The sequence below is a fragment of the Haliotis rubra genome, unplaced genomic scaffold (assembly GCF_003918875.1).
Source record: "Haliotis rubra isolate DU_JTF1 unplaced genomic scaffold, ASM391887v1 Scf743, whole genome shotgun sequence".
NCBI classification, from domain to species: Eukaryota; Metazoa; Mollusca; class Gastropoda; order Lepetellida; family Haliotidae; genus Haliotis; species Haliotis rubra.
In genome coordinates this window covers 301,193-373,281 of record NW_025767461.1, presented here as the reverse complement: position 1 = coordinate 373,281, position 72,089 = coordinate 301,193, and the positions used below count along the sequence as shown (strand labels likewise).

The 72,089-nt window shown below is 43.6% G+C and overlaps 4 protein-coding genes and 1 long non-coding RNA gene across 5 annotated transcripts; all 5 read right to left on the bottom strand.

The window, feature by feature from the left end:
• Positions 1–11,966: 11,966 nt before the first annotated feature.
• LOC124259936 lies at positions 11,967–14,254 on the bottom strand. The gene is made up of 3 exons (XR_006893966.1): positions 14,107–14,254; positions 13,147–13,200; positions 11,967–11,983 (listed from the first exon to the last, which is right to left on the bottom strand). It is a non-coding gene; the product is annotated as an uncharacterized LOC124259936 (long non-coding RNA).
• Positions 14,255–14,299: 45 nt separating this feature from the next.
• On the bottom strand, positions 14,300–30,055 carry LOC124259940 (vacuolar protein sorting-associated protein 13D-like). Its single transcript, XM_046694163.1, has 13 exons — positions 30,038–30,055; positions 29,611–29,728; positions 29,436–29,497; positions 28,920–29,016; positions 28,233–28,388; positions 27,901–28,042; positions 27,312–27,449; positions 26,346–26,484; positions 17,122–17,324; positions 17,018–17,028; positions 16,254–16,464; positions 14,510–14,665; positions 14,300–14,305 (listed from the first exon to the last, which is right to left on the bottom strand). Exons 2-13 carry the CDS (start codon positions 29,706–29,708, stop codon positions 14,300–14,302), a joined length of 1,419 nt encoding a protein of 472 aa, XP_046550119.1. The 5' UTR covers positions 29,709–29,728; positions 30,038–30,055.
• Positions 30,056–35,880: 5,825 nt separating this feature from the next.
• LOC124259956 (vacuolar protein sorting-associated protein 13D-like) lies at positions 35,881–46,468 on the bottom strand. Its single transcript, XM_046694179.1, has 3 exons — positions 46,385–46,468; positions 45,437–45,676; positions 35,881–35,983 (listed from the first exon to the last, which is right to left on the bottom strand). Exons 1-3 carry the CDS (start codon positions 46,388–46,390, stop codon positions 35,909–35,911), a joined length of 321 nt encoding a protein of 106 aa, XP_046550135.1. The 5' UTR covers positions 46,391–46,468; the 3' UTR covers positions 35,881–35,908.
• A 4,037-nt stretch (positions 46,469–50,505) lies between these two features.
• LOC124259939 (vacuolar protein sorting-associated protein 13D-like) lies at positions 50,506–56,960 on the bottom strand. The gene is made up of 6 exons (XM_046694162.1): positions 55,618–56,960; positions 53,907–54,051; positions 53,181–53,358; positions 52,556–52,830; positions 50,907–51,118; positions 50,506–50,686 (listed from the first exon to the last, which is right to left on the bottom strand). The coding sequence occupies exons 1-6, from the start codon at positions 56,895–56,897 to the stop codon at positions 50,506–50,508; spliced, it is 2,271 nt and encodes a 756-aa protein (XP_046550118.1). The 5' UTR covers positions 56,898–56,960.
• LOC124259938 (vacuolar protein sorting-associated protein 13D-like) lies at positions 56,921–66,866 on the bottom strand. The gene is made up of 4 exons (XM_046694161.1): positions 66,653–66,866; positions 59,170–59,294; positions 57,645–57,795; positions 56,921–57,345 (listed from the first exon to the last, which is right to left on the bottom strand). Exons 1-4 carry the CDS (start codon positions 66,864–66,866, stop codon positions 56,921–56,923), a joined length of 915 nt encoding a protein of 304 aa, XP_046550117.1.
• Between the last annotated feature and the right edge of the window lie 5,223 nt (positions 66,867–72,089).

The window sequence follows — 72,089 nt, the reverse complement described above, 5'->3', positions numbered from 1 at the left end:
ATGAAATGGATCAGAGAACATTAGAATGGCATACATGACGTGTGAATGACACATGTAATGGTCAAAAATATATAATCACTATGTTAGTTAACTCATGACCAGACACGTCAAACTGGTACCGATAGATTTATATCTAATATGTAAAAATTCAGTATTTCTTAGAACCTGAATTAAGAAAACACGACTTTGGAATGAGATGTTTTAATCTGAGATGAATCTGTTAGGTAGCAGTTTACTTAAGTAGAACTTAAATCAACTTCAAAAGATTGGTCATTCGCAAAGTGAAGCAGATTTCACTTATACTGCAGTAAACAGTATGGGGATACACAACGAAGCATACCACTTATGTGATAACAACTCCATTTTATTGCATAGAGCGGCATTCCGATGTACAACGTTCAGGATAGACAAGCTGATTGAATGTTGATTGATTCCATCACTTGGACAAAGGAGGGATTTAGACTTGTTGATCTTACTCTCCTGTTGGCCCCAACGATGTGCTAGTTGCTGAATTACCTGGTGTTAATTTGCTGCTGGTCACTATGCATATATACTTCTGTTCACCTGGTTGTAGTAACTGTTATCTTGATGACGGCGTGAGAATATACATGGAAACTCCCTCTATCGACCTTTGGTCCAAACAGATGAGTTAAGAGAAATGTTGATGTCCCGTCCGTTAGCAAATTAACATTGGATTATAGAGACAATGATAGGCCTACGTGTTGATAGAAGAGGATATTCCGGATTATGCGAATGAGCACACCTAATGAGAAAACGAGCCAAAAATATGTTTAAAGATAGTGTTTTATTTCAGTCTCATTTCACTTAGCATATATACATTGAAATATAAAACACATAAAAAACATAGAAGGCGTAAGCCACGAGTGGTAACGGGAGACTATATGGACATATTTTATTTAATCATGTTACAACATGCTAAATTTTACAGGAATTATAAATAGTTATATTACATCATATTATGAAATGTTTCAAAATATTACAAAATTTTAAATATACATACACATTTATAAGTATATTAAAGATGAGAAAGAAGAGACGCTGAATCAGCAAACTGTCTAACAGTTAAAATTCCATTTTGAAACTGGTGTCTCAGTTCTTGAAGACGACGTTCCAGGTATCGGTATTTCTTCTTCGTGGGTTGTCTTTGGCCTTTGGCATATTGCACCAACGAGGTGTAGGAATGTGACACTTCTGTTCAAGTTGAGCATTAGCCATTTCGAAGTCGAATGTACACTTTCATGCTTCTTCTCATTATATATCCCCTTGTAATTAGAGGGGAACTGATCCAGAGCGATTAATGTTTCTCGCCAACAGTCTAATTTCCAAACCAAACTGCAAGCTTGTCGGTACCTGCTCCCTCGACCGTGACGGACACAGGGACTGGGCTTCTGGCCACCTTGACAAAATTTCTTCAACCCAAACAGCGGGACATTAGGAAGGGTGGATGGTCATCAGATGCTGTTATTTGAGAATACCCCCGGCAGTTCCTGTCTGATTGCAATAAAGTATACCAGCAGTGTATGCTTTTCGGATTTTCTAATGCATAAATGGCATAGTGACTGATCCAATTTGATCTTATTTCTGTGTTTTTTTACCTCGATATTTAATCATGCCACGTAAACATATGATGTCTATTACATATTATATTTATGACAAATGAAAATTTACTTAGGTATCTGCAATTTTAACTTCAGTACATATCAAATGCTTATATGTATTTCTTATGCAACAATGAAGTTCCGTTCGTATCCTCCAAACAGTGTTAGCCCATAAGTTTTTCAGGGTCAATTAACATTGCATGCAATCCAGCGATTACCACCCCTTTGTCGTAAACCAGTATTTGGTGGTATAAACCTACACATGTTATATGTCATAATTGACTTGATGGTAAGTTAAACATTGAACATTTAAAATGTGTTCACCACTGCAATTCTCGACTAGTCAAGTCGATAATCCTTTCGTTAATCCCTTTAAACAATCATTACTAAAACAACACCAAACATCAAAGACTACCGCCAGCCGCCTTAACGCCCCCATGAAAACACTCATGCCGCCCCCATGCCGCTATTAGCCCATGCAGAACAATCATTTACCATCACCCACCAGTTATCTCCCCTTGCGGATATTTCCAAAATTGCAAATCTCATCTTTCCAAAATTGAAAATGTCTTGGAAACATCATCTTTCCAAGACATTTCCAAGCTTGTAACTGTGGATTTTTTCCAGTTTGAATTTATAACTGGTATGATGGTAAAACCACTCAGATTATCCGACAGAGGTTCCCATTTCGCATTTCTTGTGTAAATACTCAGCATTATGAATTAAGGTCTGATGTGCCGAATGTATTACATTTTATGTAATATGCTCATGGAAGTGCAGCAAGACGAAATTATCAGCTGAGATACAAAACAAACATTGATCAAAGGATTAACCGATAACACGCTGGTTGATTAATTACTTTTTATCTTGCACAGCGGATTTGTCAAAAGGTAGTGTTTATGTATGTAGATTTACTAATCTATACTGATTACACCCTGTCGTAAAGTACCTGTGTAAAACAACATCTTTCCTTTAACCGCCAGTAAGTTGATGGGGAGTTCCTCTTTGCTAGTCGGGCATGTTGTTTATTTTAAAGGTCACATGCAACGTAAAACATAACTTTGCAGATTCTGATACCTTCGGTATGGACTTACCGAAACAAATCATCAAAATGCAAATTCAACTTATAAAGTTGAAAAATAACGCGATGAAAAAACCCGCGCTGAAATCGGAGTTCAAACGATTCCATAATTTTCCCCAGCGCTTTGGGGAAAAGTGGTTTCAACAGTTGGGCTGTGAAATAGGTTAGCCTCAGCTTGGAAGCGGGTTGTCCGGGTGAATACTCGGTGAAGGCTTTGGTGTGAGCTATATTTCTAATGTGTTGTTGATATTTCACAGGTGCGAGCATTTTATATGTTATGACAGTAGATTACCGATATAACTGTTTATATAATTTCATTTGTCTATTTCACCACATGCAAATTGAACTTAACACCAATCAGGCTACACACCATAAGCAAAAAGCATCGATTTATGGCCCGCGCTCGGTCTCTGTCACATTATGTAATTACACAGACAGGCAGATGATACTTGTACACATGACATGTTATGATGTCTGTTGATTGCAAAATGTTATACACAAGAAAGGAGCATGTTTTTACAAAACCTAACATCTCTATATATATACACACACGAGACGTGAGGCATCTGCAAATGAACCAGCCATTACACTTGAGTGCACACCCACCCGCCCTGACTGGGTTCGGTATCCCGGCTGCTCCGTTTCTTGGGAAGTAAACCCAAGTACAAAATATTGCACTTTTGATTTGCGATTGTACGCTTATAATTTTGTTTATATCTTTTTTCATAATCAGCAAAGTATATTATATGTCATGAATAAGTGATAATTGTGTTTTAATTATGTTTGATTTTTGGTTGCATATGACCTTTAAGGCGCAAGAGGATCACCAGACCATGTTAATTAGCAAGACAATGGTACGGGTGGGTAGGGATTGTTGGGGAGGATATGACCAAGAAAACACAAGTGGATTGATTGCTCATTATTGGCTAATTAAATTACCTTTTAAAGAAAGTTTCAAGCGAAGTTTCGCTCTCAAACCTGGGATAACTAGCTGCAATCAATTAAGGGTAGTTATGTACCAGTAAATGCAATCACCCGAGAGAAGTACAGAACAAGTAACATTCTGAACACTAAAATATCACAATCAACTGAGGGAAAAGGATGCAAGAAGCAGCATTATCCGCTGAGATGTATGAATGCAATATTTAAAAAAGGTTACGTCATGAGCAGGATGGGAGAAGTAGCTTTACCAATTACTTGTGCAAAGTATATATGCCCACATATACATCACATTTCCTTATCATATTTCATCATGGCTGAGAAGGTACAAAGTTAGATGGTAGGAGACCAGGTGGAGAATTGTTGCTGGATGGATATAGGTATCTGAGACGAACTGCCAACAGGAATGGTACCATTATATGGAGATGTCAGTGCCTGAAAACAGCCCTTTCAGTCACTACAGCAGCAAGATGGGACTGTTGTCAGAAGAGGGGACAAACAGCATACACATCCAGACCAAAAGCTCTATTGGTTCCTATATCCTTACCAGTAATGTAAAAAAACGGGCACGAGAAGAGCTGACAAGGGTACCAAAGTTCATTGTCAAAATTGGGATAACTGGCTAGATAAATTACAGAAGTGAGAAATTTCACTGTCAAAATTTGAGGCTGTCAAAATCGGGACTAAACCTATGTGGATATTGATGGATACATTACTCGAACAAGGTAATAACCTGACATTGTTGCAGACTTTAGTCTGTTTTATTTCTAATATTTGCATTTTGTTTTTATTCATTTGTGGTAGCATTCAACAGAATAATTTGTTTTCGCCGTGTAGCGTAATGCGACAGACAACATACACTAGGTCATACCTAGGGCGTGTGGGAAATATGATTCATGTTGGCATCTCTATAATATGTCTAGATATTACAGTCATGTTATAAATACGCTATAAGTATAAGTAGATCGTATGCTTTTATTAAGTTTCAAAATGCATACAAATATGGCAATAAAATAATTAGGATTATAAGACAAAATACAAAGACATACATTGACTTCGGATGGCCTAAAAGTCGGGCCAAGAAAAAGTCGGGCTGGGCCGGGCCACCGGGTAATACTAAAATGGATTGCAGAATATTAAAACGAAACCCGCATTATTTGGGTCGATACACTTCCCACCTTCACAAATGCATAGTTTGATTGAAAATGTATCGTTAATGGGGAAAAGACCAACACAACAACAAAGTCTACATACCGAGATTCCCGTAGAAAAGACACCGCCTTGTTGTTATGTGTTTTCCTTGATATGTTATGTGTTTTCATTGTAAACAATACCAGCCCTAATCCGATAGCCAGCGCGTATGCATATGCTTATATTTACTAATACACATGTCCTCGGAAAACAAAATCCGCAATCAAAAGTGTTTAGTCTCTGTTCGGCCCGACTTGGCCCGTGATGTCAAAAACAACTTAAAACTCACAGATGTATCTTGAAATGTGTTTATATCCATAGATTAGTATTATATCTACCTACATATCACTTCACAGAGTCTAGAAGCGTAGTATTTGAAGCAAATACCTTGCTCAAAGTGAAGTCCTATTTTCTATACAAAGACACAATATCACAAGTCTTTGGTCCGGCTTGGCCCGGTGCTCAAACGCGCCTTATACCTCAAAGATGTATCCTGATTTGTGTTTAAATCCATAGATTAGTATTATATCTACCTAAATAACAATGCGTGATGTTACAAAATGCAATATAGCCTCAATCAAAAGTGTTTAGTCTCTGTTCAGCCAGACTTGGCCCGTGCTGTCAAAAACACCTTAAACCCTCACAAATGTATCCTGATTTCTCTATATCTCTAGAATAGAGTCATATCTACCTAAGTAATGTCTTTATAGAGTCTCAAAGCGTTGTATTTGAAGCAAACACGTTGCTTAAAGTGAAGCCTTATTTTTCTATACATTCTCAACAACCACACAGTATCATTAGTCATGCTTTCGGTCCGGTTTGGCCCGGGCTCTCAAAACAAATTAAACCCCACACATATGTCCTGATTTGTGTTTAATTCCATAGATTAGTAGTATATCTACCTAAATATCAATGTGTGATGTTACAAAATGCTATATGTAAAGATAACTAGTGGAGGGCCCTCCCTTCTCTCCATTCACAATAATATACTTGGCTAATGTTTATCATAGATATTCTAGATAACTGTGGATAAACACTGCTGTCCTCACTACTGAATGTAATCTCATTCTGCAACTATCAATTTTGCAGACATAGTATGTTTTCATTAAATCCACAGTGTCTCGCCTAACTGGCCGAGCTGGGCAGTAGCAGCCTATTTTCAAATCATCTGATCTTTACATGTTGCATTTGATAACATTACAAGGTGATATTTAGGTAGATATAATACTAATCTATGGATTTAAACACAAATCAGGATACATCTTTGAGGTATAAGGCGCGTTTGAGCACCCGGGCCAAGCCGGACCAAAGACTTGTGATATTGTGTCTTTGTATAGAAAATAGGACTTCACTTTGAGCAAGGCGTTTGCTTCAAATACTACGCTTTGAGACTCTGTGAAATTGAAATGTAGGTAGATATAATACTAATCTACAGGATTTAAACACATTTCAAGATACATAGTGTGAGGTTTAAGTTGTTTTTGACACCACGGGCCAAGTCGGGCTGAAGAGACTAAACACTTTTGATTGAGACTATATTGTGAATGGAGAGAAAAGGGCTTCACTTTAGCGAACAGTTGTCTTTACATGTGGCATTTTGTAACATCACCGTTGATATTTAGGTAGATATAATACTAATCTATGGATTTAAACACATTTCAAGATACATCTGTGAGGGTATAAAAGTGCGTTTGGCCAGACCCAAGCGGACCCGAAAGCTTGTGATACTGTGTCTTTGTTGAGAATGTATAGAAAATAGGGCTTCACTTTGAGCAAGGTGTTTTGCTTCAAATTTTCACGCTTTGAGACTCTGTGAAGTGAAATGTAGGTAGATATAATACTAATCTATGGATATAAACACAAATCAGGATACATGTGTGAGGTTTAAAGTTGTTTTGACAACACAGACCAAGAATCTGTCTGAACAGAGACCAAACACTTTGACTGAGGCTATGTTGAAAAAAAAGTGAGACAAGGGCTTCACTTTAGCGAGACAGTTTTCTGTACATGTTGCATTTTATAACACTACAAAGCGATATTTAGGTAGATATCATACCAGTCTATGGAATTAAACACATTTCAAGATCGTTAATTATGCGTTTAAGCTGCTTTTGGCTGGAGCCAAGCGAGGAGGAAAAATTAATGGCGAGATAATATTGAGAGTGTGGGAAAAGAGATCATTATCATTTAAATGTGGGCATGCTTTAAATCGATGAATAGTGAATTTAAGGGTGGTATGTGATTGGATATAGATCTAAAATCATTTTCGGGCCGGCGGAAATGTGTATCGGAATTGGCTGAAGTATTTATCAGTATTAAATCCCGTTTCGTTTAACGATTCCACTTATATCACGTAACCTAGGTCAGCCAGTTCACAGGCTTCTCGTCTTCCTGGGTTTTAGCCGATTTACTGCGTAATAAAGTTATTATGAAGTGCGTTTGTGGCTTCCGATTGATCATTATTATTATGAGTGTATGTTGCATTGATTAATTGTAGGCATTGTTTTGGTTAATGGGTTTATTAGCCCATAATAGATTTAGCCCGCCTTAATTTGCCCGGCCGGCCCGACTTTTAGGCCATCCATTGACTTCCTTATTTTTCCAGTCATGATGTTTTACCACTGGCAGATGATTAAACTTCAAACTGTTTTCATTTGTTATAATACAAATGAAGATGGAAATATTATCCCAGAGTAAAAAGATTTCATTTTGTTGATCAATCTATACCTATCATTCGATCATTTCGCATCGCAAAAGCGCAACAAAAGATCCGCGAATCCATTGAAAATACTGGGATATCGTCCGGGTGCTCAGGGAGAAAGCAATAACAAAAGCAACAACCAGTGCGCGGAAATTGCTCTGGATCAGTGCCTTGTTAAATGTGTTCATCATATGATTGTTTTAATCATGTTTTTACACGGTCGGCTTCCGTGTGTGATGTGTTCACTTCCATCAACCACCAGCTCATAATAACACGTCACATGAGATTAGCCATGTGCTAAAACAGGGAGACTCTATAAGGGGGAGTGGTCACTCCTCGGAAAGCTCCTAAGCTATGCCTCGGCTCGTCACGTGACCAGTGTAGCCAATATGGCGGCAGCGTAGTTTTTAAGATTGAGCCCGGTTTATTTTCAACAGCTGATTACATACGCTGAGTGTTGTGACAACTGAAAACCTACATGTAGAAGATAAGTTATCTATTCTGTCACTTCATTTCAAGTCAAATAATTGTTATTAGTGTCAGTATAAGTACAGTAGCTTTGTAGTAAAGTTTCAAGTGGGCATGTTGTAGCTCACTGGCTTCAATTCTCAGTACACAGCGAAGAAAGACTAAATTATATAAGCTAAAACTTCTTTCACATATTAGTTTAATTTTTAGAAGGGAAATATACCTTTAGTTGAAGGTGTTTGCAAGTAATACTGATAGTTTTATAACTAAAAAATTTGTTAGGGTGTGTATTTGAGGGTGTGAAAAATATGACATATCGCCGATCTGCCATTGAAATACTACAGGTTGTTTGAGTGTTTCTAGTTAGTGTTCAAAAACATCTTTCACATACACCTTCAATTTTTATGAGGGAATATACCATCAGGTGAAAGGTGTTTGCAAGTAATAGTGATAGTTTATAATTTAAAAAATTGTTAGTGTGTATTTGAGGTGTGTGAAAAATATGACATATCGCCGATCTGCCATTGAAATACTACAGGGCGTTGTTTGAGTGTTTCTAGTTAGTGTTCAAAACATCTTTCACATACACCTTCAATTTTTTATGAGGGAATATACCATCAGGTGAAAAGGTGTTTGCAAGTAATAGTGATAGTTTTATAATTTTAAAAATTGTTAGGGTGTATTTGAGGTGTGTGAAAAATATGACATATCGCATGATCTGCCATTGAAATACTGCAGAGCGTTGTTTGAGTGTTTCTAGTTAGTGTTCAAAACATCTTTCACATACACCTTCAATTTTTATGAGGGGAATATACCATCAAGTGAAAGGTGTTTGCAAGTAATAGTGATAGTTTTATAATTGAAAAAAATTGTTAGTGTGTATTTGAGGTGTGTGAAAATATGACATATCGCCGATCTGCCATTGAAATACTGCAGGGGCGTTGTTTGAGTGTTTCTAGTTAGTGTTCAAAACATCTTTCACATACACCTTTAATTTTTATGAGGGAATATACCATCACGTGAAAGGTGTTTGCAAGTAATAGTGATAGTTTTATAATTTTAAAAAATTGTTAGTGTGTATTTGAGGTGTGTGAAAAATATGACATATCGCCGATCTGCCATTGAAATACTACAGGGCGTTGTTTGAGTGTTTCTAGTTATTGTTCTAAAACATCTTTCACATACACCTTTAATTTTTATGAGGGGTATATACCATCAGGTGAAAGGTTTTTGCAAGTAACATTGATACTTTTTATTTTTTGTTGTTTTTGTTAGTGTGTATTTGAGGTGTGTGAAAAATATGAAATTGTGATGCTTGAGTGTTATAGTTCTAAAACTTCTTTCTTTCTTGTTGATCTTAGTATTTGACAAAACTGGAAAGGTGTTTACAGCGCTTTGTGATAGTTCTAAACTTTCTGTTCTTGAGGGGTCTGTGACAGTGTCAGTTAACATTCTGTCAATGCACATGTCATTCCACACATGCAATAAGATATCTGAATTAGTTACTAATGTAAAAACATGTTTCAAAGTAATTTTTTTTTTGAAAATGGACAGCTGATGTTAACATATGTGTTCTACCGATAGTTTTGTGTTCTTTAACATGTTTGGGGAGGGATGGCCGTGGTGTATCATTTATTCTTTCATTCATTCACATATGTTCTTTTTCTTTTGTTCTTTTTCTTAATTTCTTTCATTCATTCACATAAAATTCTTGCTCTTAATTCATTCATTCATTCATTGTAAAATTCCGACTGATACAATACACTGGCTGAAGTACTGTTAAACGCAGCCGAAGTTACGCTGGGACCGAACCAAGTCACTGTGTGCGTTGGAGCATGACGAGGCACACGTTAATTAGTACAAATGGTAAAGAAAGCAAGCGAGTGACCTATCCCTGTTGTAGAGTATCCCTGGCTAAAATAACACACAAACTTCAAAGCCTACCCCTTGTCAACGTCCTGAGCCTTATAAAAATTGAAAGGTCGGCTTCCTGAGTCGACATCTCAAACTATTTTCATGTAAGTGGTAATAATTCCTGAGCATTAGAGAACAATTGGCTTGTTTGGAATTTAATGCTTTTCATAAACTAGAATCTCATAAACTATTTGTCTCTGGAATCATCTGTGATATGAACTTATGTAGTGATTTCTCTAGAAATTATTTAACGTTATCTAAAATTAAACATTTAGTCACCTTTTATTGTATATGACCAAATAAATAGTTACACTATAAAGATTTTAAGAAGGAATTCATTTGGGTTCTTTTTGCCTCAGTCCACCCGTTTGTGGACAATATAACCAATTATCTATTATCAAGTTCATGATATTTCGTTGAATACACCAACTGCATAACACCGTCTCTGACCACAAACCCAAATGGGTTGTTCTCTATTAAGCCTACAGTCTTAAAACAACAGTCTTGACTGTTGATTTATAATGATAAACCACCCAAGCGGTCCATCCCTTGTGACAGGTGTTAATTAGAGGTTACCATGAAAGAATGTATTCTACTACAATAAACCTATTATTCCCTGGCAAGGGTTCACTTTTATGACATGTAATAAACCCTGTCCAGTTAGTCAGTGGGTCGGTAAACTTTTATTTAATCAATGATGTAGCGTGAGTCTATGTAATTTATGTTTATGCAAACCGTGACAGGTCAAAACTATTTGCACTTCTGTGGATAATAAGTAAAACATACACTTAAAAGCGGTATTTTGGAAAATGCTAGCCATATCAGGGCAAACATGACAGTCAATAACAATTTTTAACACCTAGAACATCAAAGATGCAGACGAGTGAAGTTATACCAGGGATAATCTACAACGTCTTATAGTCTCCCTGGTTATACTAATATATAGAATTGGTTCCTAGTTGATCGCATAGGAGGACGAATACACTCCTAGGAGGACGAATACACAGTCTATACGCTCATGGGGATCCTTGGGAAAAGGAGAAACTGAAAGAAGTAGTGGTAAAATCCTTCCTAAATTTCCAAAAATTTCCAAGCCTTGGAAATTTTTGGAAATATGATATTTCCAAATTGGAAATTTTTGGAAATCACCATTTTTGTTCTTGTGTAACACGTTGACGCATCAAGGGTGTTAACAAACCATTAATCAGAATATCAGTGAATCTGGGAGCGGAACACGAGATTCTGATACCTAAATACACAAAGTCATTGAGGAATTCTGATCTTACAGATAAACAAGGTTGTAAATTCACAAGGAATTATTAGTACTGTCTACTAACAAAAGACATCAAATTAATATCCCTGGGCAACAAAGTGAACTACCAAAAATAATTATTATTTAGGTCAATTATCAAATCCTTTACCAAAAAAAACAAGAATGTAAAGAAAGAAAATAAGAAAGGATACTAAAAGAATTTAAAGAAGAAGGCACCACAACAAACAGTACAAAAGACATGGAAGAACCTGACAACTGTCACCATTCACAAGTTACTGTCTTTAACATATGTAATATCTTAACTTCCTAACTGCATACCAGCAGCAAAACCTTCACTTCTGATAGGAGTCAGCCATTATGAAAACGTATTTTCTTCTTTAGATATAAACTTAGATTTTGACTAAAATTGATAAGGAAGAAAATGATTAAAAAGAATATTTGATCACATATCTAAAGTCATTTAATATCATATGAAAGGTATACATATTATTGTTTTACTAAAATAACATTTTTAAAGTCAATAGAAATATATATGCAAAAGTAAAGCTAGCCATTCCCAAGAGCACAGAAGTATTAATTCTATAGAAGGGGGTAATCCTTCATCCCGATGGATGCTTGCCAAGATGGCTGCAAGCAATGTTAGTGACACCACACTTACTGAATGCTGTTAGGAATGGCTAATAAGAAGCTGTATCAGGCCTGGGTTTGCAGATCTACTAACCAGTCTGGTCTGTTGCTCTGTCGGTACTATGTGAAGCTGCCTCATGCGATCCCTCGCTCAGGAGAAGCGCTTACACCTTCAGAATGTCAGAAGTCAGTATTATTCCAGCAGTATTACTACATGTAACATATGTTATACATGACCACTTTCTGAATGGCAACGTGTATTTCAACAACCTGTAAATAAACAAGTCAGCACCAGACAAGCCAGTGAGGTTTCAAGTGCTAGGTAAGAATGCACAGTGATCCAGGCAAGAGGCCTGATGATAATGATGAACCTGAGTCAGTATCTGAGGACACAATCACAAGATTAGCCCTTACTACAAGCATAATGGCTTGGAATCTGGATTCTTGCATTCTGACAAAGGAATCTTCTCAGGGATTATTCCAAACAGAACTAAAAAGTTTCTGTTTGACATCATCCTTTGCCAAATTGTCCTGAATGTAAAACTATTCAGCTGAAAAACCAACACTGTATTAAAAAATCATATGAGTAACAGCGTATTGTTTCACACTGCATGTCGGAATGTTCCGGCAATATCACAGTAGGAACATGAGCAATGGCCATCACACATTGTACACATGGGATATCAAGCTAGGGTAGACAAACCACTGCTTTTAACATGATTTAAGGTGAGCCCACCTGCCCAGAAGACCATGGAGCTATCATGTGGTACAATAATCAACACCTGACAGTGTGAAGTGTACCCATAGTTAGAGTACCTGCAGCCTAACACCTGACAGTATGAAGTGTACCCATAGTTAAATACCTGCAGCCTAACACCTGACAGTATGTGAAGTGTACCCATAGTTAGAGTACCTGCAGCCTAATACCTGACAGTATGAAGTGTACCCATAGTTAGAGTACCTGCAGCCTAACACCTGACAGTATGAAGTGTACCCATAGTTAGGAGTACCTGCAGCCTAATACCTGACAGTGTGAAGTGTACCCATAGTTAGAGTACCTGCAGCCTAATACCTGACAGTGTGAAGTGTACCCATAGTTAAGAGTACCTGCAGCCTAACACTTGACAGTGTGAAGTGTACCCATAGTTAGAGTACCTGCAGCCTAATACTTGACAGTGTGAAGTGTACCCATAGTTAGAGTACCTGCAGCCTAACACTTGACAGTGTGAAGTGTACCCATAGTTAGAGTACCTGCAGCCTAACACCTGACAGTATGAAGTGTACCCATAGTTAGAGTACCTGCAGCCTAACACCTGACAGCTTTAGTTCTTACCACTGTGGGAGAGCATTCTCGCCATGGACAGATTTGCCAACTCTCATGGTGCACCTGAAATCATAGAAGACAATGGGAGTTCTAGTATATGAAATCATACAACTAGCATACATAGAAAATCTTTGCTATACCACATGTACACCAATATCTTGTCAGCCCATGCATTTCCATGGCAGTAAACAGCAATAGGACTAAGCAAGCTGGAAGTAATTTAACCTTGTGTATTCATGTTATCATTATACATGCCTTAGATAGTGAGTTGGACCCAAGACTCAGCTATATGAGGGCATGTCAGTGTCATGTAGGTGGAAATCCTGGAGGGATGCAGCTTAACAACTGGCTTCTCCCACAAACATGGAGAAAGTGTACGCTAAATCACAGGGTTCTGGAAAGCTTAAGTAACTCTGCATAGCAAATTTCGTTGCCCTAAAGAAGAGGGGCCAGCCATGGCCCCCTGTTACTCAAATAACAATCAGTAAAGGATATAAGTACAAAGCATTACAGGTACATTGTCGCGGGTCATAGCCCGTTCCGCCAATCCATCTACAGTGATTCCATACCTTAACATAGATTTACCAGAGTTTTAGCACTAAAATTGCTTTGTGGCGAGTGAGTGAGTTTGGTTTTCACGCCGCTTTTAGCAATATTCCAGCAACATCATGGTGGGGGACACCAGAAATGGGCTTCACACATTGTACCCATGTGGGGAATCGAACCCGGATCTTCAGTGTGATGAGCCAACGCTTTAACCACTAGACTACCCCACCGCCCCTAAAATTGCTTTGTTGAACATGGCCCAGATTCTAAAGTTGGAAATAATCTGGAGTAGACGATAGCATTTTACATTAACAGAGAATGGTATCAACTTAAAAAAGTAATATTCAGCAAAACTAAAATGATACAGGCGAGACCCTGAATTACATTGGTAGATGACAACTCATTTAAAACACAGCAACTCACAGATTGGGTGCCTCTTTGTCTGAGAAGCTGAACAGCAGTGGTGTGACACTCCGGGCCAACTCATGCTCCTCCAGCTGTCCCGCCGCCTCAGCCCGAGCGCTGTCCTGTCGGAATATCAGCGGCGGACGGACTTGTTCACCAGCCAGTACGGGGCCTGCAGACTCAGCTGGACATTCACAACACAAAGTCAACATCAGTACTAGCAACATCACCAAGTAGTGTTTACCTGTAAACTTTATTCTGGCTATATACAAGTGGTCTGTAAACAATAAAGTCTGGACCACAAAATCTTGAGGAATAAAAGCTGATTTCGATCATGCAGGATTAACAGTGATAACAAGTAAGGTCCATGTATTCCCACACAATATGCTGGCTTACCTGCAGAGATCCTCCTCTGGCTGACTTGATCCTGAGGATGAGCTCCAGCAGTAAGCTTCTTGTCATCATAGACACGCAGCTTCACTCTGTACTTGGTGGTGCTTGGGGGGATGGTCAGTTCCTTGCACTGGGGAGGTTCTCCACGTTGACACCCAGCAGTAGGTCGTGGCGCCAGGTCAGCCTAGGGTAGGGACATGCCGAGACACATGTTGGACATGCTTCAAAAGGTAAGGAGACCCATTGGGGCAATACATTTTAGGGTTGGAGGAAACACATGTTGGACATGCTTCACAGGGAAGAAAGCTACCCATCTAGGGCACATTTAGGGTTGGAGGAAACACATGTTGGACATGCTTCACAGGGAAGAAAGACCCATATGGGGCACATTTGCAGGGTTGGAGGAAACACATGTTGGACATGCAATGCCCTATTGATATACTGAAGAATTTACTGTTTCAGGGGATGTGCATTTGTATATATCTATATTTTAGGTTGCTACTTTTACCATAAACATACTGAACAAAATCTAAGCATAACTCTTTGATACATTGCTGGATACTGTCTTTGTGTTAAATACTTTCACAGTTAAGCAACAATGAATATAACTTCACTGACTTTATGGTCAATAATTCAGACAAGTAGACTCTGAAACAGAGTCATCAGAAAATGACATATCCCCCCGGCCCCCACATATTTGAAAGAACAAATCATCTGACAGTTACTTAAAGTCCAGTTTCATGTTTTTTGGGACTAAGTCCAAATCATTTCCATGGAGATCATGAAAAATATAAATGCCAAACATGTGTAAATAGCAAAAGGCACCAATTCAAGATCTGTCTCATATATCTGCCCAGTTCTGTTGAAAGATATTGAACGTTTTTTGAGTTGTGCTCCGAAAAACGAAGCCCACCCCTCCCTTTTTAGACTAAGTCCGAAACGTTCCCATGGAAACAAAGAAAAATATAAATGACAAAAACCTGCAAATAGCAAAAGGCACCACTTCAAGATCTCACTCACATATCTGCCCTGTTTTGCTGAAAGATATAAAGAAGTTTTTGAGTTGTGCTCCGGAAATGAAGCCCACCTCCTTTTTGAGACTAAGTCGAAACATTTCCATGGAAACCGAGAAAAATATAAATGACAAAACCTGCAAATAGCAAAAGGCACCACTTTAGGTTCTGTTTGATATATCTACCACAAGTTTTGTTGAAAATATTGAACAGCTTTTGAGTTGTGTTCGAAACTAAACCAATCCCTCCTTTTGAGACCAAGTCGAAACGTTTCCATGGATACCAAAAACAAAAAAAAATCTGTAAATAGCAAAAGGCACCACTTTAGCTTATGTTTGATATATCTACCAAGTCTTGAAGAAAGATATTGAGCGGTTTTAAGCGTTGTGCTTGGAAGCGAAGGTCACCCTCCCTTTGAGAAAAGTTCAACTCGTTTCCATGGAAACCAAGAAAAATTAAAATGACAAAAATCTGCAAAAAGCAAAAGGCACCACTTTAGGTTCTGTTTGATATATCTACCAAGTTTTGTTGAAAAATATTGAAGGTTTTTTGAGTTATGCTTCGGAAACAAAATGATTACGGAGGGACGGACGGACGAGGCGTCGACTATATCCCCCCGCATTACATGCCCGGGGGATAAAAATGAATATTTACTGGACAAATTAAGAATTGTGATACTTCCACACAACAGGATAAGGGTAAGGCCCCCCATATGTTTACACTTGAAGAGCAGTTTGCACCAGTATCTCTGCGTCTCACCCCATGCAGTGCTGCTGACTTGCCCGGCTTGAGGTTGCCAGAGATGTCGGTCTTCTTCAGGTAGTAGTGCATCTCGAGGGGCAGCAGGTTGGTGATGGTAAGAGGGGGCACCAGAGTGATGGTGTGGCCAGGCAGGCAGTGGGTGGAGGTGCTACCATCCTCCAGGGTGACCACTTCAGGGTAGAGCTCTCTCCGCACTGACACACAGAACCTGTGAAGGACACACGATCATATGGAATCTTGGATAGCTGTTCGGAATATAGTCTCAAATCACGGATTTCAGCTCTCCTGGAATTACTGAGGGGAAATAAATAAAGGAGTATTGAATAGATACCATCTGTGACACGAATACACAGAGGGTCTTCAGTCATTAACTTGTTTCTCTGTTTACTTCATGTTTAGAAGATGGGGACTACCAGCAATTCAGTCACTATGCACTGCAACATTGTGGATCCCTATTTACAGAATGGATCTTTGATACCAACAGCTTTGATCTGCAATAGCTCCAGTCTGAGTGAGTGAGTGAGTGAATTTAGCCTTTACCGCTTTAGCAATATTCCAGCAATATCACGGTGGGGACACCAGAAATCGGCTTCACACATTGTACCAATGTGGGGAATCGAACCCATGTCTTTAAGTGGACGAAGCTAGCGCTTTAACTACTATGCGACCCCCAGCTCCAGTTTAAGACTATAGCCACTAGTCTAAAGGTCAAAGAGACATTTCATCTAGTGAGCTTTACTTATGAAAGTCAATACACCTACACTAGTATCTGCTGAAAAGAGACATGTTCGAGCTAGACGACTCAAAATCTTTGGGGCAGACTAGGTATGAGTTAGGACAAATGATGGAAACTAGCTCCACCCACCTGTACATTTCCTCCTCCATCGTTGCTCTTACACTCTCGGATGCCGTCACTGGCCTCCCCGGCCTTGTTTACTTGTCGCCAGTGTAGAGGACGGTCACAGTATTCTACCGGCCACTCAGCCGGCCGAGCCTTCAGTGTGTAGTACACCTTCGGCAAAGGCACGGGGGTGGGGACATTCCGCTGCAGGGTCATGGTGGAGGAGCCTGGGGGTGCAGGATCAAGGACATTAATACACATGCTTGGTGACTGCTGTGTTTATAACCATCAGGGTTATAGGAAGATATAACTAAACATACTAATGGGTCTTTATATATAGCAAATACGAATTACTCCAATAAGTTGAACATCAGGTTAAAGTGCTGTAAGGTATACAATATGAACATGTTTCTGATTATATCATATTACATTCCAAAAGACTGTAGATGATATTGGTAATTAGTGATATACTTTCGAAGTAATATGTTAAAAGTACATTGTTACAGCTCGTTCAGCTTGACCTGATCAAGTGAATACTAATGCATTGCGTGACCTTGTCACACCTGGTTAGGTCTACTATTGTGAAGGGTGCATTGATTGCCAACATGTCCCAACAGTCGAGACAAAGTCGCTTTGACAGGTTTGACACCTCAGTGTCGAGAAAATCGTCAGCAATGTCCTAACTTTCTTTAAAAAGAGGATTTATTATTTCCCGATTCGAGCTTTTAGGCAGCGAGCTGCAACATTAATAACATTCTTGCTCCCCTATTTAATGAGGTTAACCCGACCTGTCGTTTGTGCCATTTGACCTCCCGGGTCATGCATATGTAGAGTAGCTCAGGTCAAGCTGAACAAGCTGTAGTCTGTTAATTTGGAAAGCTTCCCCCTAGAACAATACCCCATGTACATACATGAAGCCACCCTCCATCATTTCAAATATGGAAACTCCAGAAATGCAACTCAGTCCAAGCCCATGTAGTCTGTCTGTTGCAGTAACCACACCCCCCTCAACAAACAAACACAACACACACAACACACACACATTTTGACATATCCACTATGCAAGATAACAGTGGTTAATCAATCAATTATCTGTTAATCCTTTGAAGTGTTTTGCAAGTCGACTTGCCATTCCTTCTCGTTGCACTGTCACATGCGTATTACATAACATACAAGACATTCACCACTTCAAATGTTTTCAAGACCCAATCTTAAATTGAATAATTACACCAGATAGGAGAAATGCCAAACATGAATCACTGATTTATATACCCTTGAGACCCTCAGTCAGGGGTGAGCGTTATGGAGTTATTTCAGGTAGTCAGTGCTGCCACCACTAATAAATACTTGTAATAAAGTCATAAGTTGAGCATCAAGTGAATGATAACTAACACACAAATGTACAGCTTATGTAATACATGAGTCATCAGAAGATGACATATCCCCCTCGCCCCCACTCTTTGAAAGAACAAATCATCTGACAGTTACTTAAAGTCCAGCTTGATTTTTTATAAGTGCAAATCGCCCATGGAAATCATGAAAAAATTCTGCAAATGCAAAGGCATTTGGGATTACATATCTGCCAAGTTTTGCTGAAAGATATTAAGAAGTTTTGTCTCGAAACAAAAACCCATCCCTTCCTTTTTGAGACTAAGTTCTAATCATTTCCATGGAAACCGAGAAAATAATAAATCACAAATATCTGCAAATAGCAAAAGGCATCACTTCAATATCTGCCTCACATATCTGCCAAGTTTTGCTGAAAGATATAGAGAGGTTTTTGAGTTGTGCTCCGGAAACGAAGCCCACCCCTCACTTTTGGGACTAAGTCCGAATCGTTTCCATGGAAACCGGAAAAATAAAAATGCCAAAAATCTGCAAATAGCAAAAGGCACAACTTTAGGATCTGTTTGATATATCTATCAAGTTTTGTTGAAAAATATTATATGGTTTTGAGTTGTGTCGGAAACGAAAGCAATCCTTACTTTTTGAGACTAAGTCCAAAATGTTTCCATGGAAACCAAGAAAATAAAATGCCAAAAATCGGCAAATAGCAAAAGGCACCACTTAAGGTTCTGTTTGATATATCTACCAAGTCTTGTTGAAAAATATTGAACGGTTCTTGAGTTATGCCCGAAACTAAGCCCACCCCTCACTTTTGGGACTAAGTCCTAATCGCTTCCATGGAAACCGGAAAAATAAAATGCCAAAAATCTGCAAATAGCAAAAGGCACAACTCCAAACCTGCAGAGGTTTTCAATTCTTTGAAGAGAGTCAGCCTTTAGGATCTGTATATATTATGCATTTTCCGCTGTAAAATGTCCTGTGACAGTTGTATCAATGTTTTTTGAATAAAAAGATTGTACAATAAATAAACTCTTTATTTATTATAATGGACCCTACCTCACGGAGTTACCCTCCCCTTAGCGCATGCTAACTTCAACTGGGTAGGCTCCTAGACCCGTGATCATCATTCCTTCTGCTGAATTCTCATCAGTGAACAGAATTGCGGGAGGTGGTGGTGGTTCTACTCCCAAGGATCTACTCTCTTCAAAGAATTGAAAACCTCTGCAGGTTTGGAAAATTTTTTCAGAGAGATCGCCCTTGGGGTACATATTATGCATAAACACAGACTCCCAAAGACCGAGGCCAGGGAGGAGGGAATTCTGTCCAAGCACACACAAAAATATAGCCATCGATCATGGAAAAAAATTGAACAGACGCCATAACACTCACCTGTCACTGACCCAGTTTCGCCTCAGAGAGGCATTATGGGAGGGGAACTGACAGGGAGGATTTGTGCTCAAAGACTAATTCTAGCATAATGAGACATTGCACGAGTGCTAATGTCAGTGAACCGACCCACTAAGTGGCTTCTTCGTGAGAGCACCGTGAGGGGAAAACAAAAATACCACTCACTAACGATATCGTAACTCCTTAGAGAATCGAAAGGGGTACAGGTTCTCTGAGTGCTCAGAGCAGACATGTCAATAATGGAATCATTGTACAGTAGCCCAACACAAACCAATAAACCAAGACTCACTTGGTCAGGGTGGCAGGACACTGTCCACTGGAGAGAACGGTACGACCAAAGCTCGCATCGATTGCGGAATGTGTATCGAGCTGATAATGGCGATAAAAGTGCTTGGCCGGCTCCAAATAGCGCAGAGCAGATCTCTTCAATGGGGAGTGCCGCTGCAAAGCTTTTGATGCTGCTACTGCCCTGACCGAAAGTGAGCCTTCAACCCTCAGGGGAGGCTTGCCCTTAGCCTGATAAGCCGCACAAATACACGAAACAAGCCAGCCAGCGAGACAAAGTTTGCTTGCTCGCTGGCAGACCAGCCTTCCCGCCACCGTAGAATAACAGAACAGCTGGGTACCCGCACGGATCCCCCGCGCTCGCTTGATATAGACTTTGAGCGCCTTACGGACATCCAACGGGTGAGTGCTCAGAGGAGTGGTCCCCGGCGTGGAAGGCTGGGTAAGAGTAGGAAGTTCGATAGGAGCTGTCACATGGAAAGCGTGATCGACCTTCGGTCGGTAAGTATCTGGGAGGCTTAATGCTGACACGATCCGCGGTGAAACACAGTCAGCGCGGGTCGGACGACATAGCATGTATATCGCCGACTCTTCACCAGATGTTACCGCCACCAGAAACACAGCTTTCCAGGTCAACAACTGAATGGAAATAGCCGATAGGTGTGAGAAAGTGGGACCGACAGCCAATCGAAAGCACGATCGACAAATCCTGGTGGACTGGTTCGCCTGAGAGCAGGTCGAACTGCTCCGCCCAGCTAGAAAGCTGCCAGACGAGAGGGTGCTGCCCCAGAAGAGCACCATCGACAGGGTGTGAAAAGTGGAAATAGCGTGGAGTAGCCACTTAATGGTCGGCCGCCAGGCCTTCTTCCAAACGAAGCTTGCAAAAACTCCAATACTGGACTAAATCCGCAGAAAAGGGATCTGCAATGCCCCTATCTGAACACCAGCGCCGCATAGCGGACCACCTATCCTCATACTGAACGCTTGTCGAATCCCACCCGGCCAGAATTGTGTCTGCAACTGCTGCAGGAATTCCGCTGCGGCTCGAGGTTAGACCTGACAGAGGCTGCCACCCACTGAACTGCGGATTTGGGTGGGCCCGCTCTGAGTGAGAATGTCCGTCGCGAAAGGTAATAGAACAGGAGGCTGAGCCAGAAACCTGAGAATTACCGAAACCAGCTCTGTGACGGCCAAAGCGTGCCAGTAGCACAAGTAGCCGAGCTGGCTGGGTGGACAGCTGTGAAAGGACACGGGAATGAGTGGTAACGGCGGAACGCCCAGAGCACTTTGCCCGTCCCAATCCAGCAGGAAGGCGCCGGCAGCCAACGCCTCTGGTCCGCATCCGAGCAGAACATCGGTGTTCGATGCGCCCCGCCGACGCAAACAGATCCACCTCGAACGCCACCTCGCATAACTGGGAGATTACTGTGAATATCTGCCTGTCGAAAGCATCCACTGCAAGCGGCCAGGATCCGCGAGAGCCGATCTGCTCGCGACGCTTCTCCAGCCCCGGAGATAAACAGGGAGTACCTGACAATCGCATTGGTCGCCCAGAGGAGAAAGTCCCACGCTTCCCGGAGGAGCGCTTGGGGACACCGCGCCTCCCTGCTTCAGGATGTACGACATGGCCGCCTGGTTGTCTAACTGAAGACGGACTACCTGGCCACGGACATGCTCTCTGAAGCGCCAATACCAACCGCGACAGCTCTCAGCTCCAACACGCTGATGTGAAGGTGAGCTTCGCTTCGACCAGAGTCCGGAAGCCGACAGACTGCCCAGAACGCCCCAGCCCGCGAGGGACGATCTGTCTGAACTGTGAGAGCTGGCGCCGATTTCCAAGGGGAACCCCTGGTGAGATTCCCCGACATTTGTCCACCACTGAAGGTGAGGTGTCAACCACTGGGGACTGTGAGACTGCGCCCAGATCCTCCGCGGTGAGTCCACAGCCGAGCCAAAGCTTGCTGTATGGGACGATCCTCAACCGCTACCGCCACACTACAGAGATCGCCGCCGCCATATGGCCCAGTAGACGGAGCCAAGTCCGCGCTGGTGCCTGGGGCTGGGAGAGGAATGAAGATACCATCTCCAACTCTGGTGACCCGGGTCGGGCTTACAAGGAAACGAGATCCTTGTTCGCTTGAATCGCTACCCAAGAAAACCAAGTCCTGGGTGGGTACCAGGTCGGATTTCTTGAGGTTGATGATCCACCCCAGTCGAAGTTAGAATGTCTATCACTGTGTGAGTAGCATCTTGACTCGCTGGCTGTGTTAGTGCTCCGAGCAACCAGTCGCCTAGGTAAGGGTAACAACGCCTTCCTTTGGCGAGCGAGCTAGGGTAGCTGGGACTAACATGAGCTTGGTGAACACCCTTGGGGCAGTCGATATGCCAAGGGGAGCACTTGAATTGGTAATACATCCCGCCGTGAAGAGAACCGGAGGTACTGCTTGAACGAGGGATGTATAGGGTACATGCAGATACGCGATCCTTTAGGTCGATTGACGGAGCCAATCGCCGGGCTGAACAGATGAGATCACCGAAGCAGTGTCTCCATCTTGAAGGATGGTACTGAGCATGTGATTCAACCCCTTGAGGTTGAGAATCGGACGAACCCGCCGCCTTCTTCGGACGAGGAAGTACGCGGAGTAAAATCCCCGCCTGTTCCTCTCCCGTGGAATGCGCCGATTGGCGGACTTGTCCAGCAGAGCCTGAACTTCGCCGCTGCTAATATGTCCGCCTCTGGCCTGGCATGACGGCACCGAGTGCGCCAGATGCCGGTGAAGTCGGGCGACTCGCCCACAGTGGAGATGGCCTATGCTGACCGTGGCCAGCACCTGCTGCTGTTGGTAGCCTTCTCCCATTCCGCAGGAATAGAGAGAGGCGGCCTCCCACTGGGATATGGGGTAGGAGCGCGGCGCGGACCCTAGTAGCGAGCTGACTGGGTGTGACACACGGCTTGAGCGGCAGCCTGTTGGGTTAACGGGAGGTCGGGCAGACCTCCCGCCGCTGCTGCTGGGAGCTAGTCGAGGACTGCTCCTTGCCCCTACCCTTGGCGACCTACCTCCTCCGCCTACCCCTACCAAGCGGCCGGCCAGCCGGCAGACTCGGGTGTAGGCTGCACCCCGGGCGGAGGAAGGTGGCACGGAGCGCTGGGCTGAGACACCGCCGGGTGCTCCAACAAGGCCTTAGAATCCTTGAAGGAGGTAGCTGCAGCGCAGCCTCCCCGTGATGACCTGCTGTGCCCCGGAAAGAGGGTCGCCCCAGACGAAAGGGAGAGCCAGCAAGGTCTGCTGTGTTGCTGCCGAAGTACCTAGACGCCGACAGCCACAGCCTGCGATCCCCATGACTGCGCGACATCACCGCCGACGCGAGCAGACCGCAAAAGAGTCGTCGCTACAGGTGAGCCTGAACTTCCGACAGCTGACGGAGTAGCACGACGCGGGCGACATCGCCGCCAGCATGCCCTCCGCCCCAGGGCCGACCTCTGTATCGAGGGAGAGGTAGGCCTCATGGACCACCACTCCGCACCTGCTGCATCGCTCCGCAGACCTCCTCGTAGGGTCCGTACGCTGCGTCGCAGGGGATGCCGCCAGGGCAAAGGTGGAGTGAGGGCGCTTTGCCGAAGCAGCCGGAGCTGCTCCGAGGAAGCCGAGCCTCCCCAGGGCTTAATGGAAGTGAAAACACACTCGCCAACGATCGGGTACGACGGTAACAGGAATCCTCCCCAAGCTGGAAGGCCAAGACGAAGTTCAGGTAAGTCAAACCTGACTCGGGTACCAGACAAGAGGGGATCGACCACGCCCCGCCACCAACGATGGCAGAATGCGGAGCTGCGCCTGTGAGGGTTGCCTAGGGCAAACGCCGCCAGGCAAGCGAACTCAGTCGAAGTCCACGCTTACCAGCAGGCACCGCTGCCTGGGGTAGGCCTCGCAATTTCTGCCGGACCTCCCGCAAGGTCGGCAAAACGGAAGCCGCCGCCATGCTCCTCGACCTCCCCTGAAGCTTCCATTGCCTCGGCCCGGTGCCCGAAGTCAGAGGCTGGGTCTCCTCCGTAAGAGGACCCTAACCCCGACCCGTGGACTGCCTAGCTGGGCACCACAGGAAGGGAGGAACAGACCGACTGCTCCACGCCAGCGCCAGCCGGGCGTATGCGTGGACCTCGTCCCGTGACGCTGGAGGCAGGCCAGGCAGAACTGGTGCCTCCGCCTCATGGGGCGGTGTGCGCAGGGACCGGAATACCAGGAATACTCAACGCCTAAGCGCAAGCTCCGAGAGGGGACTGGGAGCACCTCCTCTCCGAGCAGCCGAGGGCGCCCGGATCCGCCAGAGGCAACGGATCGACAGACGCCAAGGCTGAGGGATCGAGCCGAGGCCGGCGATCCCACCCTCGACTTCTCCGCCTCGGCCCGAGTGGGTGAGGAACTCCTGGCGGAGACCTCCAACCGACTCAACGGCGACTTCATTGAGTCCATCTGCTTCTGAAACATCGACTCCATTATAGACATGTCAAAACCACTGGGTGGTAGGAGAGGGGAAGGGCCACGGGATTTTTCCTTTTTGGACGCTCGCTTAGATTTTGACGGGGAACCTGCGCGCCAGGTCCCTCCCGCCACGATCTCAAGGTAAAACAGGGTGTCGGTCCGCCGCCTCGCCTCTTCTGTGCCCGGGGAAAAGGCCAGACAAATTGAACATGTATCAGCCACATGGCCCGCCTTCTCCAGACAGGCCACGATTGGGAGTGACTGTCAGCCCGGGAATACTTCCCCACAGACCTAACAACAGGTAAAGCCTGAAACAAACACGTAAACATGTTAGTTAACTTGTGGCCAGAAGCAGAGAAACACGAGAAAACATTGAAAAATACGCGGAAGGTTACCACGGAAAGTAATAGTTGGTTTTAAACGCAATATTACGACCACGCTGCACGCTTAAACTTCCCGCCATGGCAGAGCAAACTTGGCGTGAAACCACGGAAAGTTTGGCGATTTTGATAGTACTTATACAAAGTCACAATTATGAAACAACCACTGTAAGGCTTTTACTGTTATTGTTTTAGACAAATAAAACCAAACATACAGGTGGTGTCTCAGACATCTTAAAATACAGCTACCGCACGCTCATGAAAGGTAATCACAACTAACGCCTGTTCAGGGCCGCGGACAGCAGAAGGAATGATGATACGGGTCTAGGAGCCTACCCAGTTGGTGCGCATGCTTAAGGGAGGTAACTCCGCGAGGTAGGGTCCGTGATAATAAATAAAAGAGTTTATTTATTGTACAATCTTTTATTCAAAAACATTGATACAACTGTCACAGGACATTTTACAGCCGAAAATGCATAATATGTACCCCAAGGACGCATCTCTGAAAAAGTATATGTGTGGGAGAGAGGTGGGTGAGGCAAGGTGGGTCTGGGACCACCTCATTTCAATACTTATCCCACACTGAACAGCTCCCCATTCAATCATACTCTGAACAAGGTTTGTTTCACTGAACTAACATGCTGTCATGCAGCCAAGAAGAGTGCTAACCTGATGGTTCTGTGGCGGACAATGCATGTCTTAATGCCGAAAGAGCATAGGAAGTCACCTCTGAAATTTTGTCAACCCAAAATTGGCACTGTACAGCATGAATTGATCACAGATATACTCATAGGCAAAAGTAACTGAATTCTGAAGAATATTAAAAATAAAACAATAACAATAACAAAATTATTTAATAAGAATAACAATGGTTAAATAATAAAGATCATGTGCAGCATCAAACAGAACTTCGGTGTGATGAGCAACAATTAACTACCAGAACCAAATGATTAGAGCTACCCCACCAACCATAGCAAATAATGGGATCAGAGTCCCCAACTGACCACACAAACAGGAGGATCAGTTACCCGACTGACCTCTGAGTTACTTTTGTCTTTGAGTATATCTGTTTGGTAAGTTGACAAGAAACTTCATACATGAATGTCCTATACAGTGATGGGTCAGCGTGAAAGTTGAGAGAGTGCAAAAGTTGAACATTTTGATTATCACAAGAAACTTTAAACTGAGACAGGAGGAATTTAATAACCATTAACAACTTAAATCTCTCAACAGAAAATTAATCTTACAACTCTATGAAGTTAAATGTATAAAGAAATAATTTAAAACTGAAAGAAGAGTGATAAAACCTTTGACCCACTGTCTACGATAAGCACTGTAGAGCTCTCCTTACCTGTCTCGTCTGTGCTGGTCATCCTGACCTGCAGTGGACAGTCCAGCTGATTGACCACAACCAGGGAGGACCGCACCACGATCAGCTTCCTGGCACTGCCGTCCTGTTTCACTTCGATCACAATACATGCTGGGTGAAGCTACAGTGGGAGAGAAAGAGTGAGTGAGTGAGTGAGTCAGTGAGTGAGTTAGTTCAGTTTTATGCTGCACTCAGCAATATTTCAGCAATATGGCAGCGGTCTGTAAATAATCGAGTCTGGACCAGACAATCCAGTGATCAACAGCATGAGCAACGATCTAAGCAATTGGGAACTGATGACATGCGTCAACCAAGTCAGTGAGCCTGACCACCCGATCCCATTAATCGCCTCTTACGACAAGCATGGGTTAATGAAAATCAATTCTAATCCGGATCTTCACGGGTTACTTCAGTGTAAGGAATGATACATGACTTCAAATAATACCCCTGACAATATGATGCATGATGTGTCTACTTTATACTGAGGTTTGAAATCTCTACCCATTTTAAAAACAGCATACACAAACTTTAAGTGAAGAAAATGGTCTGATAACTATTGGGTACTGCTTTACCAGACTGCCTATCACTAAACAACATGCTACATCCTGCAGTATAATACCTGAATCTGATCACAAACTAGCCTCCAGCAACCTCTGACTAACCACATTGAGAATAAAGTACATTAACAGTAATATTTCCGACTTTGATGGACATCATGACTCAAGTATTGAGATATGTATAAATATATGCAGTAGGCGTGTCATGGCATGGAGCTGATGTTTCAATCAAGATCAATTTCAGTTGGATCAATACTTGTCAAAGAATGTTGCTCTCTGACAGATCACATCCTGTCTTGTAAAACCATAACAAGTTGTGAGAGCTTCATGATGTCATAATGTTTGCTTGCCACGTCATGACTTGTGCTAAGATTTCCTGTGCATATCTTACTGTGTTGGCTGTAGGAGTCTTCTTGTCAGGCTCTGTGTACCGGAAGTACACGCCCACCTTGTCCACAGTGATGGGGGAGAGGCGTTGCCAGCCAGCCACCGTTACCAACAGCTGGTTGATGTGCATTCCGTGGGTTTTCTACAAAACAAACACGTGCTTGTAATACTTAAATGTGTTTTTTAATAATATACATAACCAAGTAATGACTGGGCATGAAGTGTCACACTTAACACAAATATACATACGGATTTGTCAATAATTTTATATCATTCAAACTGAAAACACAGTTATATCTGCTATAATGTTAACCCATTCCCAATTTTCCCAGCCATCATATATGCATGGCAGCTGAACAATGTTTCATAGAATTTGATCATCTGTTGACTTAACATTTGTGCTTCTAGCTGCCACTACCTTCATCTGGAGATTCATTTCACTTCAACATCCTAGAACAGGAATCAGTGGTTCAGACTAACACCTGGTGTCATTCAGGTTTTTCAATGGTATTTGAGGGTTATGACAAGGCCCCCTGACTTGCAAGCTTCATTTCAAACACTGCAGAGGCTAAAGTGTCTAACGAATTATCTACCTTGTGTCTGAGTTTTTCTCTGCGGTGGAAGTAGAATGGTTTGGACTCTCCAGTTGTAACCCGCTTCCAATCGGAGGCCTGAATGTAGGCGTTGTCATATGACTGGACGTTACCTGTGTCATTCATACCTTCTTTCGGTTCACTGAAACCAAACACACAAATTCTCAATTCATCAATACCCAGAATTTCATTACAGCACTTACTTATAAAACAGAACAAAACAAGAAAAGCTCAGCTCTAGTTTATCTAGAAATCTATAGACAACTGGAATACATAATACGAACTGTCTATAGATACCAGAAAGTGTCACTAAATGATTCTGAGAAGCTTACTTTGATGGAGAGGAGATGGCGGTGATGTACCACAGGTCACAGCCGGTGTCGTTGCGGATGGTGTAGGGGATGAACGGGAGGCGACGACGGAGTAGTTTGGAGGACGGTAGTGAACTGGGACTGACAGAATACTTGACTTGGGATTTCAAGCTGTCTCTGAAAAACAATGACACATATTTTTAGTTTCCTCGCAACATTGGCCAGATTGCAATATACATGGGGTCCTGGAGGTCCTGAGGTTCTCTCCTGTAGTATTTGGATTGATGGACCCCTTAATCTTACTCTTTTTGACATTTAGTATATGACAAAGACCCACTGACTTGTCTATGCAGGTGTGAGTGAGTGAGTGAGTGAGTGAGTGAGTGAGTGAGTGAGTGAGGAGTGAGAGAGTGAGTGAGTGTCTGCACATTCTTGTTGCTCAGCACATTCCAATCACTTTGGCCTTGACCAAACCAACCAGTGATTAATAGCATGAGCAAGGCTCCATACATCTGGGCAATAACACTTCATATGGCTGGTTACATATTAAAGCTACCTAATACACTAGCAGTGTAAAGGTGAAAAGATACCATAATCTAGTGTGTATTTATATTTTGTTTAATCTTTGATAGGCTAGAAGAATAAATAAATACATTAAATAACAACAACAAAACATGAAACAACAAAAGATAGAGACTATGGCCTAACCTGTTGTCCTTCAGGTAGTCCTCTGTCCAGCTGCCCTTCGTCAGGTGGTACTGTTCCAGGAGAGTGCTGGTCAGGTTCACGTTCAACACCTCATTGGCTGGAACACAACAGCAATAGAATTATTGAGTAGGTATGGTTTACTCAGCTTTTGGCAAGAATACCATGGAGGTCAATGTGAGATACAACCAAACTCTGTATACAAACGCATGGTTTATATTTAGTTGTGATTTGATGTCATGTTTTTGTACCTAAAAAAAAAGATAAATAAAAAAAAAATATAAAAAAAAATACCATGGAGGGTGTCCCTGGGCTTCCACCCATACCGGGATCAGTAGGTGAGCTTGTGTGATGAATACTGTAATCACTGGGTCCCTCCCTACCCTGCTAAATAACATGGACATACATACTGATATACCCGCAGATGGGTTTCAAGACCAGACAGTAGTACATAGAAGTGATGTCTTTATGATGTTCAGGATATTAGAAGGGAAGTAAAAAGTGAACATATTAACTTACTTGAAATCTGAAATGACATCTTTTCTTCTGGTTCCTTAAACTGTTTCCACTCAGCAAAGCACCTGTAAAACACACAAACACGCTGATGTATTACAGTGAAGCAAAAGCTGCAGACTGGGTGATAGGGAAAGTGAGACATTCCACTCTAACTGAACTAGAAGCAGGAGCAGCTCACCTCCATGTCTCCAGGAAGGGCTCCCAGCCAGACAGGCTGCGGTTGTAGTACTCTCCTGTCATCTGGAAGATAGCTTTACCTTCGATGTTGGGCTCCATCGTCTGATTGAAATGGATACCTGCAGTATGAGAGTGTATCATCAGCAGCACAGATCGCAGTGTCTTGATAGATTCTCAGACAAGTGATGTGAATAAAATGTAAATAAATGCATAAACATATAAATCACAAATGCTTATCTTTCTTTATCATACAGATGTTATTTACCTGACATGCACAAAGTGATGTGTTTTCTTCTGCTGCCTGGTGCCTAGATCAGACAGTAATAAGCTAATGTTGGACGTGTGGATGAGTCAAACTAACCTTTGGCCCAAGAATCAGGATTCCAGTGTAGTTATGTCTTGTAATTACTGAAAGTGTTTCAACCTACCACTGAAGGAGATCTCAGCCAGGGGACGCCAGCATCGCCATTACAGTCATCAATCAGGCAGAGACACACAGACACTGCCTTCAGCTGAAAGTCATCAGTTAGGGAGTTATTGTCATGAGGAAAAGTTTGGGAATGTTGTTTCCTTTGGATGTCCCCACACAGACACTATATAGAGCTAGCCCATTCCAGAGGGGTTTGTCCCATTCAAACTCGGGTGAAAATGAAGTTTGCACCCCTCCTTTCTCATATAGTGCACCCTCTCCTTTCTCAGCTAGCTCACTGAGATAACATGAGATAAGTGAATACCCCACTCAGACACATTATACTGACTCCAAGCCGATCAGTCCTTGTTGTACCCATTAATGCCGAAAGTGCCAGGCAGGGACCAACAAGTACCATATTTTAATGTCGCTTGGTATGATGTGGCCGTGGATCAAACACGACCTTCCACTCTCCATGGTGACACTTTAAACCACTACACCACGGAGGCGGTCAAACAATGATCATAATGTCTGACACATCTATGGACACACTTCCACATTCCCCCATGCCATGTTTAAGAAAACATCATTTACTATTCATTAAACGGCATGGATGTCACTTTAGCCTCTCAGTGGCACTGTAAAACAATTATCAGAAAGGTCAGCCTTATTGTGTACCTCAGCCGATGTGATGGCAAAGTTCTGCTTGTGGCTCTGAGGGACGGGGGTAGCGTTGTTTGCCAGCCACAGAGCTGCAGCCTCCTGATTGCCTTCACACTCTGACAGGGCCTTCTCACAGTCCTTGTAGCTGAATCCCAGCTCACACAACGTCTTCAGCATCTCCTCTAGAAAACAAATCTCATACTTCACATGTGTGTCTTCACTGGTCTTTAAAGTGTAGAACAGGGCCACAATGGCTTATAGGTGTGGATTGGGGCCACAATGGCTTATTGGTGTGGATTAGGGCCACAATGTGGCTTATAGGTGTGGATTAGGGCCGCAATGTGGCTTATAGGTGTGGATTGGGGCCACAATGGCTTATAGGTGTGGATTGGGGCCACAATGTGGCTTATAGGTGTGGATTGGGGCCACAATGGCTTATAGGTGTGGATTGGGGCCACAATGGGCTTATAGGTGTGGATTGGGGCCACAATGGCTGGGTGGATTGGGGCCACAATGGCTTATAGGTGTGGATTGGGGCCACAATGTGGCTTATAGGTGTGGATTGGGGCCACAATGGCTTATAGGTGTGATTGGGGCCACAATGTGGCTTATAGGTGTGGATTGGGGCCACAATGTGGCTTATAGGTGTGGATTGGGGCCACAATGGCTTATACAATGTGTGGATTGGGGCCACAATGTGCTTATAGGTGTGGATTGGGGCCACAATGTGGCTTATAGGTGTGGATTGGGGCCACAATGTGGCTTATGGATTGGGGCCACAATGTGGCTTATAGGTGTGGATTAGGGCCACAATGGATAGGTGTGGATTAGGGCCACAATGTGCTTATGTGGAGGTGTGGATTGTGGGCCACAATGTGGCTTATAGGTGTGGATTGGGGCCACAATGGCTTATAGATTGTGGCCACAATGTTTGCTATTGGGGCCACAATGGCTTCTAGTATTTCCATGCCATTGTGTTTTAAAATGACACACCTATTACTGAGTAATGTTTTGTCAAATCACAAGATTTCCAGTTCACACATTCATACATTAAATAGTGTCTCAGTTATTGATAGTAGAATGTAAATACAGGCCAAATACAGCCCACATTGGTGATGAAACAACAAGCATGGACATGGTGCTGACATATTGAGGATCATAAGTGAGGTAGTATTGAAACAAGCAGATCCTGGCAACAGCATGGGTTACTAGTACATGTGTGACCTACCATGCTGCAGTGTAGTCCCTGTGTACTGACTGTGTCTCTGCTTGGCCTGGAGGGCCTGTTGTGGCAGGGAGTTGAGGATGGAGAGAAACAGCATCATGTCGTGGTAGGACACACGGATTGTCATTGTGTTGAAGTTTACCTGTTGAATAGGTTCAGTTTTGTCATGGCACCACAAAGAATAGCCTGTTATATGCATTACACAAACATATCACTGTTAGAACTTTGCAAGTATGGAAAAAGATTATTAGAAATCTTCACATTATAAATTGGCCCTGATCTAAATGTTGATAATGTGTGAAACAAAGGTACTGTATCATTGTGCAAAGGGTAATCTTTAACTATTTGTCTGATAAAAACTCCCATATTGAACAAAACAAAATGGGTTTCAAATGACATGAGTAATATGTACAGCCCACTGCCCCAAAGATAGCTCCTCTCTTAGTTGTATTTCTGTCACTCTGTCAGACAGATGGCAACAATTCTGTCCAGATTAAGCAGGTTCCAGTGTTCTGGGGTGTCCATACCTCCAGTAAGAGTTGTCTCTGATCTGCCTCCTTGACATCAAGAAGCCCACCCGAGGGTGTTGGTCGGAGATCTGGGAGAGGGTTGGCGTTCATCTCGATGCTGATGGTCATGGGGTCAACAATAGACAGTGAAGTGTCCTCCTCGGACATGAGGCAGCAGGAGAAGACCTCAATGCTCTGCAGACTGCATCGCAACACCTTGTCTCGAGCCTGAGGCTTGTACATCAGGACAGCTGTAGTCTGGACAAGAGCAAGACACTATGTAATTTCAGCTTAGCAATGCAATGTGCATCAAAGAGGAGTACAACTAGAGGCTTTTGTCCAATGAGAGAATGCCATTTGATCAGGTGGACTATACTGACATCTCAACACTTAAGGACTTTGTCATCATATATCAACTGTAGAATGAAGATCATGACAATGACTCGATTATTTACAGGTCACCATCAATGAAGTGAATATACATACATTTCATGCAAATACCTCATATTCAACTGTGCTGTAAATACCCTAGAAAGCTTGTACATTATCAGGATATATGTTAATGGAGAAAACCGAGTAAAAGCAGTTGATGGAAATGTTTTGATGGTAGTAGCTTCATATTCCAATCATGTTTGTCACCTATCCACTATCATGTTGCATCTGTCAACAAGATCAATATAAATACGTCGCCTGTTTGGACTTCTGCCTCAGGATACTACTAAACTGGTGTTGGCTAGCAGGGTTACTGTAACACTATGAAATCTGCCTGTACCTTGAGAATGACAGCATTGGTGTCGATGGTGGTTGCATCCTCTACAACTACAAACTGGGTGTCAGTGATGTTCAGCTTCAGCTCAAAGGGTACATTCACCTGCAGAGAGACACAATACTTGTACCTCCATACTTCGTCAGTCATTCCCCATCTCCTCCACAAAGTCCCCTCTCATTTGAAGGGTTATGGAGCAAGTACAACAGACAACCTGTGTTGTACAGTGTTGACAAAATGCTACCCATCTCATTCTACAAAGAGACGCCTCTTGTATGGAGGGTTACATAGCAAGTACATACCGATACGATGTTACCCACCTCCTCTACAAAGAGAGACGCTTCTTGTATGGAGGGTTACATAGCAAGTACATACCCGATCACGATGTTACCCCACCTCCTCTACAAAGAGACTTCTGTATGGAGGGTTACATAGCAAGTACATACCTGTTACCCACCTCCTCTACAAAGAGATGCCTCTTGTATGGAGGGTTACATAGCAAGTACATACCGATACGATGTTACCCACCTCCTCTACAAAGAGACTCCTCTTGTATGGAGGGTTACATAGCAAGTACATACAGATACGATGTTACCCACCTCCTCTACAAAGGGCCCCCTCATGTAGGTAGATTTACGGAGCAAGTACATATCGATACACTGTTACCTCTACACTCGTCACTCTTGTTTGACAATGGTACAAGAATCTATACCAAAACATCACATCATATATAATAAAGAAGTTGTCATCCATACAGTATCTTGGTTGACACATGTCATCGGTTCCCAGTTATGCAGGATCGATGCTCATGCTGTTGATCACTGGATTGTCTGGTCCAGACTCGATTATTTACAGACCGGTTTGCCATATAGCTGGAATATTGCTGAGTGCTAAGCGTAAAACTAAACTCACTCACTCACTCACCCACACAGTATATTATTTATGTTCTTAACACCTACTCCACCTCCCTTCTGATGAAGGGCCCCTCCTGGTCATGATACCCCATGACACAGTGAGGGGCTAGGATGTACGACTCATCCCTTCTTCTTCACACCCTCCCAGGGTCTCCACTTTAACCTCCATCTGTGGCTCTGAAACAATATGACTAGGTTAGCGTGAGTGTTTCCAGATAGGATGGGGTGGTGCGATGAGGAGGTAGGTCTAGAGGTGGCGGGGGACGGGTAGGGTCAGGTGGGTGGTGGGAAGGGTCAGGGGGTGGGGAGGGGTAGTGGTGGGTGCGGATGAGGTGAGGTGGGTCAGGTGGGGTGGGAGGGGTGGGTGGTGTGGGTGTGAGGTGATGAGGTGAGTGCAGGGTCAGGTGGGGTGGGAGGGGCAGGGTGGTGGGTGGGTGTGAGGTGAGGTAGGGTCAGGTGGGGTGGGGAGGGTAGGTGGTGTGTGGGTGTGATGAGGTGAGGTAGGGTCAGGTGGGGTGGGGTGAGGGGTAGGGTGGGTGTGGGATGATGAGGTGAGGTGAGGGTCAGGTGGGGTGGGAGGGGTAGGGTGGTGTGGGTGTGATGAGGTGAGGTAGGGTCAGGTGGGGTGGGAGGGGTAGGGTGGTGGCGGTGGATGAGGTGAAAGGGTCAGGGTGGGTGGGGGTGTGGGTGGGGTGGTTGTGAAGGATGTGAGGTAGGGTCAGGTGGGGTGGGGAGGGTAGGGGTGGTGTGGGTGACGAGGATGTGAGGGGTAGGGTCAGGTGGGGTGGGGAGGGTAGGGGTGGAAAGATGATGAGGTGGCCCAGGTGGGGTGGGAGAGGGGTATGGGGTGGAACACGAGGTGAGGCAGGGACAGGTGGGGTGAAGGGTGTGACATGGCCGTGAGGGTAAAGCAATGAGTGGATGCGTGGTAGGGTGGTGACGTGCGTGGCCAAAATGGGTCATGCGGGCCGTGACAGTGGCGTGGTGGCCAATGTGGATCAAGATGACCGTGGGAGGGTGGAACCGAACCTTTGAAAGGGTGATCACATAAAGAACGCACAGCATTGGAGCCCAGCATCGGAAAGTGAAGGCCGTGCACACCGAGCAGCCAGTCAAAGATGCACATGAGCTTCATGTTACAAGAGAACAGTGAACTGGTGCCCACTGGACTGGAGCGGTAGTGGAGCTCCATCTGCAGCCCATCCTTCCCAGCCCACGCTTCTCGCAGACGGTTGTAACACACAGACACAAAGACGTCAAGCGGAGTTCATTGGCTGTGCTGGAACGCATCACAAGATACCAGCCAATAACAGTGGTGGGGAGGTGAACCTACGCTTTGCCGGCAATGATGTGCACATGTGGGTTTGCACATGCCCCAGACAGGGTAAAATAACAAGCGAACCATATTTTAAACTATTCTGGTGTGACACAGCCAAGATTCAGACATGTAATGGTCTCACCCTCACGGCCAGATGTTCACTCCACTGGAACCACTGATGTTGAGTGAGTGAATAGGATCTGACACTGATATGAGCAATATTCCAGAAGTATCCGACCTCACCAAACAGGTGCCCCCTGTAGAGGATTCAACTGGAGGCAGGAGCTAGTGTGACTGGCTGTGCTGCTGGTACTGGTATTGCAATCCTGAAATGAACTTACTTTTTGAACCTTGTATCCACCACAACAATCTCGCGGTGAAACAAGGTCAATGTCCTTGGTGTTTGTCAGAGAAACTCCCAGAGGACAGCTGTGAATGTATAAAAATCCATCTTGCCAGGGACGCCCCGGGTAGCTTGGTCCCTGGTCGGGGTCATCAGGAGCTCCACGCTGACGCTGTGCAGGTCCACCACCATGCTGATACACTTGTACACATCACCGCCAACACAGTCTGAAAGGAGAGACATAAGATGGCCATGAGTTAACCTTCTAGCATCTCACGCACCAACTATGTTTTGTAAATTCCCACAGAGATGAGAATGACATTCCAGTGGACAATGACCCATTGACTGGGGTAATAATACTGCATGGAGCATCTTAGCTGTTGCCCTAGGTGTGAGGTGTTTTATCAATGCATTGATATTACTGAGTCATTCTCAAAATTGCAGCATATTTATGTTATATGTTTGTACCCTCACAAACTTAAGTCAAAAATCAGTAATATTTTTAAGGTAACCAAGTTATCTCTCAGTTTATTCTACACTTTACAGTAACAAACTTGGGGAAAATATTTTTATATTTATTTTAATCCCCCCAAACCACCCATTCTTCTTCATAGAGATCGTCCTTGGGGTACATATTATGCATTTTCCAAACTGAAAATGTCCTGTGACAGTTGTATCAATGTTTTTTGAATAAAAAGATTGTACAATAAATAAACTCTTTTATTTATTATACGGCCCCCACCTCACGGAGTTACCTCCCGTTGCGCATGCGCACCAACTGGGTAAGCACCTAGGCCCGTATCATCATTCCTTCTGCTGTCACTGACGCAACAGACGCATGTGTCGAGCAGAGCTGACCTTTTCAGAACGAAAAAGAATAATGTCTGGAACACCACCTGTATGTATGTTTCATAATTGTGACTTCGTATTACACTTATTTTACGCCTAACTTTCCCCCGTGGTTTACGACATGTTGCTCTGCCATGGCGGGAAGTTTAGCGTACAATGGTTGTAATATTACGCATTGAACCAACCATTTCTTCCCGCGGGTAGCCTTCACGATTTTTCAATGTTTTCACGTATGTTAGCTGCTGGTCCGGCTGTTAGCTACATGCTTATGGCGTGTTTGCTTTCAGGCTGCTTCCTGTACGGCTCCGTGGGCAGAGTATCCCACGGGCCCACAGACACATAAGTCTATCGCCTGTCTGGAGAAGACGGACCATGCTGTCAAAACTTTGTGAAATTTGCATGGGTTTTTCCCCGGCCCAGAAGAGGAGGGCGGCCGATTTCTCTTCTTTACAGAGAAATGCGCGGAGGCAGGAGGGGAACTTACCCAGGTCCCCCGCCTAAGGCTAAAAAGCCGCCACCTTTAAGGGAAAAAATCCCATAGCCAGTCCCCTTCTCCCTACTATTTCTTCCTCGCGGTAGCCTTCAATGCATTTTTCAATGTTTTCTACGTATATATGCTGCTGGTCCGGCCGCTAGCTACATGCTTAAGTGTTTGCTTTCCTCCGGGCGCTTTCTCCTGTTCGGGTCTGTGGACAAAGTATTCCATCGGGTCGACAGGCACCTACAAATGTATTGTCTGCCTAGGAGAAGACCGCCATGAGGCCTAAAACCTGTGAAATTTGTATGGGGTTTTCCCCCCGGGCTCAGAAGCGGAGGGCTGCCGATACTCTCTTTATAGAGAGATGCGGGAGGCAGGAGGGGAACTTACCAGGTCCCCCGCCTAAGGCTAAAAAGTCTAAAGGGAAAAAACTTGTGAGCCAGTCCCCTGCTCCCGCTCCTGGTAGCGCGCCCAGTGTTCACGAATTGTGTTTCAAAGTAACAGGACATTGGGTCCTGTAAGTTTCAGATGTCTGTCTGACCCATTGAAAATTCACAGGACCCATAGAATAAAATTAAACACACATTTCAGATTTAACATTTCTTATAATTGGCATTGAAATTATAAACAAACATAAGATTTATAAACAGCAAACAAGTGACACATGTCACATATACTACCCATCAAAAGTTTAGACTCACTTAAATCAATCACTATATGTGATGTATATATATGAGGTTACATCGAAGATGAATTTCTCCTCTAACTTGGGGGAATCAACTGCAAACCTTATGCAGATGAATTGCACGAGGATCATGCATCAAATTGCTGAAAAGCATGTGCAAATATCGAGCATGTGAACAGCTGTGTTTTGGTGTAAAGTTTTGTTAAATATTCACCAATTTTCACTGAGGTTCATCATTAATTGAACTCATGACAATAATCTTTTCAATGTTCCGAATTTGTTTTACCATACATCAGTTCATGTGTAAACAGTACCTTTAAACAGTATGGAATATTTTGCAAAATCTAGTTTAGAACAGTTGATTGAAGAAAGTGGCTACATTTACACAAGTGAGTCTAAACTTTTGATGGGTAGTATATAACAACTTCAGTCAAAATTCATTGTGAAATATACAGTCAGACACTGGGGCTGGCGGGTTGTAGACTACTGTCAGACCGTTCGCAAATCTGCCAGATTTGTCAGAGGGTCAGATGCTATTCGTGAACACTGGGTAGCGGTTTTGACATGACTTTAATCACACAGATGTTTCAGCAGCACGCAGACTCGATGAGGTCCCTCGTTCATGAGTCGGTTGGAGGACTCCGGCAATGCATTGATATTACTGAGTCATTCTCAAAATTTGTGCATATTTATGTTATATGTCTTGGGGGGGGATCGCCGAGCCCGGCTCGATCCCTAGGCCTCTGGCTTCGGGTCCGGACGCCTCGGCTGCCCCAGAGAGGGAGGTGCTCCCAGTCCCCCTCGGAGCTGGCTTAGGGACCGCTGATGATTCCTGGGCTTCCGGATCCCCGCCTCCCGCTTACCCCATGAGAGCCGAGGCACCAGTTCTGCCTGGTATGCCTCCAGCTGCCTCGACCGGGTCCGCGCACGCCTGCAGGCACTGACGCTGGGTACTCTGTCTGCTCCTCCCTCTCTGTTGTTCCTAGTGCTAGGTCAAACACCGGTCGGGTTTGGGTCCTTCTTCGCCATGAGGAGACCCAGCCTCAGACTCGGCTCGGGCCGAAGTCGATGGATACTGGGGAGGTCGAGGAGCAGGAGGGTGCCTTCCGTTTCTCTTCGGCTCTGCGGGAAGTCAGGCAAAGAATTGCCAAGTACCTACCCCAGGCCGCGGTGCCTGTTAGCAGCTCGGACTCGGCTGAGTTCCGCTTGCCAGGCGAGGCGTTTGCCCCTAGGCAGCCTACGCAGACGCAGCTCCGTATTCTGCATCCTGCCAGGACGTGGTGGATCCCCTCTTGTCTGGTTCTCGCCTCCGATTTGACTTGCCGGAGCTTGTCAGGAGATACCAGCTATGGGAGGATTCCCTGTTCGTGGTACCTATCGTGGACGAGTGTGTTTTACTTTGGGGAGGCTCCGCGCTGCTCGGCAAGGGCTGCAGCCATTCCACCGCTTGCTTCTTGCAGGCTCTCTGCGCATGCATTGCATCTACGCAGGAGGTTTACAGGAACGCTATGCAGCAGGTCAGGGTGGTGGTCCATGAGGCCTACCTCTCCTCGATTCAGAGGTCGGCCCTGGAGGCGGAGGGGCATGCTGGTGACGCTTCGCGATGTCGCGGCTCCTCCGCAGCTATCTGAAGTACAGGCCCACCTCGCTAGCGACTTTGCGGTCCGGCTAAGGCCGACGGTGATGTGCGCGAGTCATGGGGATGCGCTAGCTGTGGCTGTCGACGCCTCGCTACTCGGGCAGCTTACACAGCAGACCTTGCTGGCCCTCCCTTCCGCCTGGGGAGCCGCACTCTTTCCAGGGCACAGCAGGTCATAATGGGAGGCTGCCGCTGCAGCTACCTCCTTCAAGCGACTGTAAGGCCTTGTTGGAGCACCCGGGTGTCTCGCCTTCGCTCCCCCGCTCCACCTTCCTCCGCTGGGGTGCAGCCTACACCCCAGTCCGCTGGCTGGCTTCGCCGCTTGGCAGGTAAGCGGAGGCACAGGTCCGCCAAGGGTAAGGGGCAAGGAGCAGTCCTCGACTAGCTCCCAGCCTTTTGGCTGCGCTGGAGGTCTGCCCCACTCTCCGCTAACCCATCAGGTTGTCGCTCGCCGCGGTGTCACTTCCAGTCAGTTCCGCTTACTGACGACGCGACGCCAGCTTCTTACCCGACGCCCCAGTGGGAGGTCAGCCTTCTCTATTCCCGCCGGAATGGGAGAAGGCTACACAAAACACTTTGGGTGCTGTCCACCATCAGTGTAGGCCATTTACCACTGTGGAAGCCGGTGGTCCGCCTGACTTCACCGCATACACCGCGACTCGTGCCGCCATGTCAGGCAAGGGCGGACATATTGCGCTGACGGGTTCAGGCTCTGCTGGACAAGTCCGCAATCGAAGCATTCCACCGGGAGAGGAACAGGCGGATTTTACTCCACGCACTTCCTCGCCCCGGAAGAAAGACGGGCGGGTTCCGGCCCCATTCTCAACCTCAAGGGGTTGAACCGCGATGCTAGAAGTACCATCCTTCAAGATGGAGACACTGCGCCGGTGATCTCATGTGTTCAGCCCGGGCGATTGGCTCACGCCAATCGACCTAAAGGATGCGTGATTCGCATGTGCCCATACATCCATCGCTCAAGCAGTACCTTCCGGTTCTCTTTACGACGGATGTGTTACTAATTCAGGGTGCTCCCTTCGCATATCGACTGCCCCAAGGGTGTTCACCAAGCTCATGTTAGTCCCGCTACCTCGCCGCCGCGGAAGGAAGGCGCTGTTACCCTTTACCTCGACGACTGGTTGCTCGAGCACTAACACAGCCAGCGAAGTCTAGATGCTACTCACACAGTGATAGACATTCTAATTCGACTGGGGTGGATCATCAACCTCAAGAACCGACCTGGTACCCACCCAGGACTTGGTTTTTCTTTGGGGCCGACCCAAACAAACAAGGATCTCGCTTTCCTTGTCGCCCGACCGATCACCAGAGTTCGAGGTGGTATCTTCGCTCTCCTCCCAGCCCCAGGCACCAGCACGGACTTGGCTCCGCCTACTGGGCCATATGGCGGGCGACGCATCTCTGTCGTGTGGCGGGCGCTGCTGAGGATGCTCTATACAGCAAGCTTTGGCAAGGCTGTGGGCTCACACGGAGGACCTGGAGCGCAGTCTCACAGTCCCCGGGTGGTTGACACCTCACCTTCAGTGGTGGACCAATGTCGGAATCTCACCAGGGGATCCCCTTTGAAACTCCCGACGCCAGCTCTCACAGTTCAGACCGGCGCCCCTCACGGGCTGGGGTGTTCTGGGCAGTCTGTCGGTGTCCGACTCTGGTCCGAAGTCGCCCACCTTCACATCAACGTTGTTGGAACTGAGAGCTGTGCGGTTGGTTTTCGAAGGCCAGAGAGCATGTCCGCGGGCCAGGTAGTCCGCCTTCAGTTGGACCACCAGACGGCCATATCGCATACATCCTGAAGCAGGGTGGCACGGGTGTCCCGAAAGCTTCAGGAGGCGTGGACTTTCTACCTGGTGCGACTCAATGCATTGTCAGGTACTCCCTGTTTATCTCCGGGCTGGAGAACGCGGCGCAGCAGACGCGCTTCTTTGCCGGATCCTGGCCCCGCACGAAAGTGGATGCTCGACAGGCAGATATTCAGAGTTCTCTCCCAGTTGTACGGGTCGCTCCAGGTGGATCTGTTTGCGCCCGGGCGGGACGGTAATCAGACACCCGTTCTGCTCTCGAATACCGGACCCAGGGCTGCTGGCTGCCGACGCCTTCCTGCTGGATTGACGGGCAAAGTGCTCTCATGCTCCTCGCCGCTACCACTCATTCCCCGTGGTCCTTTCACAGCTGTCCACCCAGCCAGCTCGGGCTGCTTGTGCTACTGGCACCGCTTTGGCCATCACAGAGCTGGTTCGTAATTTCAGGTTTCTGGCTCAGCCTCCTGTTCTATTACCTTTTACGACCGGACATTCTCACTCAGAACGGAGCTTCCCACCCAAATCCACGGATTCAGTGGGTGGCTTTGGCCTCTGTCAGGTCTAGCCTCGAGGCACGCCGGAATTCCTGCAGCAGTTGCAGACACAATTCTGGCTTCGAGGCGGATTCGACAAACGCTCAGTATGAGGATAGGTGGTCCCGCTTATGCGCTGGTGTTCAGATAGGGGATTGCAGATCCCTTTCAGGGCGGATTTAGTCCGGTATTGGAGTTTTGCAAGCTCGCTTGGAAGAATGCCTGGCGTTTTCACCATTCGCGGGCTACTCAACCGCTATTTCCACTTTTCACACCCCTGTCGATGGTGCTCTTCTGGGGCAGCACCTCTCGCATAGCGCCGCTAGCTGAACGGGTTCGACCTGCTCTCAGGCTGCACTCAGTCCACCTTGGGATTTGTCAATTGTGCTAGATTGGCTGTCTGGTCCAACTTTTCACACCTATCGGCTATTTCCATTCAGTTGTTAACTTGGAAGGCTGTTTTTCTGGTGGCGGTAACATCTGGACGTAGGGTCGGCAATTTACATGCTATGTCGTCCACCTCGGCGCTGACTGTGTTTCACACTGATCGTCAGTATTCGCCTCCCCGGATACTGCATCACCCCGGTCGATCACGCTTCCATGTGACAGCTCCTATCGAACTTCCCACTCTTACCCAGCCTTCCACATCGGGACCTCTCCTACGCCAAGCACTCACCCGCTTGATGTCGGTAAGACACTCAAAGTCTATATCAAACTAACGCAGGGAACTCCGTGATGGGTGCCCAGCTGTTCTGTTGTTACGGTGGCGAAGGTTGGTGTGCCAGGCGAAAGCAAGCAGACTTTGTCTCGCTGGCTTGTTTCGTATTTGTGCCGCTTATCAGGCTAAGGGCATGCCTCCCCCTGAGGGGTTGAAGGCTCACTCGGTCAGGGCAGTAGCCGCATCAAAGCTTTTTGCATCGGCACTCCCCATTGAAGAGATCTGCTCTGCCGCCATTTGAGCCGCCAAAGCACGCTTATACGGGCACTATCAGCTCGATACACATTCCCCGCAATCGCGGCGAAGCTTTGCCGCTCTGTTCTCTCCAGTGGACATTGTCCTGCCACCCTGACCGAAAGTGAGTCTTGGGTTTATTGGTTTGTTTATTGACGCTGCTGTACAATAATGTGTGTTATTGACATATCCGCTACTGAGAGCTAACTACCCCTTTCGATTCTCTCTCAGGAGTTATTAGTCGACAGAGCGAGTTTTGACATTCCCCACGGTGCTCACTAATCGATTACGCGGTGGGTGGGGCTTTGTTGACATTCGCATTATGTGCGCATTGCCTATGCTAACATATGGAGGTCGCCTTTGAGCACAAATCCTCCCTGTCAGTTCCTCCCATAATGCCTCTCATGAAGCCAAACTGGGACATGTGACAGGTGAGTGTTATGGCGCCTGTTCAATTTTTTCCCATTAACTATAGCTATTTGTGTGTGCTTGACAGAATTCCCTCCTCCCTGGCCTCCGGTCTTTGGGAGTCTGTGTTTATGCATAATATGTACCCCAAGGACGATCTCTATGAAGAAGAATTAACCAAACCTGAAGAGGTTTTAAATTCTTCGAAGAGAGTCGCCCTTGGGTAGGGCCTCCCGGCCCCTCGCAATTTGTTCACTGATGTATTCAGCAGAAGGAATGATGATAATGGGCCTAGGTGCTTACTCCAGTTGAAAGATGCTAACGGGAGGTAACTCCGCGAGGTAGGGCCGATAATAAATAAAAGAGTTTATTTATTGTACAATCTTTTATTCAAAAACATTGATACAACTGTCACAGGACATTTTCAGCTTGAAAATGCATAATATGTACCCCAAGGATGACTCTCTCTTCGAAGAATTTAAAACTCCTTCAGGTTTGGTTAAATTTTACTCAATTTTCATGTGTCACAAACCCAGTGGCCAATGTGTAATTTGATTTTTTGGGTGTTTTTGGTGTTTTTCAAAAGGAATTATTTAACATATCATAATTAATGATGTTACAGCTACATGCTTGGCATGGTTTGGCCTTTTTTTGTATGAAAAAACATTTTGTGCAAAATGTCAAACTTTGTCACAAGGTTTGTTGTCACTACCGTAACATCATCCAAAAATTGCAATAACGATGACTCCCTGCATTGTCTTCTAATTCTACTTCATATTTGCAATCAATGGCAGTGAGGAAATATGGCTGTCAAACACTGACACAAAAAATTCATTTTTTCTGAATTTTATCACAAAAAATGTGTGTTCAAAATGATATCTGAGATTTTTGCATGTCCTAACCGTTTCGGTGGCTACCGCTGAAACCAGTTAAATTTGTGAAGCCAAACAATGCCAAGTACCTTAGACAGTAGGGAAATCATCTGAAACCATGTGCTGAGTAAACTTTGGGGACCAGTTATTGTTTTAAAACTGATATTGTTAGAGGCTGTCACTACGTCACTGCCGCTATCATGGGTTTTGTTACGGGAAGGACAGATTTTGTGACGGCAGTGACATTTTTCTAATTTAATGTTGTTTGTATCTAAATTTTCAATTCAAAGATATCAAATGTTTTTTTGAATCTTATTTAACATAAAACTTTTGTATCAAATGAATAAAATCAATAAGCATATAAGTATGAAATTGCTGTTACGGTAAGGGCAGGGTAGTGTAACGCCTGTGACAAAGAAGAACACAGCTGTGATAGGGGTCAAGTACGGCAGTGACATTATATATCGCCACAATGTCACTGCAGTGAACATGCAGTCTTTTACCTGTTTTTTACATGACAGGGATATCCATCAGTAAATCTTTTGCCTATTGCATATTCTTCAAACATTCTGAATTATCTGACTGACAAATTTAATCAAATTTCTTTCAAAGTAAACATACAAAACTGGCTATTAATAAAAATGTCACTACTGCTATTGTGTCACTACCGTGAACAATTAATGCCAAGGTCCATGCCATAACATAATCATTTTCCTTATTTAATTAAAATTGATTTATCTGTAAATGTTGGAATTTGTAGAGCAAGTATTTTGGTAGTAGAGCTCAAGTAAGCATAATATAATTCATCATTTTTATTTTGAATTTTGGCTACATATTACTTTATATTTGCATATCAGAAAAATGTAATTTTCTGACTAAAAGTGATATTTTATAATGATCCTGACTCATGAGGATTGTTTGGCTGGTTGGCCCCTTTAAGCAATAAATATAAAATTTCAAAACTCATTAGCCATGTTATGTTGTAAAACTAGATGTTTAATATATATATGTACATTAAAGGAATATCATCTTTGATTTGTTTCTTTTCAAAATGACGCTACAAATTTCGTAACGGAAGTGATGCAATTTCGTGATTTTCCTAATAAAAAGGGTAAAACATGAAAAATGAAATTTGTTAATCTTGCAAAATTTATGTTTTGTATATTCAGAATACTATGAATGTAATCAACAACATTTCAAGGTAAAACAAGGAAACAAAATTTACAATTTTTCCCTACATGAAATATGCACGAATTTTGAGAATGACTCTACTATACTATTACATATTGATATTATGTAAAAAACAAACCGTTACCACAGGTGGTATGTAACAGACCCACTGAAGGCATGCTGGCATCATTGTAAGGATATATCAGAACAAGCATGTGTCAGCTATACTTAATGACAGGGGTTTCTTGTGGCTGAGCTGTGGAAAGTGGGGGACTCCTACCTGTATTTTGTGGTCCTGCAGGTGAGTCATCATGGGAGTGCGTAACTGTTCCACCTTCTCCCCCAAGTTGTGCCCCAGGATCCCTCGGACCAGCTTGTACTGGGCAAGGTCAAGGTGACAGTAGATGGAGGACAGTTTGCCGCTGACCTGCCAGTCCGGGGCTCTATGGCTGATGTCACACTCCAGGTTCCTCTCCACGTGCAGGTCCAACTGACACTTCTCACGCAGAATATTCCCTGGCTGTTATTCCAAGGAATTTAGAAATATATTACACTGTAAACACCTTAAAGCTTTAAGAGGAAAACACAAATGCTAAAACTTACAAAAACCTAACAGTCACTGCTACTTGGTAGGAGTGCTGTACACGGTATGCATGCTACACTAAATAAATAACAAAAAATCTAGATTCCAGACTTCAGCTTCAGGAGCATAATAAGGGTATCAGGGTATCAGCACTTCTGTATTTATCTCTGTTCAACATGTTCAAAGAGATCTTCCTTATAGTAACTGGGTTATTTCATTGAAGGGTAGATCAGAGGCACCACACTTATTTATTAGACATCATACAATGACAGCTGTAGGTAGCTACAGAAAGTAATATCTTCACATTTCTTGAAAGTACAAGAAAGAATAACTGCCACTTTTTGGCCCAAAAGACATTGTTGCAAGTGTTGAGTTTGAAGTATTGAAGTGTTGGAAGTATAGAATAGTTTTGATATACTTGCATGAGAAATATGAGATGTTCAAACAGCTGACAATTAGCTTGTTCTCCAGCATGCACATGATAAATACATAAGTATGGCTAATATAAGTGAAAACACCAACGTTTTTTATGTTTTTTTCATAGAGAACACAATGCCAACAGAGAACCGGGGAACAACCAAATTTCTGAGACAAAAATTTCCACTTCCAATGAGTCCCAGTCAACACTAAAGATTTATGCTCTACCTCCATCTGAACCACAATAAGTTGAGAACTCCATGTCCCTGACCAGGTTGTTGCCTCTATAGTTCCTCTTGCTGACCTCGGGCTTTGGCTGTAAAGAGGTCCATATCCTTCAGACTGAGGGACCACACATCCAGCATACACATATGTGTCTCTGGGACTTGGGGAGCTGCCACCGTTTCTTCTTCTGGGCCAGGTTGAGCTGGGTGTCACTGAACGGCCTCTTGATGCTGGCAGCTGCCTGTACCCCTGCCACAATAGGGTCAACACTGGACACTTCCTTCTCCTGGGACTTGATGTCAGCCACATTATGCACCATGTACACTCTCTCATCCAGTGTGGCCGGGCTCGTGTTCCCTCACAGGCTAGTCGTGAGTCCAGGCTGCCATAGATGCTTTGGGGACATGAGGTCACTTGCTCCACTGTGGAGGACGGGTACTCACTGAACATGCTGTCCTGGCCATTGCCAGCTGAACTACTCCCTTCCTGGAAGCCTTCCGCTTGTCTCGAGCATCTGTGTCACTTTGGATTTTGCAGGTTCCTGTTTACCCCTTCTTGTCAAATCTGTTTGTTCCTTCACTACCATCGATGAGAAACCTGTTGACAACTCTGAGTGTTCCCGAGATCGGCAACAAGAATGTCGCCAGTTTTGAGCTGTGTGGTATGAGCAGAATGGGGAGCCTGCTTCGATGTCCAGCTTGATTAATGGATCCTCGAAGCTGATTCACTTATCTGAGGAGACAGAATAATGTTATTATCACAGTTAATTAAATGGAGGAGTGAGGAGTGAGTGAGTGAGTGAGTGAGGAGTGAGTGAGTGGGTGGGTGAGGAGGAGCGGAGGAGGAGGAGGAGGAGGAGGAGGAGTGAGTGGAGTGAGTGGGTGAGTGGAGTGGGAGTGAGTGAGTGGGTGGGTGGAGGGAGGAGAGTGAGTGAGTGGGTGGGTGAGAGTGAGTGAGTGAGGAGGAGGAGGAGGAGTGAGTGAGTGAGTGAGTGAGTGAGAGTTGTTTCAGTCTGCACATTACAGCCATATCACAGCCATATCAAGGCAGGATGTAAATGATGTGCTGGAACTAGCAACCAGTGGCAGAAAGTATGAGCATTCATCAGTCTTGAAGGTGCAATGGCACAAAGTCTGCTGCTTTAAAACCATGTACACACTGTCACCACCAACATCTCTTTATGTTTGTAAATGCAATATTAAATCAACAGCTTTGGTCTGCAAATTCTTGTCCTCAAATAGCAGATGTGTCTGTGAGTTACCTTTTGTCCAGCCAGAAGTAGCTCTCATCATCCTGCCCAGGACGCCCTGCAACTGTAGGAAGTGCTGACAGAAAGCCAGGACCTCCTCGAAAGTGGAAGCGTTGGTGTGGGATGTAGCGCGAGTGATGACATCCGCAGCTTTTAGGTAGATGTCATACTCCCTCTGCAGCTGGTCGCCAGGAAACCATACCTACACAGTGTTCAGAAATACCACAGGTCCTTGTCATAAGCCTAATGACAAAGATTTTCAGACAGATGTCCTAAAACTAGATGCCATTCCTTAGGTTAGCAACAATGCTTCACATATGCCATATTTGTCTAATAACAACTCTTTTTAATGATGATATTTGTCATAAACATTAAATTGTTATCTGGGTCCAATTTTTACAAAGCTCTGTGAACTTTTCTTGTAACATTCCCTACTTCCTATACTGCACAACATTGACTTCACGATAGTCGCGAACGCTAAGGAGAGCTTTGTAGGAAATGGGGCCCAGTTAATTATATATCTTATCAATTCAAGATATATGTGCATAAAACTGCATAAAACCTGTAGAGGTTTCTGATTCTTGAAGAAAGTCCTCCTTGAGTACATATATACATAAAATGTCCATTTTAAAACCTCAAGTACAGTTGTAACAATATTTAATAATAAATATTTACAAAACAAAAAACTTGCTTTTGTCTTGTGAGACCATCTCCCTACAGGGCCCCCAGGGCCCCCCTACAGCCAAGAGCAGGTAACTCTCACCGCCTACCTCAGACTTCACTTTTCAAGCTGAACGCGATCAGACAGAATGTGGGGAGGTGGTGGTCGAGGTTCTCATGGAGAGGACTCTTTCAAAGAATCAGAAACCCTACAGGTTTGTGTACAATTCTTTTCAGAAGAAGTCCTCCTTTGGGGTACATATAAGCATAAGACAGAGTCCCATAGATAGTGAGTCGGGAGTGGCATTCTGTCTGACAAAACTAAACCCATTCTCCAATGGAATCTACCACCAATTGAGATAGCAAAACACACCTACCCAGTCACCCGACTGCCGATGTCAATCAGGTTGGGGCATGGTTTAGGCAGGGAGTATATTATGCCAAGCTCATACGCCTGATTGGCTTAGAAGCCGATCAATCCACCCCACCTCCAACCAACAATTTGGAAGAGGCATGTGGACTCTACAACAATTCCAAGTAACATACACCCCCAGCCAGTGAAGTAATTCCCACAACAATTCCCAGTAACATACCCAGCCGTGGAATGGAACTAACATACACCCAGCCAGTGAAGCGAGGTGGGATGGAAGTAACACACACCCAGCCAGTGAAGCGTGGTGGGATGAAGTAACACACACCCAGCCAGTGAAGCTAGGGTGGAAGAGTATGGGGGACTCTAACAAACAATTCAGTAGTAACATACACCCAGCCAGCCAAGCAAGGTGGGATGGTAATTAGGAGTGAAGTTTAATGCCAACGTCAAGAAAAGCCAATTTGAAGCGCTGGAAAATATCTCCACCAATATACCATAACCCATAAAAAGGAAGAATGACATAACCCAATACCAGGAAGTGCAGAATGATGTAATCTCAGAGCTCAAACGGGCTAAAGAGTTACAACTCCTACCCACTGTGTGGAGAACAGTGTGGCAAAAACCGTACACGACGCGGGAGTGTTTGTTCCGCTTAATCGGGTAACGGATGAACACGCCGATGGCTCTAAATAGCCTCTGGAGAAGATCTTCACACTGCTGTGCGTCACCATATGACTTTGGTGTGGTCACTGCCCTTACCGTAATGAGTTTACAACCCATCTGGAGTAATTAAAACCCATGGGGAATATAGCCCAGAGACAAGACACACCTTGAAATGGCTTCTGTTTGTTCACCGAATGCCAGCCGCTCCACTGCCATAACAGTAGAACAATTGAACATGTGTTACATTTTAGCTTGTGAGGGAGGCATCTGTTTGACTCATGATCGATGATGCCGGGTCTCCCAGGAACCCCTGGGTAGATTCCCGGCGTTTGTCCACTTCAAGTGAGGAACCAACCACTCTGAATGTGGAAAATGGTCTTGCAACTCTCTGAGTGAGACCACAGCTGTGCTAATGCCCGCTGTAAAGCCGCATCCTCGGACGCGCACGCCAGATAATGACTACTGTCACCATGTTGCCTAGCAACTGGAGCCATGTCCGTGTCGAAGCCACGGTGAAATCTAGAGATTGCAAAGCAACCCTTCTGAACCCTTGAAAAGCGGTTTGGAGATGGGGATACCACGCTACGCGGTGTCCCGACCCTCTCCCCAGAAAACCAATCTGTGTAGACACCAGTTCTGATTTCTTGAGATTGATAACCCAATCCATTCCGCTTTGGTGAGAACACTCATCACGAAAGGATTGCATGGCAAGCGCTGGAGTAGCCAGTCGCCTAGATACAGTGACAACACTTGCCCCAGCCCCGCGACCTCGTGTTATGATAGCATGAGTTAGGTGAACGCCCTTGGTGATGCGGAAGGGGAGCACACAAACCTGATAACACTTCCCGTCGAAGGAAAAAACCTGAGGTATTTCCTGAACTCGGGGAGCATCGGGTTATAAAGGTACACGTTCTTGAGGTCGATTGAGCCTCTACAGATGAGATCACTGATCTTAGTGTCTCCATCTTGAAAGACGAAACCTCTATCATGTCGTTCAGCCCTAAGATTAGTATAGGTTTGAACTCCATTCTTCTTGGTACCCAGGAAATAGGTGGAGTAAAACCCCGCATTTTCCTGCCCAATAGGAACACCTGAATGGTTGCCTCGTCCAGCAATGACTGGAATTCGGCACAGAGTTTAACAGAACCCAGGGATTTGCTGTGACTTTCTCCCACTCCCCTAGGACAGGGACAGGGACGCTGGGCAGAAGGCAGTGGATCCCAACGGTAAGCAGTGTGTGGACTGTTTGCGCTTGGTCCCCTGCGGGACAGCTCGAGAATTGGAGGATTGCTCCAACAAGGGCGTCGAATCCTTGAGGGTGCCTACTGCCTCTGCGACCTCCCGTACAGCTGTCAATGCCCTGGAAACAACAGGGTAGAACCCATCCGGTAGTGCAGTGACATAAGTGCCTGTTGCGTAACCAGCGAAAACTAAGCAAGAGGCAGTCAGAGTTGGCACTCATTATCTGGCTAACACATGAACCTGATAGCATCATGCCACTGCGGTGTGAGACGAACCTGTGCCGACTCCACTGAACCAGAGGCCTGGCACGCCACGAGGTTCCCCAGACAACACATCACCGCGAGCCGGCTCGGATCAGAGTGCCCGAGGAGGAACCAGAGGCCAGGCTCTCATCCCCCAGACCTCGAAAGCCTAGGCTCCTGTCGGTTAGGGCGCGATCCAACCCCACAGATGTATCCAATCCAACCCTGATGACAGGCAGGTTGCTGAGCTCCTGGTGGAGCCCAGACATCGCACTGGCTATCAAGGATTTCACAGACGACATCTGTTGCTACAACAAAGCAACAAAGTATATAAGGTTAATACAGGTGCATTGACATTGACAGATGGAGGTGCAGGGGAGGCTGAGATTGGAGTAGACTCAACCACTCTAGCCCGCTAACTCCCTGCCTCTTTGAAGGCACAGGTGGAAAAAGAAAAACTCTTATATTAGGAAGATTTCTTAGACGGGCTTCAATCTACACCTGCAGCAAGTTGGTCTCCAATATGTATGCCCGCTTATTTGAGCCTTTGGTGTAAAAGCGAGATGGATAGCGCACCCCTGATCGTCATGCACTTCCTCCGCAAGACAACTCAAACACACCAGGTGGCAATAACGCAGTGTTGGAGCAGCAACAAACAGAACCATGCCATTTTACTAGCAGGTAGCTGTTGACGGGGTATGCATATATACACAAGCAAACAGCAAGAAATACAGCGCACGGGCAATATTAAATGCTAATAGCCAAAGCAATTTAATCAACTAACACGCTAACATGTAAAGCAGAATAAGTGCTACGCTATATAGCCTGCGTACTGTATAGAGAATGAGCAAAACAAAGGTGATAAGAAACGACCACGATTACGATCTCACTCAATGATGACCTACCGTAATTTCGCTGAAAACGAGAATATTATGGCAAGTCTACTATATAATATGAAAAAAATTATATAGAAACTCCCAACCATAGAGTAAGCCTAGCGCTAACAATAAGAAAGGAAGGGAGAGGAAAGCATGTGGTCCGCCATCTTACCTGGCAGGAAAACAGACGACCCACCAGCAAAGTTACAACAGTTCATGAATGAAAATACCAAGATATGAATTCCATCTAACGCCCGTGCGTAAATAAAGGAACCATACATACAGTATTTGATTCTTATCACTCATCTTCCTAGGGACAGGGAAAGATTCCTGAGAATGAACACACACACGTCCTTCCTGAGAAACGACAGCATGAAAAGTGAGGTACGAGGTAGACAGCGAGAGTTACCTGCTCTTGGCTGTAGGGAGCTCGGGGGGGGGGGGCCCTGTAGGGGTGGTCTCACAAGACAAAAACGAATTTTTTGCTTTGTAAATGTATATTATTAAAATATTGTTACAACTGTCATAGGTTTTTAAAATGGACATTTTCATGCTTATATGTACCCCAAGGAGGACGTCTTCTGAAAAAGAATCTGCACATGTCAATGTAACTCTTGGTCTCCCACCCACAAAGGATTAGCAGATTTACAAATATTGCTACACTACAGTTTATCATGCTACTGTTCCTGTTTTTACACATGCTAGTTGTAGATTGGACCCCCGAGATCAATAGAAATAGCACAGGTCATGGTGGTATCTAAATCTTCCATGGCCTGGCTGTCAACAAAACAGCTGACTAGCGACATTGTTTTAGGAAAAGTCATCTAAACACAAGCAGACTACAATGATAACTATGTGAAAGACTACGACAGGTATCAAAGAAGCTACATACTTGAAGAAATCAAACTCCAGCGCCTGTCTGCCCAGGGTGATGAACCTCTGCTGGTAGAGCTCCCCATGGGGTGAGTGGTCAGAGAGAGACAGGCTACCCAGCTGACCCCGACAAGACATGTTGAAGTCCCGCTTGCTGATGTGGGAGTGGAGGTTGGTCATGGACACTTGCGCCAGCTCATACTCCGGTTTGTTGAGGATCAGGGTGAAGCTCTCCACGGCGAAGTTGATCTCCTGATTAACCACCTCCTCTGGAAAGGGAAGATATGAGGGTGAGGAAAGATTTGAGGCAGGATTTATGCCATTTTGCACTTTTTCACAGTAATTGTGATGATAATGTACTTGCTAATAACTAAACGTGTATGTGTGCGCATGTGTGAGTGTATATGTATGCTTGTGTGTGCATGCATGCGTGCATGTGTGGGTGCATGCAACAAATTCATTTTTGGAAGGGATATTTAGTTCAGTCATGTCATAATACCTCTCCTCAACATCATATTTATAAAATATCAAGTTAGAAGACATCAAATTTTTTTAAATTACATTTTTAATGTCTCAAATCTCTTAGACCTTTAGAGTCTCGGATTCTGCTAGAGATTACCTGTCTCAGGTGTGTTGAGGGTGCTGTCCCCTTCTGATGTGGGGTCAAGGAAGGAAGTGTCGGACTCGGTGTCATGGACCTTGGCCCCCATCCCCAGGAAGTCGAGGAGGACCACCCATGTCTGCAGGTTGAAAGTCATCTCCAGGCAGCTGAAGTTGACATCAATGAAGCGGTTTGTCTGGTCCAGGAAATAATTGTCAAGTCATTAAAAGAGTTATGAAATAGGGAAGGTCTGATCTGAAATATTCCATGCTTCACAGATGAGTAGGGTATTATGCTGCTACATTCATGATTAATTTCTTGACACAGTACCTGTGGAAATCAAGCGTGGGTCTTTGACAAATGAACACTACAACTGGTTTCCCCTTCCCCTGTATTTAGCATGAGGCAACAGCAAAGAACATCAATATACAAACATCAGCCAAGGGGAAGAGGTATGACAGGAACCCACATTATTTGCATAATTATTTTTTTGTGAAATGAGCCAAACAACTGCTGTAATTTTGACCATGTGAGTAACTATTTCAGTTATATCACGGTGAGTCAGCTTGATGTGGGACAAAAGCCCAATGTTATGCAGGTAATGGAATAGGATTCGAAACTACAACTAATAACTATCAGATACACCCAAGGGACACAACTCTGCAAAGTGAATTCATCTTTGGCAGTTGAATGAAAATACTTGAAAATTTGAGAACTGAAATCCTGCATATCATGCACGTATACCTTGTCATATTTTGTTGTATAGTCTGGGGACTTCTTGTCAACGAGCACCACATCAATGTGGACAAGATCCTCTATTGGCAGTTCCTCGGGGTTGAGGATGTCATTGAGGGTGGGGGACGGAGGCGGGGTCTGGGGGAACATCTCCCTGAAACAGTGGGTTATCATATCTGTATGTTCAACAAATATAGTCCCTCTGTGTCCCGCTTCATAATCATATTTATTTCTTAAGAATTTTTAAACTCTACACATATATTTGTCTGCTAACTGTCATTACCACCATGTTTCACTTGGCTCTAAAAAGACTGTTCTGTTCTGATTTTCAAACTGGAATCCATATAAACTCAATTTCAGTCACAAAACCACAAAGTACTGTAGATGAGAAGTAATCAGATAATACAAGATATTGGTATGTAGATATTAAGACTGTATGATGATCCGCAGTTATCAGAGAAGAGGAAGTGGGCTGTAAAACCTCCAACAAACACCTGCTTCCCATGTGACAAGGTATGCTGGCATACAACATTGTGACAGTTATGCTGCCAAACTCATATTGAGGTAAACAGAAGCTTGACTTACTCATGGCTCTCATACAGAACACACTGGCCGCCTGGCAACCCAGTCCCACTTAGCTACAGTCAACCCGATACACAGATTTCAAACTCCTTGTATGTGCGCTTCATCCACTTTGCTCATGTATGTGAAATAGCAGGGTAATGGAGTTGGCATTGAAAATGCACATTTTTGAAGAGTCTACACTTACACAAAAAGTAGAGCGATTTGCCGCTATAAATATACTCGAACAAGAAAAAATAACCAAACTGTCGAGAACCTTTTTTTTCACCAGATTCTCAGTTTTGAAAATTCTGCTTGACCAGTGTGACACTATTGTTTTGTGACAACAAAATACACACCCAGTCTAAGTAAACTTAGACTCAGTATTATTCGTGACACTGCTATACTGAGTCTAACAAAACCTTGTGGAAGGTTGCGTCCGGTAACCTTTGAGCGACCTATGACTGTCCAATCAAACGCGAGACGGACGAACGGATTTAACCAATCAGACAACAGCTACTATTTAGGGTTCGGCGGGACTTAAAAAATGGATTTTCTCTTCCCTGTTCGCCAACACTGATCTCCCAACAAATGAAAATTGCATAAAACACAGATATTTGCCTAGACTAACAACTAGTCTCTGAAATGAACATATTATACTGAAAAAAGTTCATAGTAAAAAAAAATTATATAATGAAAAGGAGCCCTGAGACTTTCTTCATTTTCAGAAGCTGAAGCTGAGGAAATCTAGACTTGCCACATTTTGTAGACTTGTGTGGGCTTTCTTGGATATATTTGCTTCAGGGTCTGTACGAGAAACTAATATTTGCCCTGCAGTATATATGCTTTGGGGTTTCTGTTGACATGGCTATCATTAGCTAATATTTCAGCAAGCTGACATGCTTGAATACTGACAAAACGCTATTTTCAGCAACTGTTTACTCACTGTTGTGGCGTTCAAAAGGTATGTGCGAATGTCAACTTTCGCGATTTGGTAAGCTGTGTTCTGATTGGTCAATTGAAAAGGTTATCTGACGCGACCTTCCACAAGGTTTTGTTAGACTCAGTATAGCAGTGTAACGAATAATACTGAGCCTAAGTTTACTTAGACTGAATACACACCTATAATGAAATAATGGTAAAATTGCAGTTAACCGACCTGTCCTTCCCCCTCGTTCTCTGTTTCTGGATGAAGTCAACATAGAATGCTGTGGCTTGTTTCTGTGATGTGGGTTTTGGGATCTTCTCGTGGAAACTGGATGGCAGAGATGCTGGCATGAGGGGCACTGGGGCAATGATAGTACTATCAGGACAAGATGTCGACAGGAATGTTTTTGGTTTGGCATCCTCCACATCAGGTTCTTTATGGGAGCTGCGAGAAACCATGATTTGTCTATGAGCTGATTTCTCGGATTCTAACAAATCATCCATTGACAGGGATCTCAGTCGGAGCTGCATTTCTGTCACAACTTTATTATCTTTGGCATAATTCATAGAAAAGTCAGTCAGCTTGAGATCAACTAATCCTTGCTCCCCCTCCCCGAAATTCCCCTTAAGTTCAACTTCAAACAGAGGGACTTCAAAATGGAAATGTTTTGCAAGAAATCCCTCCTGTAAAGATGACTCTTGCATAGCCAAGTTTGCATGAGATTCAGATTGTCCTTCACAAGCAGCAGCACCAGCAGCAGGTCTTCCAGAGTATGTGGAATCATCAGATGCATCAGGAGCATAGTCGTCCTCGCTGTACGTCAGGTTGTCCAGAGTCTGCAGTATCTGCTCGTACACCTCCTTTGACAACACCAACTTCACCGCCGGAGAGATTTTGGCACTTACATTTAACACATTGCTTATCTGAGCTGGCTGCACAGATTTTTTAGGAGTCCTAGGTGGGAAGTCATTGTTTGTAACCTCAGGGTTGATTATTGGCACTTCAGTTGTTTCTTTGGCAATCACTAAATCAACTGCTGTGTCATACAAAATGGGCACACCAAGTTCGTACGATAGACTGTAGTAGGACTTTCCCATTAGCGTTGCCGATATGCTCTGCCCTACTTGAGTATTGTACTTCTCCAGATCAAGAGAATACAGATTCATGTTCCTCAAAGATATATGTACCTCTTCACTGTGGTCCATAGAGTCATGTAGCGTTGATGCTGTGCTGGACTCGGTGAGACTAGAGTTGGACACGGTTATCTCACCGAGGTGAGCTAGAAGGACCTGGTAACTTGTAGGGGTTCGTGGAAGGGCTATGATTGGAGTTTCCATTCGAGCTGTAAACTTCATACAAGAATCTCTCTGACTGGACAGATCAGTAACAGATCCAAACGTGTTGTCTAACAATACAGTGTCTGTTAAATCCCCCAGAGACACATCTCTGTTGAAAGTGCTGGTGCTGAGGTCATGTCCTTCGCGGTCAACTCGACCTCCGACCAGACCCATAGCTACTTCTGTTGCAGCCTTGCCTATAGAGGAGGCAAGTCAGACATGTAGTCCTTGAATTCTGACATACAGTCCATCAGCTCATTGAGGAACTGTGGCTTAATGTGTATAATATACAGATGCCATGGTAAAGTCAGCGTAAATTTCATCCGATTCTGGGAAAGAATGCCCAAATGTTCCATCCCGGCTCCTTCAAGCAATGTTTTCTTCACGTTGAAAGAAAGGGCCTTCTTTGAGCTACCCTTAGCATGAACAGCATCAGTGAACACAGTTTCATCTCGAGCAGTTTGGTACATAGCAGACGGAATGGTTCGGGGAGAAATGAGTCCTTCTGATTGGTCTAGCTGGCTTTCCCCAACACTGAATACCTGCTGGTAGAGACTGCCTTCTGGTGTGACATCGGTCAAGTGGAGACCACCCAGACTGCCTTCTATCTGCCAACTGTCATCTGGAACATGGCGGATGAGAAACCACTTAAGGCAAACAAAACATATGTGCATTGAAGTTACCCTTCCATATCTTAATACCCAGACTCAAAACTTCTTTTCCTAACTTGTGGCAACCTTAAATAAAGGCTTTACTTGAAAAAGTGGTCAGACAGACAACATCCTAAATCAGTGGGTCTTTTCAAAGTTAATTTGTAGGTGGATTGGTCAAAGGCAAATGAAGAATTTGAATGAAGTAAACTTGAAATGCATTCAAATTTACTTCTGTACTTAGAACTACAGACGCGAAACTGGCCATTACCTAGACTGGCCTCTATCTTGGCCGTGGACATGGTTGCTGTGGCAACCTTCTTCCCAACCTTTCGCGCGTCCTTCTCACTGAAGCGAGGCAGCAGGATGTTCAGCCTCTTAAAGTCAGCTGTCACCATCAACTTGTCCTTCTTGGGCTGGAACTAAGTTTCAAAACCATTTACAATCAGGATTCATTGTGAATGATTGTTTTAATCTCAGCATCCAGAGACACATTCCATAGTGTCACAGGCATTGGGCATTCATCAAATGTTAGACCACCTATGACTTCAGTTGTATGATCTGATTACAAGTACCAAAATGTTTCCTCGGACTACAAGTAGCAGAACACATGACCTGACTACAAGTAGCGGAACACATGACCTGGCTACAACCTGACTACAAGCAGCAGAGCACATGACCTGACTACAAGTAGCAGAACACATGGCCTGGCTACAACCTGACTACAAGTAGCAGAACACATGACCTGACTACAAGTAGCAGAACACATGACCTGACTACAAGAAGCAGAACACATGACCTGACTACAAGTACCAAAATGTTTCCTCTGATGACTAGAAAGTAGCAGAACACATGACCTGACTAGAAGTAGCGGAACACATGACCTGACTACAAGTAGCAGAACACATGACCTGACTACAAGTAGCGGAACACATGACCTGACTAAAAGTAGCAGAACACATGACCTGACTACAAGCACCAAAATGTTTCCTCTGATGACTAGAAAGTAGCAGAACACATGACCTGACTACAAGTAGCAGAACACATGACCTGACTACAAGCACCAAAATGTTTCCTCTGATGACTAGAAAGTAGCAGAACACATGACCTGATTACAAGTAGCAGAACACATGACCTGACTACAAGTAGCAGAACACATGACCTGACTGCAAGCACCAAAATGTTTCCTCTGATGACTAGAAAGTAGCAGAACACATGACCTGACTGCAAGTAGCAGAACACATGACCTGACTACAAGTAGCAGAACACATGACCTGACTACAAGTAGCAGAACACATGACCTGACTACAAGCACCAAAATGTTTCCTCTGATGACTAGAAAGTAGCAGAACACATGACCTGACTACAAGTAGCAGAACACATGACCTGACTACAAGCACCAAAATGTTTCCTCTGATGACTAGAAAGTAGCAGAACACATGACCTGACTACAAGTAGCAGGAACACATGACCTGACTACAAGTAGCGAACACATGACCTGTCTACAAGTAGCAGAACACATGACCTGACTGCAAGTAGCAGAACACATGACCTGACTACAAGCACCAAAATGTTTCCTCTGACTACAAGTACAAAAATGTTTGCGGTGTGGTGTAGTGGTGTGGGGTGGCAGAGGGGTGGTGATGTATTTGCTCTGCTTCCCCAGTAACTGCATATGTGCAGGGATTCAGGACCTTTTCCAAATCCATTAAGAACACATGCATGGGCTATTCGGTGCTTGGATATCATAACGATACTTAGTGATTTGACACAGCAATGATGAAGACTACACGTACAATGATGGAGTCTTGGCGTTTCGACTGCCGTCTGTCCTGTGGCGGTCTGGAGGACTGTTTATCGCTGGAGGATGGGAATGCTCTCTTCAAGAAACTGAGAATCTCTACAATGGTTTCCTGGTTTGCTGGAATACATTAAAAACGATCTATTGTGTAATCAGTAAAAGTAAAATACTGTAACAAAGGTATAAGCCTAAACTAGATGTTTTGCAAGCAATTCCCCCACCCTAAAAATGTAATTTTTGGAGTAAAATTGATATTTTATACTTATCCTGACTCATGCTCTTTTTGCTTGTCTTCTTCTTCTTGCGAACATAGTGGAACACTTGTATCTCCCTAATTGAAGCTCCCTTCAATTTAAAATCACTAATTAGTATTCACCACGAGTTACCTCCTTTCCACAAGCTCGGGAACGAGGGCGCCACCTCTACCCATGTGCCTCACTCTCTCCTCATATACTGAGCCCAACATTTGAATTTACAGGAAATCCAAAGTGTGTTATTTGGGGAGGATGGGAGGCTGACCTCATGAGTCAGGATAAGTATAAAATATCAATTTTACTCCAAAATTACATATTTTCCTTATCCTGACTCATGCTCTTTTTTGCTTGTAGCATCCCTCTACTGAACGGAGGTGGGAATATCTAATACTTTGGATTTTTAATAATTAGTGATTTGAACTGTGATGATTGTAATAACCCTATGGGAACTTCATAAAGGCACTGAACTGATGAATTCCTGCTGCTAACTTATCAGCTGCCATATAAAGGTTATTACCATGTACTTATTATGATAAAGTATATATAACATTAATACAATGCTTAAGACTAATAGACTTAAGCTTGTTAATATGCTAGTATAAACTCCTTAGAGTTTGTTAGCTAAAATACTTTAAGATATAACATAGTACTAAGCTTAAGATATGATTAAACTTAAGCTAATTATATAATAGCAAACTCTTTTAGAGTTTGTTAGTTAATATACTTATATGATATAGATATAATGCTGAGCTTAAGATATGAATAAGCTTTAGCTACATATATAATAGCAAAAACTCTGTAGAGTTTGTTAGCTAATATATTTTTATAATATGAGTATAGTACTGTGCTTAAGCTATAATTAACTTAAGCTACATATATAATAGCCAAACTCTGTAGAGTTTGTTAGCTAATATATTTTTATAATATGAGTATAGTATTGTGCTTAAGCTATAATTAACTTAAGCTACATATATAATAGCCAAACTCTGTAGAGTTTGTTAGCTAATATATATTTATAATATTAGTATAGTACTGAGCTTAAGATATAATTAACTTAAGCTACATATATATAGCAAAACTCTGTAGGGTTTTGTTAGCTAATATATTTTACAATATGAGTATAGTAGTGTGCTTAAGATATAATTAACTTAAGCTACATATATAATAGCAAAACTCCGTGGGAGTTTGTTAGCTAATATATTTTACAATATGAGTATAGTAGTGTGCTTAAGATATAATGAACTTAAGCTACATATATAATAGCAAAACTCAAGTGGAGAGTTTGTTAGCTAATATATTTTACAATATGAGTATAGTATTGTGCTTAAGATATTATTAACTTAAGCTACATATATAATAGCCAAAAACTCTGTAGAGTTTATTAGCTAATATGTTTATAGTGTAACCATAGTACTAAGCTTAAGATAAGATTAGACTTAAGCTAAAAAGTATATAGCAAAATAAACTCCTTAGAGTTTATTAACTAATATACTTTTATGTTAAAACATAGTACTGAGCTTAAGTTATGATGAAACTTAAGCTATATATATATATAATAACAAAACTCCGTCGAAGTTTTGTTAGCTAATACCTTTTATAATGTAAACATACTGCTTAAGATATGATGAAACTTAAGCTAATTGTATAATAGCGAAAACAACCCTTTAGAGTTTGTTAGCTATGATATAAACCTAGTATTGAGCTTATGAAGGAAAACTTAAGCTACATATATAAAAGCAAGAACTCCGTAGAGTTTGTTAGCTAATACATGTTATAATGTAACCATAAAGCTTAAAATATATGATGAAACTTAAGCGAAATATATAATAGCAAAAACCCCTTTAGCGTTTGATAGCTAATATACCTATATGATATAAACATAGTACTGCTTTAAGATATGAATAAGCTTAAGTTACATATATAATAGCTAAAACTCTGTAGAGTTTGTTAGCTAATACATGTTATAATATAACCATATTGCTTAGAAATATGATGATACTTATAGCAAAAACTCTTTAGAGTTTGTTAGCTAATCTACTTATATGATATAAACATAGTACTAAGCTTAAGATATGAATAAGCTTTGCTACCTATATAATAGCAAAACTCCTTAGAGTTTGTTAGCCAATATATTTTTAATAATATGAGTATAGTACCATGCTTAAGGTATAATTAGCTTGCCACCTATATAATAGTAAAACTCCGAGAGTTTGTTAGCTTAATTAACTTAAGCTATGTATAAAATAGCCAAAAACTCTGTAGAGTTTGTTAGCTAATGCATTTATCATGTAACCATAGTATTACTCTTAAGATATGAATAACTTAAGGTAAATATATATAATAACAAACTCTGTAGAGTTGTTAACTTATATATTGTATGATGTAATAATCATAGTACTGTGATGATAAAAGGAACTTAAGTAAATTATACATAGCATGAAGCTATTTAGTATTGTTATAAGATAAGTAAAAATCTGTTAGATTGACTTATCTTCTCCGAGAACTGTCAGCTGTTGTAGCGAGGACCATGGATCGAATTGGTGTATACCTGAGACGCCTCGGTGGTGATATCTCTCAGATAATGGTTTGCAACCACCATATCGATTTCAGAAATAACCCTCCATTATTTCAATCACATTTGTGTAGAACAATTGTAGAAGTTAGCTATAATATCATGAGTATTAAGCTCATGGAGGGTCGGAATAGGTCCATCCGCATATGCATCGTAGTATGACAGCTCTGATCCAAATGGAGATATAGTACATGAGACTTCACTCGGCGTAAGTTGATGATAGAGGAAATAATCTGTTGCATTTTTCCTCCTGTTTGGTTTGGTGGAGATAAATTTACAGTGCTCTTGCTGGCCAACTTGATAGAATCATCGTATCATGGGGTCCAAGTATGTCATCCAGGCGTGTTCATAAACCTCACTTGTGAGGTGTTGGAGCACTATATTCATATCCCAGGTTGGGTGAAATTTCCGCTTTATTCTCCAAACAGAAGTTTAGTAGGTTTACTAACCATCTAGTTGTGTTAGTCGCTTGATGAAATTCAGCTGTAGTCTGAAACGCTGTGGATTTAGATCCACTTGTATCTTCGCTCTAGGTAATTCGCTAAGTCCTTGACGATGTAGGTGCACAACCAGGTGTGTCTGTCCTCGTTGAACTTTATGTAAAATCGCCTGACTGCCGATCCCTCGTCTTAACTTGACAGGGGAGGTCTCTAACTTGAAGAAAGGCAGTCTAATCATGAATGTTCAGGTTAACTGGACTGTAATGAGGCTTGCTTTCTCACTGATATATAGTTGTCACTTGTGACGTAAGTCTTGAACTGTGAATTGAGATCGACCTCTGTGTAGGTACGTTGTCCCTCGCGTCCAATCAGAACAAGGCATTTTGATTCTGTATAATACCCGCTGTGATGTCACCGGGTGTAGCGGAAAAACCCCACCTTGAATAAATTCTTGTCGCCGTTGATATTAGCATAAACGTCGGTCTTCACCGTAACTTCCCGGTTATCCGGGAGTGACCAATGGTTTCGAGGGTTAATGGTAATCGGCCGAAAACCTCCCATTGCCAAATATCTCGCTCTGTAATTTTATGCTGGGTAGGTTATTTTCCTGGTTGTCGTGAAAGTAATTTCAGTTTTGAATATAATTCCGACTTCCTTATATATAAGGGTATAAACAACTTGCAAGTTGTGAGCTTGTAGACTGTATACATGAATGTATCGTCATAATTGTAGAATTAACGTTGAACTTGTTGTACATATTTCTTCTCAGAAACTTTGACGATTAAGAGTTATACTCTGCAACAAGGCTGCTGTTCAATTTCGATATTGAATTGTCTGCAGATATGTAGTAATGGTCACGCATGTAGATAATCGTGATCGTCGTCCGATTGTATATTAGCAATTTATACGGAATAGTTGATTTCTGTGAAGATCTATGAAATGTCGTTGACTAATAATACAGCGGCGTTCTGTGTTGTAAATAGCCTGAGCAATTATCTTCGCGTAGGCTTATAGACGGCATCTGGCATACAGTTGATAATCAACTTATGCGATGTCTTGAACGGACTGACGAGTAGCTATATATGACGAAAGTGGCTAGTATATGGAAACCTTGGAGGAGACTTCCTCGGTGAACGCTGGAGACTTCGGCAAGTTCTCAAGTATCCCTTCTAGATCTTCTGGGTGAAGTAGACTTGGAGCCACTTAGCCTTCGCGACCATCGCGAAGATTATTGAAATCAAAGCCCGATTAGTATATATATATATATATAAATATATATATGAGCTTGCTTCGTGAACAGCCTCTGTGTTTAACAGGATGTGGGATCGGCATGCGCTTGCCTAAAAGAAAGCGCATGGATCATCTTATCATATTCAGAAGTCGTATTAATGAAGTCTGGTGATAAGTGTCTAATTGATCGCTCTAGATCTATTTAGGCCAGCGAACATCGTCCTCGTCATGGATTCAACAGAACCAATATACGATTGTAGTTCTTATACTTGATATCGATGATCAACTTGTCTATGGGTTGATCTTCTCGAGACTTGTGAGGGAACGTTGATAGTTTCGGCATAAGCTCTTGTATAGTCCCTCGATGTCCTTCTAGATGATGATGATCTGGATTCAGGGTGTCCTTAGCATGCCTTCGCTGAAGCTTCCTCTCTGCGTCCGGTCCGGGAACGGCGATATGACCTTCGGCTGGCTTCCGTGATGTCTGATGGTCCGAGTCCACATCTAGGGATGAAACCGCATAAGGTGATGATCTATCCTGCCTTCGCGAAGTCCTTCGCTTGAAGGCTGCGTACATCTAGGTTCTTTCCCGCCTTCGCGAAGGCTGTACATCTAGGTCCTTTCCGCCTTGCTGGTCAAAGGCCTTCGCGAAAGGCTGTACATCTAGGTCCTTCGCGTCAAGGTGGTCCGGACTTCCTTCTTGAAGGTGACATCGCCCTGGCTGCTACGCGTGGACGGGGTGCCTCTGGGGGTGCTGTTCACGTTGGAGCCTTCGCTGGTTCGGACCCTGCTACCGCAGATATAGTGGTCCTCCATGATGTTCATAATTTGTCGCATCATGTCTTCTGGGATGGTCTGCGGCGAGGTCGCCGGTGCTTTATCTGCGGTGTTAATGGAGGGGTCCACCGAAAAATCGTCCGACATCAGTGTAGAGGCATCAGGCTGCATGGTGATCTCTGCTGATGTCGCTGTAGCTGTCACCGGTCGCTTCTTGTATGCGACGTCGGGGATGATGATCAGCTGATCATCGTAGGTCCAGGTCATCGGCTGGAACAATCTCGGGTTGAGAAAGTCCTAGTAGACTTCGTTGATTTTCCTCAGAGGTCGACGCTGCCCTGGGTGCGATGCGCCGTCTGCGTGAGTGTTGGTAATGATGGGACCCTCAGGACGATCATCGCATATCTGGCGTTGGTACGTCAGGCTGCATGCTGATCTGAGCCGACATCGGTCAATCTTTGATGTACATCTGGTATGATGACCGGCTGATCATCAAACAGGCCCAAACTGGCGATGGAACGGTCCCGCTGTTGAGATGTGGTAGAAAAACCCTCTAGTCTTCTGCTGCGACGATGGGATGTCTGGGGGAAGCAGGATGCTTCTGGAGATGGCGGATCACGCCCCACACCTCTCCACCACTCTAGCGAACACCACACGGGAGGGTAGTCGGCCAACAGCAGTAGACTGGCGAGGGGTTCCCGTGTATCAGTCATACTAGAGTCTGCATACAGCGACCTATCTGCTGCAGCGTAAGCAAACGCAGTAAATATTAATAAAAAGGTAGAATTGGATAAATTAGTACCAAGAACTGCAATGTGAATATAATAAACATGGCGCCGCATATCATATTAAAGGCGGATCAGCAGCAGCATAAAAACGTAATCTGCAATAGTACAGAATTTTCATCAACGTAATCCACTGAAACAAACACGGCCCCGTGGAATAAACTGTAGAAAACGACTAAATATCAATATATAATCGCTTGAAGGATACTAGCTAAACCTCTATAGATGTCTATACGAGGTAACTAACTAAATATATTTCAAAGGATATAGTGTGTCGGGAGACACAGGCGCTCTCACGTCCAGCTCACTGGGCGAAGAAGGAGAGAGTGAGGCACATGGGTAGAGGTGGCGCCCTCGTTCCCGCGCTTGTGGAAAGGAGGTAACTCGTGGTGAATACTAATTAGTGATTTTAAATTGAAGGGAGCTTCAATTAGGGAGATACAAGTGTTCCACTATGTTCGCAAGAAGAAGAAGACAAGCAAAAAGAGCATGAGTCAGGATAAGGAAAAATAAACATAACCTCAAGATTTTGAACATTTATAAACAACATTAAAAAGTCAAATATCAATAACATCAAAGATGACCTTGACCTTGACTCACCTCAACCAAAACATTTTCAGAGCAGATCCCCTTCCCAGAGATGGTATATATAACCATCTATAAGGTTTTCTTATTGATTAAAAGAACACTAACCACAAACTGTTCCTCTATCTAGTGACCTTGACTTTTTCATGATAAGTGCCTCAAAAATATTCCCCAAGGCCATGAAGAAAGCGTCATTGGAAGATTTCTATCATTGACTTTTTATTGCAAAAGAAAAATTGTACAAACCAGTAATTTGTTTTCTGGGCTAACTAGTAATGGAAGTGAAGTAAATTTCTGATATCACATCATTGTTTAGCTAAAGCCAATGCCAACAAAAAACAAAGGCACAAAAACCTCTGCCAGTCATTTTCAGTCTAAAAAGGAAGAGTAACAGAAAAACATTTTAAACAGTACTTAAGTTCTATCACTGCATGTCACCTTCAGGTGAGAGGCATCCTGAATCAGCACAGTAGACCTTTATCACATTGGTCAAACTGAGGATTAGGGTGTGTACTCATCAAGAACCAACTTAGAACTGGTCTTCAGTGACCCATGCTTGTTGTAAGAGGTGACTAATGGGATTGGGTGGTCAGGCTCGCTGACTTGGCTGACAAGTCATATCATATCCCAGTTGTGTAGATTGATGCTCATGCTGTTGATCACTGGACTGTCTGGTCCAGACTCAATTATTTACTGACTGCTACCATATAGCTGGAATATTGCTGAGTGTGGCGTTAAACAACAAACTAACAAAAGCAGGGTGTGGTGGTGAGTTACATGGGGTTCTAATGTGACTCACAGCACAGCAGATCCTGGCTTAGCAAGTGGGACTAACCTATGAAATCCAGACTATTGAACTGCAGGTTGAGTATCTGCATGCCCCCATCAACTGTCTTGTCCCCCTCCAGTCCGGGGTCCACGATCTGCTCATACTCCATGATGATGAGGGCCTCAGAGTTCTGTCCCAGACGAGGGAACGAGGGACCAAGGCTGCCATTAACATCCTCTCCGGCCTTCTGTGACTGGGGGGAGGTCGGTCCTTGAACCATGCCATAAGTGAATGCACAACTGTATGGGTGTGTCTATATGTGGGTGGGTGTTCAAGTGTCTGGGTGTGTGCAGGAAGGTGTGTGGTTGTGTCAGTGCCCGAGAAGTTGTGGTTTGTTTGACAAAACAAAAGCAAGAGTAAAATCAGACGATGAAGGATCCATTTTTCTATAATATAGTTTATGTTTACATTACTATATTAATTGATGCTATCCAATGCAAGGCTCAGCATCAATGTTACCTATTGGTATCCTAACATACATGCATTGCCATACTGCCATTTTCAGTTGTGATACCTTGACAGTTTGACAGATTACTCTTTAGAAACCTACTCTTTACACCACATTACAGTGCATACAATCGGAATAACTAGATGTATAGTTTCAGGCTACACAAGACTGTAGGAATGTACATACCTGTGAACAGTAATCTGCATAGAGGGCTTTGTTGGGTGGGAACACCAGGAATTTATTGTTAAAGTTTTCAAATTTTCAAAACTGATCCTATTTTATGTTATACACTTCTCCCACGGATGGATGGCAGGCCGCAGATTAACCTAATCTGTTGGAAAACAACAACCCTGAGTGCCATAGTTTGCAAGGAGGCTGGCTTAGACATCTCAGTCCTTGAATGTTGGTTGATGCTCACACAAAGTCCCTGGATGTTGGCAGTCCTGAGTTACATGATTTCAAGGTGTGACACTTTGCTCCTATGGCATCACATGGTCTTTGTTTACTCCTCATCAACTCAGTCACTGATTGTCAGGGAACGCAGGAGAGAAACACTTTAAATCAGCAGTATAACAACAATCCTTGTGATCCAGGCAACATTCTCATTTGTCCGGTCTTACAACAAACATTGGGTACATATTCTACCCTGAAATCCTGACAGAAGTATCGGTATTACTTACACCAGATGTTTGTGTGAAGCAATGAGAAGCTCGAAGTCAGGTCCGTAGCTCTGCAGGGCATCCACCACAAGGAGACTGTGGACGGTGAGCTTGAGGGAGGTGTTGTGGGACTTCTTGGACACATCTGCCTGGACATCGGTCACTTGGAACTCAGCTAGAGCTTGACCTACAAAGGGCGATGCCAGACTAGACTGGGTCCAGGTAAGGCTTTATTCATACACTGCCTCAAGTCCCAGACAAAACTTCGAAGCATGTGATGGACATATCTACTCAACAACTTAATCTTATGACTAATCTGCTTGCATGTTTACAAAAAGTTTATATTTATTCAGCTTAGACTTCATCAAGGCCAATGACACAAGTTTACAAATGAGGCCTGTCAAATTTCATTTTGGCTTTTTTTAGTTGGGTTACAATCGAAGCATATTCCTGCAATATCAATGCTGGTGACACTGGACTTTGTACCCATGTGGGGAATTGAAACCTGGGTTCTTGTTGCTATGAGCCAAAGAACCTGCAGGTTACCCTCCCCTTTCTGGGCTAGTTAGCTGATGACAGCCCACTAACATGATGCTGAGGGCCTGTTTGAAGCTAAAGTCTTTGTGATATGTACCCTGACTCTGTATCTCCACGGACAGGCTGTGGATGAGGAACTGCAGCACCACCAGCTTGTTGTCTATCTCCTCCTTGCCTTTCTTCATCACAGGCTCACTGCTGAAACATGGAAACATCACTGTTTGGTTTGACCCCATCTCAAGCACCTGCTATTGCCCTCCATCAGAACATACAGACTTCCTGTTACAACCATCAAATGGCTTTGTTTGGGTTTGAAACTATGTCCATGGAGGTGATGTACTTACACAGATGTCTGTGACCGCTGTCCAAGGTCGGAATCAACACTGGACATGTTGTCCATGACTGTCTGCAGTGAGGAACTGGAGCTACCACTGGACACTATGTCCACGGAGGTGTTGACTGCATGGATCTGGAAATACAAGGTGGTACGTCATCACAGGCAAGCACAATCATATGGAATGTATACATTATCCATGCTATTACATTTTCCTTCTATCTTGTTAACTATGATGGACCCATTTACTACCCATGCTTTACTTAGGAAGTAAAGCCAATCATCTTGTTGACGCTTATCACTAACGAGTTTCTTCAGCTCATGAGTTTGAAATCAATAGGACTTTCTTTGAAGAATATAAAACTGTCAGCACTTGATACATTTGATCAATCTGAGAGACTGTCATAAATGAACTTTAAGCAGGAAGTCAAGTAAGATCAACACTGAAGCCCTCCAACTGTCAGGTGTCTCCAGGTAGCAGCAACAAGGCAAGTAGTAGAAATACAGGACATATCGCCATTTGTTTCATTTGCAACAGAAGTGTGTAATTTTATAGGGTCGTTATTTTTAGCATAGTTTTATTTAAACCACACTCTGAAGGTACCTATTGCAGTTATCAGGTGATAGAATGGAGATAATCAAGCATGAGCTCTGAATGAGGAATTTAACGTAAATTTCGCTCTTCAACAAATCTTTCTTCTTACCAATGATGAATTAATCCATCCAACCAATCACAGCTATAATGATTCACTCAGGTCAAAGACAGACCACTATCACACTATGGCTTTAAACAACTAACAAAAGAACAAACCAAATGTTCTAAGTCCTTCATATGAAGAAGGTACAAACTAGGACCTGACCTACGGTAGCCAGCAGGTCCAACATGTACTACTTAACAACACACACAATTACTGAGACACCTGTGATACTTACACTCACACAGGTGTAAACACAGTTTAAAGGGACTGATTCAGTTAACTGACCTTTCTTTCATTGAGATGGAAGGTGAGTGATGGAAGAGTGCCCGACAGTTTCATCTTAGGCCACTGTGGGTCTGCAGTCACGATCAGCCGCCTGGGACCAACACACAGAATTTCAGAAAATGTTCTACAGCAACTTGATAAACATCAAAGAACATCAGGTAGTTTCTTCTGTAAGAGGCTTTCAGAAGTTGGTAAGATGAAGAGGAACAAGTTATATGGAATGGCTTTCAGAAGTTGGTATGGTGAAGAGGAACAAGTCATATGGAATGGCTTTCAGAAGTTGGTATGGTGAAGAGGAACAAGTTATATGGAATGGCTTTCAGAAGTTGGTATGGTGAAGAGGAACAAGTCATATGGAATGGCTTTCAGAAGTTGGTATGGAGAGGAACAAGTTATATGGAATGGCTTTCAGAAGTTGGTATGGTGAAGAGGAACAAGTCATATGGAATGGCTTTCAGAAGTTGGTATCGAGAGGAACAAGTTATATGGAATGGCTTTCAGAAGTTGGTATGGTGAAGAGGAACAAGTCATATGGAATGGCTTTCAGAAGTTGGTATCGAGAGGAACAAGTTATATGGAATGGCTTTCAGAAGTTGGTATGGTGAAGAGGAACAAACAAGGAATTTCCAGATATGGAATGGCTTTCAGAAGTTGGTATGGAAGAGGAACAAGTTGGTAACGATGGAATGGCTTTCAGAAGTTGGTATCGAGAACAAGTTATATGGAATGGCTTTCAGAAGATTGGAGAAGAGGAACAAGTTATATGGAATGGCTTTCATGGTGAAGAGGAACAAGTCATATGGAATGGCTTTTCAGAAGTTGGCATCGAGAAGAAACAAGTGGCTGGTTATATGGGCTTATGGAGAGGAACAAGTTATATGGAATGGCTTTCAGAAGTTGGTATGGAAGAGGAACAAGTTATATGGAATGGCTTTCAGAAGTTGGTATTATATGGAATGAGAGTTGGTATGAACAAGTTATATGGAATGGCTTTCAGAAGTTGGTATGATGAAGAGGAACAAGTTATATGGAATGGCTTTCAGAAGTTGGTATGGAAGAGGAACAAGTTATATGGAATGGCTTTCAGAAGTTGGTATGGTGAAGAGGAACAAGTCATATGGAATGGCTTTCAGAAGTTGGTATCGAGAGAACAAGTTGGAATGGCTTTCAGAAGTTGGTATCGAGAGAGGAACAAGTTATATGGAATGGCTTTCAGTTGGTATGGAGAAGTTGGTATTGGTATGAAGAGGAACAAGTTATATGGAATGGCTTTCAGAAGTTGGTAAGAGAGGAACAAGTGGAATGGAGAAGTTGGTATCAAACAAGTTATATGGAATGGCTTCTCAGAAGTTGGTATGGAGAGGAACAAGTTATATGGAATGGCTTTCAGAAGTTGGTATGGTGAAGAGGAACAAGTCATATGGAATGACAACTTCTATATTGCAGTGGGAACGATGGTTTGGTGTAGATGCTAACATGAAGGATATTTGGATTTATACAATTGACAAGACTGATATACAGTGTTAATTACTGTACATCAATCTTGTCAATGAGGATGTGGCCAGTTTGGAAGCTTTGACTTGGTTTTCCTTCTGCTGTAATTAAAAACCATGGAAACCATGTTCTCGATGGCCAGTAGGGCGAGACCAAAGTCAGTTTCAGGTTCCATGTTAACACAATCTTTGGTACGACACTTGGAATGAGAACTGGTGGAGGGAATGCATATCCATGAAGAGACTGCGGGTTGTAATTAAGATGCAAATACACATAATTAATAATGCCAAATTGAAATATAATTGATACAAGTGATGCATAAATGGTCTAAAGAGCTAATCCAATCCAATTTTATTCAATTGTTTTAGTAATTTTGATAGGATGGTTTGGATTAGACAAAGATAAACAGAGAAATCTTTCCCCAACCATCTCAGTCAGTGGCTGGTCGTGTAAGAGGCCAATGTGTGTGCATGGTGGTGGTGTGTGTTCGAGTGTGATATTTTCACTGTTCTTGGGGAACATTACACAAAATATTTTCACTGTACCTTGGGTAAAGGGAGAGAGAATCAAATAGTATGAGTTAGAATAAGAAAACAATATACGGTGGGTAGTGAAAAACAGGCAAATTTTCTAAAAGTGAATGGGTTATCATCCCTTACTGTGTAATAGTTTACCTTGATAAGTGAAACTGTATATATATGGGATTAAAGGAACCTAGACATGTCTTTAAAACATCATTTATCACAACAATAAAAAGATCCTCAGAGTGGACACACAGATCCATGTACATATTGGGATGTCGTATTGCATGAAGGAGACAGAGAAGGCTGACCTCTCCAGCTGCAGGGAAATGCTGAACTTGTCCAGGATGTGCATACGACTGTTTCCCCGGGAGTAGGCGTGGCGCCAGTTGTCTTGAGGTCGGCCCAGCAGCACCTGCATGTCTGTCAAGTCCAGCTTGTACCTGAGGAAGTAAGGACTACCTACA

Coding starts and splice junctions, on each gene's coding strand:
- LOC124259939 (XM_046694162.1), bottom strand. CDS start 56,897: ATGGGTCTGGTCGGAGGTCGAGTTGACCGCGAAGGACATGACCTCAGC. Junction 54,052..55,617: donor AGAACGAGGGGGAAGGACAG/GTCGGTTAACTG, acceptor CCACTGTTTCAG/GGAGATGTTCCCCCAGACCC. Junction 53,359..53,906: donor ATACAACAAAATATGACAAG/GTATACGTGCAT, acceptor TTCCTGGACCAG/ACAAACCGCTTCATTGATGT.
- LOC124259956 (XM_046694179.1), bottom strand. Junction 35,984..45,436: donor TGCAGGACCACAAAATACAG/GTAGGAGTCCCC, acceptor CTCTCCTTTCAG/ACTGTGTTGGCGGTGATGTG.
- LOC124259940 (XM_046694163.1), bottom strand. CDS start 29,708: ATGGAGCCCAACATCGAAGGTAAAGCTATCTTCCAGATGACAGGAGAG. Junction 29,498..29,610: donor CCCTTCCTGGAGACATGGAG/GTGAGCTGCTCC, acceptor TGTGTTTTACAG/GTGCTTTGCTGAGTGGAAAC. Junction 28,389..28,919: donor GACTACCTGAAGGACAACAG/GTTAGGCCATAG, acceptor ATTGTTTTTCAG/AGACAGCTTGAAATCCCAAG.
- LOC124259938 (XM_046694161.1), bottom strand. CDS start 66,866: ATGGTTCAAGGACCGACCTCCCCCCAGTCACAGAAGGCCGGAGAGGAT. Junction 59,295..66,652: donor CAATAGTCTGGATTTCATAG/GTTAGTCCCACT, acceptor AATGTATTCCAG/CAAACCAGGAAACCATTGTA. Junction 57,796..59,169: donor AACGCCAAGACTCCATCATT/GTACGTGTAGTC, acceptor TTTGAAACTTAG/TTCCAGCCCAAGAAGGACAA.